The 59,430-nt window shown below is 34.1% G+C and overlaps 4 protein-coding genes across 4 annotated transcripts; 2 read left to right on the top strand and 2 right to left on the bottom strand.

Moving 5' to 3' along the window:
- The first annotated feature begins 2,494 nt into the window (after positions 1–2,494).
- On the top strand, positions 2,495–4,772 carry LOC117911743 (CLAVATA3/ESR (CLE)-related protein 25). Its single transcript, XM_034826162.1, has 2 exons — positions 2,495–3,092; positions 4,240–4,772. The coding sequence occupies exons 1-2, from the start codon at positions 2,812–2,814 to the stop codon at positions 4,292–4,294; spliced, it is 336 nt and encodes a 111-aa protein (XP_034682053.1). The 5' UTR covers positions 2,495–2,811; the 3' UTR covers positions 4,295–4,772.
- Positions 4,773–7,407: 2,635 nt separating this feature from the next.
- Positions 7,408–15,107, top strand: LOC117917164 (serine/threonine-protein phosphatase PP2A catalytic subunit-like). Its single transcript, XM_034833416.1, is given in 7 exon segments — positions 7,408–7,908; positions 9,624–9,738; positions 12,892–12,971; positions 12,974–12,999; positions 13,083–13,160; positions 14,293–14,484; positions 14,585–15,107. Coding segments are annotated over 7 exon segments (918 nt in total). The 5' UTR covers positions 7,408–7,655; the 3' UTR covers positions 14,759–15,107.
- A 1,294-nt stretch (positions 15,108–16,401) lies between these two features.
- Positions 16,402–20,509, bottom strand: LOC117911599. Its single transcript, XM_034826033.1, has 4 exons — positions 20,273–20,509; positions 20,050–20,188; positions 17,963–18,271; positions 16,402–16,729 (listed from the first exon to the last, which is right to left on the bottom strand). Exons 1-4 carry the CDS (start codon positions 20,386–20,388, stop codon positions 16,613–16,615), a joined length of 681 nt encoding a protein of 226 aa, XP_034681924.1. The 5' UTR covers positions 20,389–20,509; the 3' UTR covers positions 16,402–16,612.
- An 18,026-nt stretch (positions 20,510–38,535) lies between these two features.
- Positions 38,536–40,947, bottom strand: LOC117919990 (probable inactive receptor kinase At1g27190). Its single transcript, XM_034837326.1, has one exon. The coding sequence runs from the start codon at positions 40,764–40,766 to the stop codon at positions 38,940–38,942; it is 1,827 nt and encodes a 608-aa protein (XP_034693217.1). The 5' UTR covers positions 40,767–40,947; the 3' UTR covers positions 38,536–38,939.
- Between the last annotated feature and the right edge of the window lie 18,483 nt (positions 40,948–59,430).

Here is a 59,430-nt window from a genome sequence, read left to right as displayed (position 1 = left end):
AGAAAGAAAAAAAAAAGCATTAGACATATGTTTGAAGATGGAAAAAAATAATATATAGTAAAAAGATACTGGATAAGGCTTCTCTTTCTTTTAAGAGTTGTTGATATCCAAATATGCAAAGAAGCTTGTTCAAGAAAAACGGTCTGCAGATGACCCCACTGGCACTTAAACCAAATATGCTTCTTTAGTTGGCACCAGGGAGCGTGATTAAGAGTGAAAAAAGAGCATGCTTTTGGGCATAAATCTATTGGTTTGCGTGGCATAGAATCAGGCACTTGGGAGGAGCCTTTCCTCTACATGTTTGATTATTCCTGTCTTGATACAAAATCAAATCGAATTTGAGGGGACAATGCACAAAGTTGTTATGTACATATCCTCAAAGAAGAAGAGATTTTTGTATGATTTGCAAGATGGGGGCCACCCCCTGTACCCTTCTCCTTATTTGATTCTGCTATGTTAAAGGAAGTAGGGCCATATCATGGGGTGAACCTATGCTCATATTTCACCCCATATAACGTCATCTGGTTTGGTTACAAGTTTGGGTAAAACTTCAGTGGTCGTATAAAGTTGATTGATAATTGTATGATCTCTTTACTCTTTAGCATTGGTCACTGGTATGTTAAAGGGTTTGTGAATCCTCATAATTTCCCATTTCTATGATCCTATGAAGGAACTATAGAGGTCAAACAAGGCAGAAAATCATGGTAGAGAACTGGTCACAATTATTGGTTATGCCTTTGTTGCAGGAATAATCTCCTCGAGCTTATAAAGGAACAATCTGTCTTATACCATCAATCCAGCCACAGTGATGCGGTGGCCGCTTTTCAAAAAAATATCCTCAAAGATGAGAAAATCTAGTGGTATGGACAACATCTTTCTAATCGCAACGCTTGGGGATGGCTTCCAACTGGACTAAATCGTACAATTGAGTAGCCATGTCGGAATGGATTCTGTTCCAAATAAGCCTTTTTCAAAGAGTCAGCATATATTTATTTTAGCATAAGCCTGGCAGCTGGGGATAGTGACTGAGCTGATGCAATGGAAGAGATGGCGGATTCCAGAACATTGTATTATGAACCAGCTCATCCACGCTGATGATGTCTAATACCGAGAAAGGGGGGAGGAATGGACGAACTACAGTGTCAAAACATGTTTTATTAATATAGAACATGCTTCATGGAGAACCATGTGATTCCAAAACAAAGGACAGAGTCCCAACTGAAGCTTAGACGACTTTTTTCTTCTTCTTTTTTTAACAGAATTAGCTTTACATTGTATCGTGAAGTTGAAGGCCGTCACATTTCTGTGTAACATGCCGCCTCCCCTGTTCTCTCTGTACTGGATTGGTTCATGACCCAATACCTATTCTAGAATTCCCAGTTTAATCTCCCACCAACAGCTTATATTAAGGAGCATGGTTTAATAAAGCAGTATGGATATCATGCATTGACAAGGATTGAAGATGGAGTGTAGGCCAATGGGGTAAAGGAAGTACTGAATATTATTAGTCATCAAATCCAGTGTTCAGATCACAAAACAAGAAGAGAGATTGATCTATTCCTCGTTAGACCCACATAGAGCAAAATGACACATGAATAACAAAACCATCCACCTTGAACAAGAAGCAACCGAGCTATAAAAATGAGTTGATGAGAAGCATTTGATTCTCCCACCACAAAACTTTAAAATGTTTCTACTGTGAGATCCATATGGTGTGGATAAGACAAATTGTGCCATATGCTATACCCAAATGGAGTAAGGTGTGCTATATTCCCTAATCAAAGCCTCTTAAGTAAAGGAGCCACCTTCTTTCTCAGTATATTCTAATTCATATACATCTACATTTTAATCAAAACCTTCTTTCTATATATATTTATATGTCCGTATATTTTCCTATTCCTCACTACTGGTATCATATTTCCATTCCATGGAGTAAAGAGAAGGTCAAAATGAGGTACCCCAACTAAGAACGGTTCAAGTGATTAAGGCATATATATGTGGACCATGGCTAGCCGGAAAAATTGTAAAGTAAGAAGCAGCCAAGCGTGGTGGGGAACAGGCAAATATGCCTCACCCCGACCATCTGTCCTCGTCCCATGATGTGTGTCTTCTATAAATAAATAAACAAAAGCCAAACACTGTGAAAGATTTTCTATCTGAGTCTTAATTGATATTTGTCTCAGCTAAAAATTCTCTGATGTGTATCAAATTTTTCTCAACATCCGATGTAAAAATATACGTAACGGGCATGATTCCTCGTTATGCATGTCACTATCTTACCTCAAGAGGATGAAGCTTTCATGCCACTCTTGGTGGCGGAAGCCTTTTACTTTCATAACATTGTACGTAAGGGATGATAGTAAGCTGTGTTTGGCATCGTAGGTGCATGAAAATACACAAAACAAAGCAAAAGAAGAGTGTCGTATTAGGAGCTTATCAGTATAAAAAGCAAGATGGTTCCCTCCATGTCACGTTCCAAACCAGCTAAGACCCCTCCCAAGGTTCGAGAAAAGTGCAACAGAATCACTCCAACCTAGCTATAAAGGAAAACCAACCACCCCTAACCCATGAAGTGAAAAAAACTACCCCCACCAAGGAAAAAAAAAGGAAAAAAAAAACAAAGGAAAAAAATTCTTGCCTTAGCCCACTCTCCCTTCTCAACCTTTCTTCTTCACTTCTCCCTCTTGAAGATCCGTGTGTATCTCAGTCATCATGGTATAATGATGAGCTTGTTCTGAACTTCTGATCTTTTGTTTTATCCATATCACCTTGCAAGTACAAGGCATCTTCTTGTAGAGAAATAAAATATATATGGCAGTAAAGGAGAGAACTATGGGGAGTAGTCGTGGGTTGTTTAAGTCCTTGTTTGGAGCACTTGCATTTGTAGGGTGTGTCTGGCTTTTGCTGGGAGGAGGGATCCTGGAAAGCGGAGGAGCAAAAACGACATCAATGTTAGCAGCTCACTACTCCTTAGAAAATCTCAAGCACATGAAGGTGATCGACAGAGAGAGGCTTGTTATCCGTCGACAATTAGATCTCAACTACATGAGCAAAAGAAGAGTTCCAAATGGACCCGATCCCATACATAATAGGTATTTATATATGTCCACCCCATACACTTATGTTCGTGATCTTTTTCCTTGGTTTTCATACAACAAATTTATGTAGCACAGCATATATCTTTGAACTTGCATATATGTTATGCATATGTGAGAATTCATTACCATGGTTTTCCTTGTTTCTTTCAGAAAGAATCAACCAACACAGAGAGAGAGGGGGGGGGGGGTGGGGGTGGGGTTTGGAGGCATATAAAAACTTAACTTCATTTATATTTTTTTGGCTCTTGAGCGTTTTCTCAATTTTAGAAGGAACATAAAGGCTGCATCATGTGAATTCTTGAAGAAAATTTTTGAACTTTCAACCCTAGTCAAAATTAAACTGCATGCTTTGAACAGCTTGCAAGGCATGCTCTGCCCTGGCTTTGCTTTTCAAATCTGCCATAGATTAGACCAAGATCTTTCCGGCTCTTCTTTAACAAAAGAGTCTGAAGCAAATATTCCCCTATCATCTTTCATTTCTTTAGATGATGATAATAATAATAATAATATCACGTATCAATTCCAATTATGGGGGTTTCATGCATGCTTTAACTGCTACATCAAGTTCTTAATTGTCGTTTCAAGTTCTCTAAGGTCCAATGTACCAAAGGTTGCACCACTACTATAAAATATGGTTAAGTCCCATTTAACCATACAAAGAAAAGGGGAGAAAAGTAGGTCTCTTCACTTTATTCCATTCCTTAATCATGCTTATTTAAAGCTAATAAACATTTCATCATGTTCTCTGCCTTTGCATTTATGGGGTCTTTAACCTTTCCATGGTGCCTTTCTTTTTCACTTCAATTCTTTTTCTCTACCCCTTCAATTATTAAACTATATATTCCTGTGGTTCAGGACAAGGAGTATGTACTTAACGCATTCCTTTCGTCAGCATATTTGCTTTGGAAAGGAGGCGGAAGTACTTTCAAAATTAGAAGCCAACTTGATAAAACCCGAAGCACTGTTTAGTTGTTTTCTCAAAAATAATCGTGAAATTAGAAGAAAAATTTCCCTTCATCTTTTGCTTCGCAAAGCAAATAAATTACTTCAAAATTACATTTGCCAAATACTGCTATCAAAATGAACTGAGATTGCAGATTTATTTCATTCTGGCATATGTTTCCACTGTTTTTTTCTGCAGGAGAGCTGGGAACTCTAGACAGCCTCCTGGTCAAAGCTTAGGCAGCAGATATTGAGAAGCTTCGGAAAAAGAGCGGAAGATGAGACAAGTTGTCTGCCATCTTCTATGTAATTTCTTAAAAATGGGACTATAAATACTTCTGAAAACATTGGAGGAATCCCAGTTTGCAAGGTTCGTTTCTACTTACACGAATTGTTATGGCGATAAAGAAGAGGAAGCTTGTCTCACACAAAAAGTACATTCAAAATTAGAATCCTCAGAAAGATTAATCACAGCCTTTGCAGACACTCCACTTTAGTATTCTTGGTGTTTCTTTATAATTTATTAATATCAGAGAGGGAGAGAGAGATGATCACCATCATCAATCTTGGCATGTAAGAGAGACCAAATAAGAAAAATACTATGAGTGCAAAAGTGGATGGAACAGAAGCCGATAAATGTTCTAGCAGCCCCATGCCTGCAAGCATGTACGGGGGACATGTGCTAAACTCTTATCTATCAATCAATCATCTCTGGTTTTTGGCTTTGTTCAAGCATCTCTATCTTTTAAAACTTGGAGGCATTTTCACCTTAAAAATAAAATAAATAAATAAAAAGGTGTTCGCATCTTGTGTTAGTCTTTTTCCACGGATTCTTTGTTGGGCCTGCGAGAGACTGTTTTGGTCTTTGGTCCATTCAAATTTGTGTAACTACATGAGATTCTTCTAGTCTCGTGGCAATCAAAGAAACGAAGATAAAAAGAGGAAAAGGAGGTAACGGAGACACATGGGTCTCTGTTCTCTCCAAAGTGGAAATACAGGGGAGGCTCTGCCCTCAAGCACTGCCCTTTTTAAACTTACTCCAATGACTACTCTCTCTCTCTTTTCTTGCTTGGCTTTGATTGGATGAGAAACTAAGACTTGGTCTAAAGTTTTTGAGACTCAAATTAGAGCCATTAGCAAAAAGGGCAAAAGGGAAAAAGAGATGAAACCCGGCCTTTTGGAGCATGTGAAGCAGCCAAGGAGTAGCCCCATATTATTGTTCCATTGCAATATGTGCTTCGTCTTCCCTAGGGTTGCATTTTGAGTGGAGTGGACATGCCCTCAGGCTACTACTTTTCCAAGCTATCGTCAGAGTTCAGTTGTATGGTTTTCCCTAGGCCTGCATTTTGAGTGGACAGTGACGCCTTGATCCAAAGTCTTCGGTCATTTAAGTAAACATTAGTAGAAAGATTCCCACCAAGCTCCAAATTAGTCCATGTCACTGATCCCACCTATTCCCTATACAATTATTAATACTTTTTTTTTGACACGCTTCTCAATTCTTAAAAAAAAAAAAAAAAATAGAAATCAGCAATAATTCTTTTCTAAAAAAATAAACAATTCATTTTTTAAAGACTATTTCAATATATATGATTTCACTTCATTAAAAAATGAAAACTAAAACTAAGAACATAATGTTAATATAATATTCCTTAATACGTGGCATTGGCCCCCTAATTGCCACCTTCACTCAAAGACACTTCAAAATAAATAAATAAATGCTAATTCAAGGAGTGGAATAAGTCCAAAGTCATTAAATTGTCTCATTGAAAAGATGCTCCGACAAAGAGAAGGCTAAGCAGCCGCCTCCCAATTACACACACCATTTGTAAATCAATACAAGTCAAATGTTCAAAGGCCTCAAACCCAGCCCTTCTCCAATCATCTATATACACATTGGTCTAGGCCCATATTCTCTCTTCTATATATGATATATCGTGTGAATAAGAAATAATTTTTTAGCATTATTTTAAGACTCACATATGCCAACAATTTTAGTCTTAATATATATGAATATTGCAATAAAGTAGAGTTTATAGATTGGTTCATTGTTGCTTTACCTTTTTAACTTCTTTATTATAATTTGATTCATTTATGGTATTAATAGGCAAGGAAAATTCTTTTTTAAATTTTAATTTTTGTCATTTGAATTCTTCTTGGATTAATAAAATAATATTATTTATCTCATTCCAACTTTGAAATTTTCAAATGTGATTGATTTTTTTCTTCAACTATAGCAGGATGACTCCTTAAGTGTATATATATATATTTTATAATCAAGTAACCATACAAGGCCTTGTCTGTTTTGGTAAATATTTTAAAAAATAATTTTTGATAATAGTTCTTAAAAATTATTATCTCATTTTATAAAAAGGAAAATCTAAAAATTTAAAATGTTTTTAACTTGTTTTTAATATTTTTAAATATGTTTTTAAAATAAAATTTATATTTAATGTTTTATTTTTAATAATTCTATATGTTACAATTATTTTTTTAAATAATCCTTATAAAATAAATAAAAATAATATAAAATAACTAAAAGATATTATTTGAAAACACTTTATTTTTTAGTCTTAAGAATAGAAAATATAAAAAAAAAAATTAGTTTTTCAAACATATTTTTTATGTTTTCTGTTCTAAATAATAAAAAATTATTTTAAAAAATAATTATCAAATATGTCTTCTAAAACTTTCTATAAAACTAAAACCTTGGGATGTTTTGATAAGGGAGGAATCTTTCGTGCTAAGTCTTTAGGATTCTTCACGGGAAGATAAATTTGGGGATGCTAATCATTTTGCAATAATTAAAATTGGATAAATTCAGAATATTCCGACTCAAAACTATGTCTCATTTATTTAGACTATTATGATCACTTATAATAATATTAAAAAAAAAAAAAAGATTCTTAACACTACAGTTGTTATTTCGATTTTCTTGCCTTATTGTTAAATAACGACAAAATTATTTTTATTTTTTGTTTTTTAAAATAAAAAATAAAATGAAACCCACAGAAAATCTATGAAACTAATGAATCTTATATAATATTTTCTCGAGGGTATTGTAAAATCAAATAGAAAAAGGGAAAAAAAAAACACAAGAGGAGACACGTAGAAACCAGAACATTCAAAAGAGCAGCTAGCTTGCCACGTGTCTCAACGCCATGATTCGACTCGGCGGAGCCACCGGGGAGAGTGACTTCGTTGCTTACAACCAATATTGACGAAAATGAATTCAAGGATTTTAGAGATATGGCATTTCATTTGAATTTGAGTTTCATTTAGCATTTCCTGCATTCCAATTTCATTTATTTATTTCCCTTTCTCTTACGCAATAATATAATTATTTTTAGTATTTAGATATAATTTCTGTTTTTCCTAGAGAGAGAAAAAGGAGAGGAGAGAGAGTTTCGTTTCGATGGAGACGAGTCCATCTCCTATCGATTGGTTTGCTTCGTTCACCGATTCGGAAACCTAACCCTAGAATTTTCAGATCGTTTCAGATGCTCATTCGATCCAATCGAACGCTCAATCTCTGATCAAACGCTTATCGTGGAATAACCTTAAGCGGATCTTGGATCTCTGATCGAAAGGTGTTGCAGATCGCATAGAGAAACGATGCCGTCTCACGCGGATCTGGACCGTCAGATCGAACATCTGATGGAATGCAAGCCTCTGTCGGAGTCTGAGGTGAAGACTTTGTGCGATCAGGCTAGGACAATCCTAGTGGAGGAATACAACGTGCAGCCGGTGAAGTGTCCGGTGACGGTGTGCGGAGATATTCATGGGCAGTTCTACGACCTCATAGAGCTGTTTCGGATCGGAGGGAATGCTCCGGACACGAATTATCTTTTTATGGGCGATTACGTGGGTGAGTTGATAGCTGTTGTATCAAATTTTATGTTTGGTTTTGGGATTTTTTTTTTTTCTGTTGTGACATGATTCATAAGCTTGCAATCATTGAGGTCGTGCGGTTTGGTTCTGTACCTACTTCAAAAGAAGAAATTGCTTTCTGATGTTTCTCGGGTGGCTATGTATTGGTTGGATGTAGAATTTGACATGGGAATTGCCATAGCATTTAATGTAAATGTCGAGTTGCCTTTGATTTTCTGTTCTCTTTTAAATTTATCAATTTTGATAAATTATTGGATAAATGAAAGCCCTTTTTAGGTTCCGTGTGGATCTCGGAAAGAGGTGGAAAATGCGAATTTAGCTTGGAAATAAATGATTTTTAATTTCTTTCCATCCTTTCCTTGATCTTTCTGATCGAGATCCGAATGGACCCTAATGATGGTTGGATTTTATGTTTGATCCAGTGGCCTTTTCTTTCTCTTATTTTCCCTTTTCCTTCTGGTGTCTTTTGGGGTTGTGGAACAAGCTCCCTCGCTCCTCTATGTTGATCAATTTGACAAACTGATTGCTTATAGCACTCTGCCTTATACTGCTTATTCTTTAATTTGTGAAAATATGTCTGCAAGCATCATTTCCTACCCTTTTCATGCCCAAAATTACCTAACTCACTTTCCACTCGTTTCCCACCCCACTCAAGTGAGGCTGACCTGAATCCAACAACACCAACATGAATGCAAGGTTGGAGATTTCATAGGTAATCCATAAATTGGAAATTTTGTATCTGGAGTCCACAAGACTGCTGAAAGTGTAATGGTAAAATGCAAAATTTTCCAGAACTTCTCTGTGAGTGTGTGTTATCAGTTGAGTAACATGTAGGCCTGGGTTGAGTTTCAAATGAGCTTGGTATATGCTTAGAATATGTTGATGATGGTTTGGCTAGCTCAGTAACTGCCCCTCACCCATTCTCCTGAATCCCATTTCTGAAGTATCATAACCCCTCATTTCAACAAAGAAAGACCTACAAATAACATCTGCAAAAAAAGCTTAAAAAATTTCCATGGAACATCTGTTGCACACTTTGCACCCATGAATGGCATGGTTTAGGTTGAAAATGCTGCAGTGACAACTGATGGACTGAAATGGATGTGGTTTAAGATATTGAGAGGAAAATATAACCATAAATAGACTGAAAGACATGATGAAACTTATAACCGTAAATAGAGAAAAATGTAAAAAGATTTGATGTGATTATGGTTTGTTAAGGCTTTGTCCAGTTATATTGATGTGCAAGATTAATAGATTTTTAATGCATAATGTAATTGGTGACAATACATGAAAATATTGAGTGAGGGGTTGAATAAGTGCAATAATTCCTGTTAGTATGTTAGTAGGAAGAAAGTGGCATCATTCTAGCTGAGATGCTGCAAGGATAGGGAAATGCTAAAAAGGGCTCCTCCACATCTGATTAATTTATTGGATCCCATTTGATGGCATATGTCAATACGGGAGAACACATGGTGAAAGTATTTTTTTCTTTCAATTCTTTCAGCATGGTTATTGTAGTTAACTCAACTGTGCTTTTAATTCACTAATGAGTCCCAGATAGGTTTTATGTTCAATTTAATAATCAAATGGCATGTATGATGTGCCACACAAGTTTTGTAAACCTCGTTGGAATTTCACCTTTATGGATGTACTAGAATTTTGTTCCTCATTTTGGTTATTTTGATGCAGATCGTGGGTACTATTCAGTGGAAACCGTTACACTTTTAGTGGCTTTGAAGGTTCGTTATAGAGAGAGAATTACAATCTTGAGGGGAAATCATGAGAGCCGGCAAATAACTCAAGTGTAAGACTCTTTTTAAGTCTAGCCATATTAATCTAATGAGCATAAATGTGTTCAATGTGCAAAGCACAAGAGGTTATATTATTTCTTTCTTTCATATAAAGTATGAGCAATGGAAAGTGATCTGTTGGCTGTAGGAACCCATCATACAAGTTATTTGTTAATTAATTTTTTAATCAGGATGGCATCTAGACATCTTTCTCAGGTAAAAGATATCTGTGTCACTGTCATTTTGAGTGGAACTGTATCCACTCAGCTGGTCTAATAGTTTCATTACTGGGAGGCTCTTTTTCCCCACTTTGATGGTGATATCCCCTGAGCTGTTGACAGGTGGCTGCTTCCTAAGCCAACCAAGTGGCCTATTCTGCTATGCTTTGAGTAGGGTTATCCCAATTCCACACCAACCCCCTGGGCCACACACAAGCACAACACACACACACACAAAACCTTCAGGACAAGCCATGGGATGTTGTAGCATGAACATTGCATCAGAAATTAAAAAACAAAAAGGCAATAAAACCAGCGAACAAAACAACTTGTTGTTCACTGTAGTCACAACTTGTGGATTTTCCATGCTAGTGCAAAATATTTTGATTTTAAATAATCAATGCTATGTCGAAGTTCTTCCCACTAGTACTTTGAAGAAATGGTTCCTTACAGTAATTTGCATATTATCTATCATTCAGCATAATAAAAAGATAGAAAATGCAAATTCATATGAATAAAATATTCCTTTATTTTTTTACCAAAAAAATCAGCACTCTAGTTATCCCACAATGTTTTGCTGCATGTCTGATACATTGCCAAAACTTTAGGCATTCCACTGAAACCCAACCAAATGGATAATGGTTGAGGCTGTGTTTTCTTTTCTTTATATTGCAATATATGTCTAGATTTGTCCTTAAACAATATTGGTATGTATTGGCTGATGCATGTGCAATACCTAGGAATGCATATTTCTGTATGAGTATTCTGACCTATTTTACTATTTTACTCCTTGGGTGTTGAACATGATTGTCTAGTTTAAAAATATTTCTCCTATCCGGTTCTTTCCATTTAAATTCTTTTTTAACAACACTGCAAATTCTTTGTCAAAAAACTGTGACCAAATTCTTTGATTTGACTAAATTTCTTGTCTTACCTTAGAAAACCTTAAAACTGCCAAAAATCATCTCTCTAGTCTTTTTTTTTATTCCTTTACAATAACATGCTCATTTTCTTCGTGCTTGCTCAAATAATTGGAGTGGCTTCACATGGCATTGTTCAATTGTCTTCAATTAATTTGATGGTTCTGTCTGTTGAGTGTTGCCGATATCAAATGAAAGCACATTCTTGATATATAAAACTACCTAGAGGGGTAAACAGGTACTCCGAATTAATTAATTAATCCTAATTTCAACTTTATTGATTATTATTAGGCCCCCTTTGTCCAAATGTTATTAGAAGAAATGATCATGACAATGGGACACAGATGTATATGGAAACTGTCCGTGAAAACCACCTACAGAAATCTAAGTAGTTTTAAAACTATAAGTAGATAAGTAGATCTAATCCACTAATTATGAAAAAGAATTACATAGTCTTAGCTAATCTAAACACTACCTCTCTTGACGGACTTGTACCAATAACTTGTGGCTACTCTTGCTCTTAAGCTGAATGGCTCATCTCCATGTTGAGGCCAACAAATTGACATAGCAGCTCACCTTTTTGTTGATAGATCTTCCAATGCTCATTTTTTAAAGCATTTAAGGGATTTAAATTGTAGGCTAAAGGTAATTTTTCATTATCTATGATACACAAACTTTAATGTAAGCCAAAATACCTATATCGACAACACATCTAGTGTGAGATCTGTAAATACATCAGCTATTTGTCTCTTTAGCTGCATTATCTATCTTTAGGTGCATCATGTCTTTCTTAATTTTTTTAAAATTACTCTAGTTAAATATAAAATAAATTATAGTAAAAATAAGGAGTTTTTAAATTAATTTTTAACTTGTGTAATTGAAATGTTTTCTCTATTTCTTAAAATTTTAAAATAAAATTAAAAGATAAATATTATAAATATAAGATCATATTTTATTAACAAGTAATCTATTAGAAAATTTTTATTACAAAATCAACATAAGTTTTTAAAATTTTAAACTAATCAAAGTTTACTGGTAAATATTGTCTTAAATATTTTCCCAAGCATCATTTTAGAATAACAAGCATAAATAGGTTTTTCATGTACAATTAGCAATAACATTATAGTAAAATAAGATTAGCATCTTATTAAAATAGAAAAGATAAAATAAATATATTCTCCAATTACAATTAATTGTGTGGTATAATAGATGAGTTATAATTATCATACAATGCTTGTATTAAGTGTTAATTTATTTTTAATTAATGTTGCATCCAAGTACTTGCACCCATAGTTGAGATCCTTCTCAATCGATTCCTTGTGTCCTAAGATTTTGGGATGCAAAGGATTTGACACCTAGACATGTGCTCGCACTCAACACCTTAACACTTGTACCTAAACCCACGTAACATAGTTCATAATGTGACTGTATGAGATGAAGATTTAATCTTAGGTAATTATATGCAGACCCTAGGTTCTTAGGCTAAGTCTAATTAGAAGTCACTTAATATAAAAAAAAAATAGAATATTTGGAAGTTTAAAATAATTTTTAGAGAAAAATAGTCTAGGGTGCTTGAACTTTCTCCTTGGGAATTGGATGTTGAGGATTCCTTTGAACTTTCTCCTACCCTAATTTCCCATTTTTCTGTAAGTCATGTTCAAGTTCTCCAATCAACTTTCAAGCATACTTGGCACATTTTTTGGCTCTAATTTGACTCTAAATCATCTTCAACTGTTATCTTGACCCAAATCCGAAATTTGGAACTTACCTTGCTCCCTTCTTGAAAATCTTTGACTTGTTCTTGGGATCCCATCAGAATCTAGTACTCCAGAATCGCTGCATTTTTTAAGTGAAATTGCTAACTTAAACTAATACATTATTACCAAATAATTGGTATAGAACTTTGTTGGGTTGAGTTGATTGAAAGGGGAAAATGATTACGATCATTTGTATAGGAACTTCATTCTTTGTATTGGTTATTTCCATACTCAACCTTCATTTTATTTGTTTTTTTTTCCCTCTTATTCAGGTATGGTTTTTATGACGAATGCTTGAGAAAATATGGAAATGCCAATGTCTGGAAGTATTTTACCGATCTTTTTGATTATCTACCCTTACAGCCCTCATTGAGAGTCAGGTTTGAGTTGTCTATGTTTCTTATGTTTTACTTTGATAAATTTCATGACTGATACTGACAGCCATATATTGTTTATACCATAGGTATTCTGTTTGCATGGAGGACTTTCACCATCTTTGGATACATTAGATAATATTCGAGGCTTGGACCGTATACAGGAGGTATGTGCACAGTTTTGGTTAGTTTATGTGCTTGACCATTTAAGATCTTATGCATTGATTTTTCATGACTGATTTCTCTTTATTGCAAAAAGCTTTATCTCCATTTTCTTCTGTTGATGACTGAACTAGCTTGTCACATTGCAAAGTGGAGGCTCCTCCTTGCTTTTTCAAAACATGGATAAATCACGCCGGGGAATGTGAGGTCTGCTTTTGAGAATATATACAAACATCCTTAAAATTTAGCATTTGAGAAGTTCTCCCAAACAAGGCTTAAGGACCATTTGTCTTCCACATTGTGTTAAATTTAGGACTTGTTGGTAGTTTACATGATACACAAATTTGATGAGAAAGCTGGTGATCAATTATCATCTGAACTAGCATGATATTTTGGCCTTATTTCACAAACTCATGCTGTTGGTAAAACAAATAAAGTATTTTGTCTGCTAATTAGTCTTTCTGTACTACTGACATGGATTTGGTGTTTGTACAGCCTCCTGAGGTAGCATTAAAGAATATGGGAAATTTAGATGCCAATACTAATTACTCATTAAAGGATGTTAATTATTGAATTCAATGTTAAAAAATTTTACCCACAAGAATAAATTAAAGGATGTTAAATATTTTGTTTGCTTTTGGACTCTACTAAGATTATGAACACTCCAGTATATGCCTTAAGTATCACTTTATGAGTTTGATTAAGTTCCAGAAAATGCTCTGAAGATGAAGCATGCTAACATGGGAGCTAATGGTGATTTTCTTATCTATCCTAGACCAGATGTATGAGGTAGTCTAGAGAATGTTGCAATGTAATGTGGAACTAAAATCATGGGGACCACTATACTTGTCACAATGTTCAGCCCACTGGTGCTTATTTTTACCTTCTGCCCTGGGGTTAAAACTGAAATGATCCCACTTTTCCTCTTCCTTTTTCTAATTAATTTTATGCCTGAATTTGGATGAGTATATATCTTCTTATTTTCTTCTCCTCCCTCTGGACCTAGTAATAGCTTTACGTTCATGTGTGATTGTTGCATTCTCTGTCAAACTTCTCATGGTGTTCTGATTTCCTTGTTTTCCATTTATTTTTTTCAACCTTTCACAATTGCTGATGGATTTGTTTGTGGGTAAGTAGGTTCCACATGAAGGACCTATGTGCGATCTCTTGTGGTCGGATCCTGATGACCGTTGTGGGTGGGGTATATCTCCACGTGGAGCAGGCTATACTTTTGGACAGGATATAGCAGCTCAGTTCAACCACACCAATGGGCTCACTCTAATCTCAAGAGCCCATCAACTTGTCATGGAAGGTTACAATTGGTGCCAGGTGAGAAAACCCAACAGAATTGACTTTTGCATTTTCTTGTATCACATTTTTTTTTTCAATTATTTATTTACTATTGTAATTGTTCTAAACATTTTTCTAGGAAAAGAATGTGGTGACTGTATTTAGCGCTCCAAACTATTGTTACCGGTGTGGGAATATGGCTGCAATACTAGAGATTGGGGAGAATATGGATCAAAATTTCCTTCAATTTGACCCGGCACCTCGGCAGATTGAACCTGACACCACTCGGAAGACTCCTGACTATTTTTTGTAATTTCCATACTTCCGTCGGCTGTTTGTAATCCTCGTTTGTTTTTGTGTTACTGTAGATGTGTTAAAGAGGAGTTTTGTTGTTTGAGGATCATTGCCAAAATCATTCTTTTGTTTGGAGTTTGCACCAGTGCTGCTTTGATTATGTGCTAAAGAGACTCACAAGAAAAGTGATTAGGGGCATCTCAAGTGTCTTCTGTATATTTTTTTCAAGAGGAAGCAGCAATAACGTGGTTTATCTTGTTCTGTAATTCTAAAATTTAAGGAAGATGTTTTCTGAATATCCCCTTTCCAATGTTGTCGCAGCTCACGAGGAGGGTAATCAATCAGATTGCTGAAGGCAAAGCAATAAATGTAAGAATTGGGTTGTCTCTTGGCAGAAGCTTCTTTGGCATTTTGTTTGAATGCAACTTTAGTAGTCATTAGCAATGAGCTTCTGGTATTTTATCAGAACATCTTTGGTGTCTTGTTTGCCCATTGGCTTATACTGCTGCTAGTTTATATAGGACGCTATAAACCAGTGTAGTCCTTGTCCGATTTACAACTTACAAGATGTTTAGAGGACATGGACATGGTCTACACTTGTTACATCAGACGTCGTGGCACAATCATCCAGCATGAAAATATGGAAATAAATTCGTAGAATTAGAATGGGTTGTGAGAGCCTAAAGCCTATAATTTGATTTACATGTAACTCGTCTTTTTAAACGATAAATTCACACTTTCAAGACTAAATTGGATTTTTTAAAAGTAGTTTGAAAAAATAAGTTCTACACAAAATTCAATATAGTATCAAGTAGGTTTACAATTGTTTTAGATAGAATAGTTTATAAATGTTTTCTAACTTCAAGTTGCAATACGCATGATTACCTTGCCCAGTTTTAGAGTAGGCGTTTGATTCTTTTTATAAAGTGAGATGGGATTATATTGGATAAGCTATCATTTCTAGCTAAATATAAGCAGATGAATATTATATTTAATGAAATATGCTATATTATATTATCCTTGTTTGATTTGCTAATTTTTTTTTTAAATGAAATGAAAAATATTATGTTTTTAAATTTTTGTTTAAAAATTAAAATTTAACATTCTAAATTTTCTATTAAAAAATATATTGTTTAGTATTATTAAAAAATTGTTTTACAATTTATAATTTAGTAAATAATTTTTTATTTCTATCAATAATATTTTGGATTGAAATACTTAAAATTTATATTGTGTTATTAAATGTACAAAATAATTTGTACATATTAAATAATTCATATCTCAGTGTGATTTAATGATATACTTTACACATTTTTTAGTTTTTCTATGAGGACAAATTAAATTTTTTTAATCACGTTTATTTATTTATTTTTAGAAAATAAATAATCTAGAAAAATTGAAAATAAATAGGAGTAAATTTATAAAAATCTCATATTATATCAAATCAATCAAATATAACCATGGATATATATATATATATATATATATATATATTTAAAAAATATTTAAATTTACAAATGATTAAAAAAAATTATAACCATTAAATAAATCATTTTTATACTCTCTTTTTTTAAATAAATGAATTTATTTAATTACCATTTTTAATTAAATAAAAGATCCTTTGCTATAATATAAAGGATATATGGAACATTCCAAAACAGATTGACAAAATCTTGGAAACTTCCTATAATTTAAGTACAAATACAAAATACATGACAATTTGCCACTACATGAGAGCCAGAAAACAGCAATTGACAATTTGGTTATTAATTTTACCCTACAAATTCAATGTTTCAAGAGTTAAGATAATCCTTCAAGAATCATCTCCATGGAAGGAGTAGGACCTGAAAATACCAATCACAGCCTGCTGTATTTAAAATCTAGAACTGGTGGGGATTCTCACAGGCCCAGCCCCGGGCATTGCAACACTCCGCTTGCGTCTGAAGTATACAGCTGAACCACTAACCAGCAATAAGCACACCATAATACCCTGTTCAAAATTGTTCAAATTATATGTCAGACTTCAAAATGAAAATAAATAATCAAGTTTTACTTCACCTGAGAAAAAGGCGTCTAGAGGATCATGGAAAAGTTCAAAGAGAGGAGTGGAGAACAGAATGGACCAAGAACAAAGTACAATGGCAACAGAACCGAAAAGAAAGGAAAAAGGAATTCATAGGGGTAAAAACAGTTGATCTATCACTCAAATTTATGAACTCTTGGGATACAGAAAGGTAGGCTTGTTTATCAAGCAAGTTAAATAAATCCTTCAATCAAAGAGTTGCAGCCATGATAACAACAGAGCTAGAACGAAGTTTGCTTTTATGCTTTCTAGGGGTTCAGTTTAGTTTTAGTGCATACACTTCATTTATTTGTCTTATTGAGTTCCAGCCAACTTTACATTTTATACCACAATTAGATACTATGATTTAGGTTTAAGACTTGAACTAGTAAGCTTTTTTTGAAAAAATATTTTGTTAAGAGTCAGTTTGGATACAATTTCTGTTCTATTTTTAAAAACGAAAAATAACAGTAATTTCTATATAAACTACAAGAACTCTCCTTGAGGCTTACATTGAAAAATTGATTTATTAAAAAAAATTTCCTACCTCAAATTTTGAAATTTTTTAAAGTTATTTTTAAGGATATAAGGTAAGTTTATACATAAGACTTTCTCACTTTCATGTAGAAGTTTCTATTTTAAAAAAGAAAAAAATAGAAAATGTATCCAGACAAAAACCTACTATTTTTGTTTTCAAGTTTTATTTCTTAAATATATGTCAACTAAAAAAATATGAATATAAATCTTCTTGATATTTCCTATGTGCATGACCACGATATGCTCCCAATTTTACTTGCATTTCTTGCCATGAATTCCACAACAACCAATGTGCCACATTTATGCCATGTTGGTGAAAGCTTGATTTACTATGAATATTGGATTTTAGTTACAAAACATGAATCATTAACAACATTAATTTGGGAGACTTGGGGATCAAGACATATGTATCAGTGAAGATATGGCAAATGTATTAGCCTAAAAAAATATTCATGGCTACGATGTTTGTGAGTTGTTGTTTAATGATCATTACATCATGCCATGTTAATGGGATCTAAAAAGCATGAATAGCATTGTTCTTTAGTATGATTTTGTCAAGATAACCAAGTGTTCAAAGGGCCAGACAAATCACAAGAAGAACAGATTTGGAGAACATTAACATACCTCAAAGCCAAGTACCGACAACTTCTCTTCATTTACAGGTGGTATACAGCTCCTATATGTAATATATGCCTTCAGACCATCTTCTAATGTGGATGAATCCTCCAATAAACTTCTATGTCTTATTGAAGCATAGAGTTTTTCTGCTTCATTTTGCACTACATGTGGTTTTATTTTCTTGTAACTGTTTTCTAGGGCAGATCGACTATTTGGTGATTTTTGGCTCTTCCCTTTCTTTGAACCATCTTCAATTTCTACACATTTCAGAGGAATACGGTAGCCAGTTTCACTGCAGCGATATTTTACATCATTCTACAAGGATACATATAATCGTGAAACTCAGTATAAGAAAACGACTTAGATGAAGACAAGACGCTTTGAAAGAATATCCTAATATGACATCATAAGGTATATGAAGTTAAACAATAAGCTGAATCTAAAATGATATGATCATTTAATACCAAGAATTATGCAGGTGACTTTGATTGACCATATTTTCAATTAAAGATCTTTGCTTCCTTCTATCACTAATTTTTTGTTTTGTCTTGAATAATATTCTTCTAATGCAACCAAGATTTTTCGTACAGGTAGTTGACTATTTGCTGTTGTCTTTTTTTTCCCTCCTTTCTCTTTTCCTTTGAAATCTAAGAAAATTGAATGATGCCTTTAGTATTAAAAACAAATACTAATCCTGAGAAGCTGTTTAAGGTGCCAATCAGCTACAGGACCTAGTCTGCAGATTACAACTCTCAAAGATTAAACTCCGGAATCTTTTTTTAGTGTCCTAATCAGGGCATATGATCTGAAGCAGGAAGTCATCATAGGGAATACTAAAGGCAAGAACAAAATATCACCACTAAAAATAGTTATGATGGCTACAAGCTTTAAGGTTTCAATTTTGTGGGTGGTAATAGAACTATAACTAACCTCTCATTGCTCACAGGTTCTTGTTTTCAATAAATATTATTATAGCTGATATCTTTTAACCAAAAAAGTTGTCTATATGTACCAACAACTAAACTGAACCAACATAAAAGTTAATGGTAAAGAAATAAAAGAAATCACAAATGTCCTCCCTCAGTTTCTAAGAAACATATATTCAAAGCATACAGTCCAAGAAAACTACTCCCACGCAATCTTCTGCCCTTCACTATCAAACACTAGTCATTTAAAGATAATCAACAATTAGCAAACAATATTGACAGCTAAACATTTCTAATGCAAGTAATTGAATAAGAGTGAGCGAATTCCATCCTAATAAGAAGTTATTAATGAACCAAATTTATAAAGGAAATAAAGGGAAAAATTCCTCAATCATATAATCCTCATTTAGCCAACTCTTGAATGTAAAACAAGGGAAGCAAATCAAAGTCTATAAAATACCGCTGAAATTTTCATAAAGCAGGGCAAAATGAGATCCCGTTACAAGCAACCTTATCTTTAAAATAGGAAGTGATTATTTTTGTTGTTATAAGGATAATAAAGATAAATTAAGAGTAATGAAGTAGGTGTCCTGTGGAAATAGAATCAGTCCACTGTGTTTTACATAAAATTTGAACAATCTGTAACTAGACAGTTTCACTAGGAGATGCTCATAATCATTGAGAAAAAATTGAAATAAGCACATTCCCCTAAACAAGGGCTAACAAATCGAAATGAAAACAATTAAACACTATACAAAGCAAGCTGAACTCTTTTAAATCCCATGTAATGCAAAATAAATCATAGGGGTTCGATTTCCACATGATACACAAATGCCCCATTAAAGTTCATCCTGCTATACAAGATCACTCGGAGCATTTCTCGGATGCAAAGCAGGATGGAGATCTACTATACTAATGTGAGCCCCTTAATTTCCCTTAAAGAAAATTTTGATTAGGTTTGTATTTTTGTTCTGATAAACCTCTATGTAAACAAATCGGCATGTAATTTCAAACACAATTTTGATATAATAAGCCTCGTATAATTCAACCAAAATGAGTCAAAAACATAAACTAAAAACAATAGTACATAAGAAAATGAAGTGGCATGGATCAAACACAAGGGAGTAGCTTAAATTTCATATATGAAGAAGGGGAATTATGAGAAACCTTTTCGGAGTATTGGCAAGGAACGCAGGGACCCGAGATAGAGCAATCGAAAGTGGCGTTACTGCCCTTTGGGGTTTCTCTGAAACTCAGCAGAACTCTCCTCCCAACGGCGTCGTTTGGTGATTCAGATCTCCCAATCCTGCGCAAATAATATAGAAGCGAAAAAAAATGAAAATTTAATAAGAAGAGATGGGATGATCAGAGAGAGAAATTGAATTGTTACGTTTGGTGCCCTTGCGAGTGATGTGAAGATCGGGAGACCACTCCCATAGACAAAAGGTGGATGATCAGAATCCACGCTGCTGAACTTGAACGCGTCATGCCTCTTTCTTTTGCCATTTCTCTTCTCAGCCTCTTTCCTCACTGCATAGGGGTTTCTAATTCACAAACAGCCCCTTCTCTTTCCTCTGTGTTCCACCTCCATCTGTTGCTCTAATTTTCTTCTTATTATTTTCTAGGGTTAAAGCATTAGAAAGCGTCTGTATATTTCTTTTTATAAAAGATATTACATAAAATATTTATTATATTAATATATCACTATAATAGTAGATTTTCTCATAAAAAATAAAAAAAAAGAATATCTTTAAAATATTTTTCATTATGATGAAAAATAGTTATAATATAGAGATGAAATTACACAGACAAGATGTGATACATCACACTATAGGGAAGAGCAAGAAATGCTTAACAAAGCTAATTATGGTATAGTGAATGATTGTGCAAATTCAACACTTTGATAGGTTCTTTGAACCCATCTTAGTGAATTTGAGTGCTTATAATTCATCCAATGCCTATGCTTATTGTCAAGACTTTAAATTTTGCATTTAGTGTGTTTTCCTAGTATTTGTAGTTTTTTTTTTTTTTTGGAATAATTTGGCTTGAAAAATTCATAAAATGAGGTAGTCATGGATGATTATCGAGGTTTAGATGAAAAGGATTTGAGAAACTTGGTGAAAATCGAGAACTTGGAAGAGCATAGTGTTGTACTAATTAGTGCACAAGTGCATGTAGGCACACTTCACTTGTGCTCACTAGTCTTTCTTCAGCATAATTGTGCATAAGTTCTAGGTAGGAACTCAACACACCCACTATTAGTCTATACAAGCACAAGCACCACACAGAGCCAAGTTTGAGTTAGCATAAGTCTACATACATCATCTACACAAGCGCAAGCTTCATCAAGTCTTGCACACTCTTTTGCATATTCATCTCCATGTGAACACCAACCCTTATCACCAACTCTTCTATAGATGAGTCCCTACATGCATACTTAGCATAACCTTTGTGCACAGTCTTCTACTCAAGCATACCCGCCTCAAGTTTGCATACACAAACTTGCACTTTCTTAAGCAAAACCTTGTGCACACTTGACCAACTTTACCTAAGACTGTTATTCTCAAACCAACTAGCTGCTTCTAAGTACTCTTCTTCTGAAAATTCTATTAGATTAGATTTGGAAGGAGCTTAGGGAAAAAGGAACTAGGGAGAATATTTAGACACTAACATTCATTCAGTAGAGAGATGATAAATTATTCATGCTGGAATTGATTTTCCATGAACCGGTGTGTGGGGTGAAGCAATAGGCTTAACAATGGAGCTAACTTGACAATGAACAAGCACCTGCAAAACAAAAGCTTACCTTAGGTATTCCAAGAGAGGTTTCTTCAATGGCAAAGTAAGTCAGGTTATTGAATATAAGGAAAGTTTTGAGAAAGGGCACATACATGTTTCCTATTTTCTTTCTCTATTCATATTCACTTAAGGGAAGAGAGGCAATCTCTTGCACCTACTACTTTTGTATACCTACCACCTTCTATGATGCATAAGGTGTAAGCGTCCTGTCGGTGATGGATGGTAGAGGTTGCAAAGAGTACTTTTTTTACCGATGATGACCAATAAAGGTTGCATGAACAAAGCCCTATTGCTAAGGTGATCACAATAAGAGTAAGGATGGTTCCTACATGAAGCATACCTCTTGGTTTGCCTCCAAGTTTGGCCACAACCTTTGAATGAGAATGATAAGGTCTAGTTTCCGCATACACCTTGATAGCTTTTGGTCTCCACAACTACCTCATTTTTCTGGATGATATGATCGGGTTAAGCTAAAAAAATTCTTTGTGTGGCCTTCAAGCGCTTTCCTTTGTCAATGTACATGGATTTAAGGTTATTTTTCCAAAACTCAACTTTCTTTGGATTCCTTACTACACTTTGAATTTTTCAACGTTCCTAGCAAGGGTTCTTCTGTGAGTCATCATCCATTTCTAGAAGTTATCCATAAATATTTGGAGTATGAAGCCTTGACAATGTAATGGTAAGTTTCCCTATCGCTATATTTCCCCTTTTTGTTTGTTCTTGTTTTGTTTTATTGTTTGATCATTTTAAAATTTTTATTTTTATTATTATTATTTTTTTGTCCCCCATGAGCTCTTTCTACCCACTTTAAGAGGGTTTAGGAAGGTCATCTTTGGTGGTGTTAACCTTCTTACAAAGGAAGAGGTACTCTACCTTGTAATGAGCGAACACATCACTAAGGCCATAGTTCCACACTACGAGTTTGGTTTGTGTGCAAGGACGTAGTGAGTAGGAGTCCTTAGGTCACATGGCATAATCCCGTTGCCTTTTAAGGCATTGTTGGGAGAATTCTTTCCTTGGATGCCAACTCCTAATGAGAAGCTTTTTTTGTGTTTCATGATAATTGGCTACTTGATTTACAATGTTCCAAGATCCTATCTATTTGACTCGACAATCAAAATGCCTAATTAAGAGAGTGGAAAGGTAATAGGAGACGTCTACAAGGAGTCTACCCTCTGCTCAAGGTGTGTCGTTGAGGTTGATTGATGCTCTTTTAATAGACAAGTTTTGCACTCAGTTTTCCATCATTGACACTACAGGCATTCAACTCCCTTGTGACCTTATCAAGGCTCTTTCAATTGACAAGTCTCTAGTTGGTACCATAAATTTCACCAATGAACAATTTAATGCCAGGTTAAGGTATTCGTTGCCATCTTTCTTAAGGCAATTTCTCCTTTAATCCCAGATTCCTCTAGTTCATATACATTCAATGTTCATTCAGATCTTAATGGGTTATAACGTGATGAATTGGTTGTACCGACTAGCTTTACCCTACTAGAGGTTCTCTTCATCTACACCATCAAGCTTAATTGGTAGGAAAAATTTTTGTTTTTCACCCACAACCACTTTTGCAATTTGTTACCAATTTGCCTCACTCCAACAAAATGTGGGTTTTTGGGAATGTCATTGTGATTGACTAATAGGAGCTTTTGGAAGGTGTACCTAAAAATAAATTTGCTCTAAATCATACGCTCAACTTTCTTAGTATTAGAGACTAAAATTCCACTTTGTTTCCATTTACTTTTGTATGTGGCTACTTCTAACAAATTGACTATGGATTCTTTTCTTATTTTCTATTATTTTATAGATTGAAAAAAAAACTGAGGGAAGTTGGTGGAGTGGGTTAATGAGGTTGCTTTTGACAAGTTGAACCACTTATCCATGATATATCTTTACTAGAAACATTATTATTTACTATTGACAAACAACAATTTAAGCGATGTGCTAGTGCACTCAAAGCCCATTGTTTTTTAGATCATATCAAGGATTGCTCTAGTTTGCTTAGTTGTCAGCAAGCAATTCTCCTTAAAAGACATTGGTTTTTTTTGTGTTGCCCGAGCTATCGACTCAAAGGGCATTTTTAGGCAAGTTAAAGGCTAAAGCGCAATATCTGACCACTCACACCCATCCTTTAAGCCTTAATGCTCAATTGAAGAGCTCATGTCTTGCTCTCTACCAAGAGTCGTGGTTTAGTTGCTACAGGAGCAACTCTTAGGTGGTGTTTGTTTTTTTGGCTTTTTGCTTAAAACAATTTAGTTTTAGAATTTAGGTTGTTTGTTTTTCTACTTTTTCATGACTTATTATAAACTTTTTACTAAATAGAAAAAGCCAAAATATGTAGCTTTTTCTAAATAGAAAAAATAACATAATGATTTTTTTTACTTTTTAATACTTAATAGAAATAAAATACTATAAAAACAAACAACCTAATATTTAATATTATTAAGCATTAAGGTTCTATTTAGAATTAAGTAAAAAAAACAAACACCACCAAAGACTGCATCGATTTTATCGAATTAATGGATTTAAGAGTCATCTATAGAGAAAGGCTTAAGAAGAAAGCAAAAAAGGGGAATCTCGGGTTTTTCATTTTAGTTGTTAAGAAAGAGTTATTTGAGGACAACATACATTCATTCGTTAAAGGCTTTGTGTCCAATGCAACGCCTCTAATTATCACTACTTTAAAAAAAACTAGTTTCTCCATGGTAGAATCAATAAGTTTAGTGGGCTCAAGCATGGGTAGCATTTTGTTCACCCGTCCTCTTAAAGAGACCCTTTATGTTGTGTTAGTGCAAAACTGTGTGCCTGGTCTTTGGGTTCGCAAGGTATCACTGCCCAACTAGGTCCCATCGCCTAGCAAGGAAGAGTTCAATGCAGTAATGGCCCGATTTCCATGGTTTGTGGATGATGATTTCACTACTTGGAGCTTAAGTAAGGTGTAACCCCCTCCTTAGTAGGTTAAAGTATCCTAAGTTGAACTTCCAGGCCAATATTTCGATTGATGTTCCTGTTCAAGCCATCGAACCAATGTTCGCTTTGTGTAAAATGAACACCTTCATGGTAGGGGTGTGCTTCTTCTTTTGTTTTATTTGGACACCCCACTCTTAGTTCTTAGATATGTCTGGGGGTGAGAAACCTACACCATCAGCTCATACACCTTCACATTTCGTTGAATGCAATACATCGTATATGTGCTTATGTAGCCACTATGGCTCCACACCTTAAGGCATCTGAGGGATAAGTTGTAATATTGGAAGTCAAGCTCACGTTTGAGGTGCAGTTGAGGTGAGCGTGTAAGAACGAGTTGAGGCTTAACTATAAAAAGACCGCCTAATGGTTGAGTAAGGGTTCCTTATTTTTTTAGCGTTAAAAGGTCATTGAGGCCCTTGAAAATGCAAATGTGGATTTAGAGAAAGAAATCAAGGCTTTGGTGAACCAAAATTAGGAATTAGTCATTGACTTCCAATGCCAAGTGGACAATATGTATTTCTTATGCTATTAGCATTGCATGGAGAAAAACAAGATCACCCATGATGTTAAGTTAGACGAAGAGGATGGGACTGAGGGTACGTCAATGGGGAATGACTAATTTGAGACTTAGCTTATCAATATCTTTGAGTAGGTTGAAATAACCTTTAACTTGCCTTTCTTTGCAAGCTAAATGATTTTGTAAACTCCTTGAGGGGTTTTATCTAAGACACTGGATTTTTGTACATTTTTAGATAAATTGTTACTCTTTGATTAACTTATATTTCTTAAGTAATTTCTTTTTGAATGTGTGTCTTTATTCAAGCTCACATCTATTCTTCCTATTATTTTATTTTATTTTATTTTTGTTGAATTGGTGTGTTATGCAAGAGGTCTTTTGTTTCTTAAAGCTTTTGAGCTTGGCCGAGTGGTTGTTCAAGGTGTCTTAGCGTAAAACTTGTTAGGAAGCCTTACAAGGCTCTTATATTAGAATAGAGTCCTTAAAAGTATGACATAATAAGACAAATTTTGGAATTTATTATTTATTTAATGACATTCTAGTTTCATTTTTATTTATTCTTTTTATCCATGTATTATATCTTATGAGCATTTTGGCTTGACATATCTTACATTATACATGACTTGGATGGATTAAGAGTTACATGGAAAGTCCAAGTCATGGGTTCCTTGCAAGTAGATTATTTGCTCATAGCCTATTCATTGAATTAGTCAATTCATTTAAGGTTAAGTGCACTCTCTCTTAATTGAAGGGATAACTAGTCTTGTTCATTGGGATGGGGTTCCTATGGTGAGTGCATTAATGTGTATTGTTACACATTGGATAAGACTTATGGTGTCATGATATAAAGTTATCAAGTAGTCATGAATTTACCAAGTTGCTATACTGTATTGTCTTTCAACCTTAAAAGAATATTAAGTTTGTGTCAAAGTTTGTAGTGACTTTGACTTATAAGTGAGATCTTAAAGTGATCATATATTCCCTATGAATTTGGTCACTATTGATGAAAGCTAATAGAAACTGATATTTTCAATAAAAACACTAACATCTTATGAACTTTGAGATAGTGTGTTTCTTTGAGTGATTTTGAGGCAGTGTGTTCACGTAAACTATGGTCATAGTAGTTCCTTAAGTGGAACTTGACATAAACTCTTTGTGAGCTAGGACATGTAAGTTAATCATACAATAGGAGGATCTGTAACTCAAGGATGATAGACGTAATCTTGCAAGGCTAACTATATTCACCTTTAATAGATTACAGACACTAATTCATGGTGAGATTATATATAGTGGATAGTAGGTCTTAAATCTAAGTATCTTGTGTCTCGTTGTTATTTATATAGGATACTGCAGTGCAATTAACTTCCTATAGTGGAATATTGAATCAACTTTAAAATTGAATTTTGAGGGAGCCAATACTTTTCTCTAGGTCTCAATGGTCCTTATTCAAGCTTATATTTTTTTATGGCATGGTCTATATTGGATTGGTTATTGGTTCACTTATGTGGATAAGAGCATTTTGATAAATACACAAGGTTACATAAGAGTTAGTGAATAGTATCTTTAGATTGGACTAATTGATTAAGTGAAACCCAATTTGTTTAATTAATTAATTAGAACCATTTCTAAGCTAGATTAAGTGATCTAAGCCTAAACCTAAGATAGACTTAAGTCACTAAGCCTAAAGGAAGCCTATAAAAAGCCTTTTGAGGATTAGGGCTTCAACTTCTTTGATTCTCCATTCTCTCCAATACATTTCATAGAAAGAGAGAGTCATAGACCCTTTAAGATCTCCACTATCTGAGTACTAAGATTTAAGGATGAGTCATTGGGTGAAAGATTGTTGAGTTTGTTAGACCATCTACATATCTACAACAATCTTTGTTGACATGAATCGATTTGGGAACATCTAGAACTTGGTAAGCACTCCAAACCTTTAATTAGATCCTGAAAATTGTTTTGATATGCATATATGCTTCTACTCGCTAAAATTTAGTTGGCTTAAGAAGCATATAGTTAATTAGATCTAAGACCAGGAAACGAAGTAATCTAGTATTCCCTTCAATTGGTGTCAGAACCCTAAGTTAAGTTTGGCATGCTAGAATCTTTCTAAGATATGTTTACCTTTGCTTTGCAAGGTATGTTTATTCATCCTATAACCTAAAAGGGTGGTTGAATGAATAATTATTAATTGTTCATATATTGAATATTGATTTATTGGATTGTTGTTTTTTGTTTTTCTAGATGGGTTGTAAACCCATAAGGGGTATAAGAGTTTTCTTTTGAATATAAAAATTCGTTTTTATTTTTTTTTATTTTCATAGATTGGTTGTAAACTTTGATTTGAAAGGAACATAGGATTTTTGAGTTTCCATGTAAAAAAATCATGTTTTTATCAATCTATGTAACCCTTAACAAGCATGGAGACGATCTAGTCATTCAAGAAACATCCATGGTGATTTCCTAACTAGTAAAGGGTAAATTTTCTTATGTAATGGCAGTTAGAGAGGAATTGGAATACCTTTTAGATTGAATACTACAATGACAACGCTCAAGCACTAACCTAATCACTTGAGTGATCATCGAGTGCTTAAGTGCACATCTAACACCATTTAGCGCTAAAAGTCTTTTAGAAATCTAGAAAATGTTCTAAGGCTCATGGTGGCTAAAAACGCAGCTTTTAGGGTTTTAAGATGTTTTTTAGGGTTCTTTATAATTCCTAACCCTAATTTGTGTTGCATGAATATTTTTATAATTTCATATTTTAGAAAATCCAAATATTTAACGTTGACAAATATGTAGTAGGATACCTAAGGCCATGAGAATCTTTTTCCTTATATTTGTTATTTTATTTCCTTATTTTGCAATTTTTTTTTTTTTTTTGTATTTCTAATTTAGAATGAGATTATGATTCCTTTAAACAATCATAGTGGAAAGGATAAGTGGTTCTCTAAGCTTTTCTCTCTAAGATAAGAAGAACAACACTTAGGTGGTTCTTCATGATCTTCTATCTAAGAAGGAGAATAACATGAAAGATTCTTCAAGCTCTTTTACCTAAGAGAAGAATAACAATAATGGATAAGGAAAGTTTTTTTTAAAAATGAATGAGAAAGCAAGCTCAAGGGCTATGAAAATTGTTTATTCCTTTTACACAAGCATTCCAATTTTAGAAAATAAATAAAGAATTTGGAAAATCTTATGATGGAAAATTTATTTTATGAAAGGTTACCAAAATTACAAGAAGTTTTTTTTTTTTTTTCAAAACATTAAATGGGAAAAGGCCATAGGCAAGCCCGTAACCTCTAAGATCAAGCTCATCTTGATTTTGGGACTATCATTATCCTAAAGATGGGGGGATCCAAGAACTCAAAGGATACAAACTATTCTACTTGGACAAAATTATATATGTTTGTAGTAGGAGTGACCAATCCTAAAGATGGAACTCTTCACTTAGTAACATTAATATCAAGGATCTTGGTTATACACTTAACTTAGATATGAAGAGGTAGAATCGCCTAAAGTGGCCCCATTTACATGAGCTAAGGGTTAAACATAAATGTATATTAATTAATACCTTAGAATAAATTTTAAAGTTTAAAGCGAGTTGATTAACTAGAGAGGATTTCTATCTAGTAATTGTAATCATGAATTGCCTGAAGTAAGTTTGATCCTTATAATACTAGGATATCTTGCATAGATACATGTAGTTTGAGAAGACTACATATTTACTAAATTTTACCAACTTACCTTGGATACTCATTTTTTTTTATTTACTATTAATGCATGTAATTTTTTTTATCTATTACGGATATCATGTCTTTAACTGAATCACCTCTATTTTTTCTTTTAACTAGATCTAATTATAGACTAAAGAACATATTGAATATAGTATTAGTTGTAGATTTATAGCTATTTATTCTTTTTTAAACATAGCAAAAATAAAGAGAAATGTATCAAAGGTGGCTTAAGATGGATCAAAAGACCAAGTGTCTTATCCTTGAGTCTTTTGATAATGTGTTGCAACAACAAGACATGTCTATTGCTACAACCTATGATATTCTCTTTAAGTTTCCAAGGATTATCTAGAGATAAAGGCAATTTAACTAGGTAGGTTACCCTTAGGGCCATTATGAACACCAAGATTCATGTGATCTTAGAGACCTTACCAAATTCTTTCGAAATGGCTAAAGGGATTCTCAAAGATTAGAAAGACGTTCATATGGAAGTTAAAGGTTCTTCAGGTTCTTTTACTAAGAAGAAGAAAAATAACACCAAATAAGGAATGTTCAAGAGAATGAATAAGAGAGCAAGCTCGGAGGCAATGATTCCTTTATGACTTTTTGGGATATTGAAAAAGGAATGCCCAAACTACCTAAGGAAAGACAAATACACTTTGAATATATTGTAATGGATTTCATCAATTACGGTGAATAGATTCCAAGCTCACTACTTGTAATTAATTATAAGGTTTTCAACAAAAGAGAAAGTTACATGATGAGTATGTTCCTATCTTAACTTTAGTTTTTTAACAAGAGAGAAGGTTACTTGATCAGTATGTTCCTATCTTAACTTTAGTTGCAAGATTAGTTGTGTAGGATAGTAGAAGGCTTCACCTCTTGTCATATATGACTTATTTATTACTTTTATTTCTATTCTATCTTATGTTGAAAATTATCAAGTCCCATTAAAAAGGAAAGTACGTAACCCCAATCAAACATAATTGTGGCATCGATGCCTATATCATATGAATTTAAATAAGATCCAAAAATTGGCTAAGTCTAGAACATTGCATTCATTCATTCCAAAAGACTTCACAATTTGAGAATCTCATATAGAAGGTAAAATGACCAAGAGACCCTTTACTATTAAAGAGATTAGAGCCAAAGAATGTTTGGAGTTAGTGAATAGTAATATGTGTGAGTCATTTAATGTCTATGTGCATAGAGAGTATGAGTATTTCATCACCATAACTAATGATTACTCTAGGTATGATTATGTTTACCTTTTGCATAGGAAATCTGATGTCTTGCATTAATTCAAAGAATTTAAGACGGAATCGAAAAATAAGTTAGGTAAACACCTCAAGGCATTTCGATTTGATTGAGGTATATGATACATATTAAGTGAGTTTGATTCTCTATTGAAGGATCGTGGGATTATATCCCAGTTGATTGTCTTTGGAACTCCACAACAAAATGAAATAATAGGACAAATGAATCAAACTCTTATGGACATGGTGAGATCTATGATGAGTGTTTCAATATTCCCTACATCATTTGGGGATATGCTTAAGATACTACAAAATATCTTCTTAACCTAGTTCCATCTAAATTGATACCTTTGATTTCTATAAAGATGTAGATGGGTTGTAAACCTAGTTTACACCATGTTCACATATAAGTGTCCAACATATGTGTTGAAGTGAAAGGTAGTTAAGTTGAAACTAAGGTCAGAAGTTTGCCAATTTGTAAGTTATCCAAAAGGAATGAAGGTTAATACTTTTATAGTCAAATCGATCAGAAGGTGTTTGTTAGTACAAATGCTAGATTTTTAGAAGATGACTATATGATAAGTAATAAGTGTAGTACTAAGGTCAATTCTCGAGCATTAGATGAGACTTTCACAATAGCATAGAATAATATGGATCAAGTACTGATTACTACTCAAAAAGTGCTATTTGATAGCTTCTAATTAATCCTTTTAAGCACTTTTGAGTAGTAGTTAGTGCCTTTTAACCCAATTAGCATGTTAAGGCCCCTTTCAATCAATACTAATCAAATTGTGTAAGTTTCGGTGTTTTTGTTAGTATTTTGATCACCAAAGCATTATGAGATTGAGGAGAGTTATTTGGAATCATTGGTAAGCAATAGGAAGCTCAGAGGCATGAAGAATCAGAGCCTTGAAGCTCTTATGCCATAAGCAAAGTGGAAATGCAAAGGGGAAGCAAAGAGGATTCAACCATGGAGCACTCTTGATGACAGTCACTGCAGCTAGTTTTGGAGCACTTCCTGATGTTCAATTTATGCATACAATATGTCATTTGAAAGCTTGGGAAGTCAACAATCCAATGCCTCAAACAGTGTGCAATTTGGATCTGAAATGAGGAAGCTACAGCCGTTGGAAGATAACTACTCCAAGCTGAAGGAAGGAAGACTTCAGTAAAGTGCTGCGAAATCACCATTCTTGTTGCGGAATGGTTTCGCAGCCTTTTTGCACAGTGCTATGGAGTTCCCCTGAAGCTTCACGCCGCGATGGAAGCCAAACACCTCAAGTTGGAAGTCCACTTTGCAAAGGTGTTGAAGCAGCTGGTTGCTATGAAGAAATTTCGCAGCTCCTCTTGAGTACCTGCGAAATTTCGCAGACCTCATCTTTCACCTGCGAAGTGGTCCTTAGTGCTTCCTGATATTTGTAACCGACTCTTGGAGATATTTTTCATTAGATTTTTGTTGCTTAAATGCCTAAATTCTCCTTGTAAGTCACCAATGATAGATTTCCTTAGCTTTTAAGTTAGGAATTTAGCAAAATACCTTGGGATAGCTGTACTTGGGATTTTTGGTATAAAAGGGAGCCCGAGGAGCCTGTTCTGTGGGTGTTCTGGTTGTTGAACCTTTTGTAAGTTTGAAAAGAAAGAAATATAAAGAGCTTTAGCTCTTTACTACCTTACATTCTCTCTTTGTATTTTAATATTTTTACTAAGTTATGCACTCTCTGAGGAGTTTTCCCCAGAGAATGAGTAGCTAAACCTCTTAGTTCCTTGGAGTTAAGGTTGCCGGGAAAGGTTTCAAGTGCAAGAATCAGAAGCTTTGTGGTTTCAGCTATGAATGAAGAGTAAGTGTGTCCCGTGAATGGTTTCTAATGTTTTTAGTTAACTTAAAACACCTTGGAGTCACCTGGGCCAACACTTGGTAAGGCAAGTGATCTCTAACCATGGAGATGCACTAGTTTACCCCTTGCGAGCCTCTGGTAGGTGACTTGAAGGTAGGATTTTCTAGAATAGCCAACACTTGGTAAGCTTTTGGACTCTTAGGAGACATCCATTAGTTACCTCTTGCGAGCTTTTGACGGGTAATCCAAGGTTAAAGATCACCTTGAATGGTAAAGGCTAAGTGAGAGGCTCAAACCATTGCAAGTTGCATCAGTGAGAGAATTAGAGCTGAAACCCATTAATGGGAAGCATTTGTGCAGCACCTGTTAGAGAATTGACTTTATGTTAATTCTCTAATGTGAGGAAGTGAACCAACTGACCGGAGCTATGATTTTGCATGAGGAACCTCCCCTGTATACCTGAATCTCCAAGGAATGCTTTTCTTCTTAAGTTATTTTCATCACTTGTTGTGTTGTTAATCTAAGTCCAAACCTTTTTCAACCAAAGTTTGTGTTTTATTTCTTAAGCTAATCTTGAAATGAAACAACACCAATTCACTTTGAATTGGTATCATTTTTTACTTGAGTGTCCTTCCCAGTGGAACGATCCTAGAGCCACTATGCTATAGTAGCTTTGTATTTGCTACCCTAGTTCATGGTGTTATAGGTTAAAAATTTTGTTGATTACACCTGCCATCAAGGAGCACCAGCTGGACATACATCAGCTGAGACACCAATTAGGCATGAATCAAGTACCAATCATTCTCATTCTCATCGTAGTGGGGGGATTGTTATACAAGAAGACTAATTCATGTTTTTGAGTGAGTCTTTTGAGATAATTCTAGAAGAACATGAAATTAATACCATAGATTATGATGAAGCAATAAGCTATATGGATGCACATCTTTTGTAAAAAGATATGGAGGCAAAGTTAGAATATTTGTATTTTAATCAGGTTTGGGAGGTTATAAAAATACTTAAAGATATAAAACCCGTAGGGTGTAAGTGGGTCTATAAGAGGAATAAAAGAGTAGATAGAAAAGTTAAGACATATAAGGCTGATCTTATAATGAAGGGTTATAGTTAGAAACCTAGTTTTGACTATGAGAAGACTTGCTCGCCTGTAGCCATGCTTTTATCCATCAGGATAGTCTTGTCCATTGCAACATATCTTGATTATGAGATATAAAAAATGGATGTTAAGACTACATTCTTGAATGACAATCTTGAGGAGAGCATTTATACGATGCAACTAGATGGTTTCATAGTAAATAACTAAGAGCATATGATATGCAAGTTGCATAAATCCATTCATGGATTGAAACAAGCATCCTATTCATGGAACAAATGTTTTGATTAGACAATCAAAACTCTTGATTTTGATCAAAATAAGGATAAACCTTTTGTGTACAAGGTGTAAGAAAGCATGGCGATCTTTATGCTCTTGTATGTTGATGTCATTCTACTCATTGGTAATGATGTAAGGTAGTTATTAGTCAAGATCTGGTTGTTTATTCGATTCTAAATAAAGGATTTAGGAGAAATATAGTATATTCAGTTCCAGATCGTCGATTCGATCAATCAGACTGTCAACCAGAGCCTAAGTTTGTCCAGGTCGTCATTTGGGTCGAGCAGGCGGATTGTCACAATTGCACACAATTGCATAAAACATCCTAAAGCTACATAATGCACTAGACAGATAGCGACCTACATTATTTCCATCAAATTCCAATGTGGGACCAATGAGAGAGTGACTTAAAAGTTCATAAAATATAATACAACATGGAGATTTGATCCAATGACTTGAAGGTTATAATACAAGGGTAACAACACTCCACTATTTGGACTTCATGTTAAAATTTACAAAACATTTAAATAACAAGATTTCTTTCAAAATTTTTATAATAATAAAATCTAAATAATATAAGTAAAATAATATAATTTTTTTAAAACTATAAAATAATAAGATATAATGATACATAACTTTTAATATATATATATATATATATATATATATGTAAAATTAAATAACTTTCAATAAAAATCTTCACACTTAGATATTATATATGTTTTATTTAATAAAATGTTAAAATATTAATGCATCTATATATTTAATTTAATAACATTAAAGATGAAAAATAAATATTAGTGATTTTTAATTTTTTTATATATATTTAAAATTTTCCATAAATATTTTTAATTTTAATAATATATAAATTATATATTTATGATATCACTGGTTTGACCATAAGCCTGACTAGTGAATCGTGAAGCATAACTTTTTCTTTTCTGATTCAATTATCGATTTGGTGCAGAAAATATTACCATGCATCACCAAATCCAACACCTATAGTAGTACCTAATCTCCCACCACTACACCTCTTCTCCTTGTTGCACAGTCAAAAGTTTTAGCGATAAAAGAGTTTGAAAATTAGTTTGGTAGAGTAGGGTTTTCTTTTTCAATGGGAGGGCTATTTTGGCCCAAAACTCCTGTATTGACTTACAATACACACAAGTTGGGGCATTTTACAAGTGCTAGGTTCTTTTCTTAACTTGAGAAAGGACTTTCAATATGTTATTCTTCAATTCTGGGACAGTGTGATTCTACAACAATGATGTGTTATTGCTTTGAAATATCATGATGGTTCGACCTTTACTGGAACACAAGGCACTCACTCCATTGATCAATCCATGATGTGGTTACTTGGAATAATAATGCCTTACTAATAGAATGGATGTTGGATATGCTGGGTATTAGAACAATGACATAGATAGTCAACCTCCCAATCAGTGAAATACAAGAGTAGAAACTACTCATTCCATTTATTAACCATGGAAGTGTTATTACACTAGAGTGATGCCATGCTAGATGCTGGAACAACAACCCATTTTCTTTGTCCTTTCACAAGTAGCTCACACACGTCAATATTATAGGCAAACCCTTATTGATCAGTTACATTGTTACTATGAAGATTTTAGTGTTGGTTAAGACTTCTCCACCCTTCTTTTAATACTACATCGGATAATGAGAATTATTTGGAACAAAGAGTTGGTCTAACATGAATGAAGAAGTCAACCATTATGTTCATCATTCAAATGAATGAAGAAGATGAGAACAAACAATTAGGCACTTCTCCATTGATGACCCATGAGTAGCCTATGTTAGTCCTACTCTAGAAGGATAGAGAAGACTATCCTGTTTGGTAGTGGAAAAGAGAAACAATTACGGAGCTGATTGGTTCTTTTTCTACGTCTTCTGCGCCTCTTTTGTGTCATCTTTGTTTCTTATTTAGAGTGGTAGGTTCAATTTCTTGACACTGATCATGGCCTTGATGCCCTCCTCGACTGTTGCTCACTTCCTTCAACTCTCTCTCATGCTTTCTTTAATTGGAATCCTCCTTTTTAAACTTGGTTTTTGTTGTTGGCTGTGGCAATCATGTGGGCTTGGTTATTCATGGATCTAGTGTTGCAATCTTTCTTCACAACTTACATGCTTAAATTATTTTCTTAGGCATACTATTTCCCAATCACTTCCTTATTCGTCTTTTTTCCTTTAAATCCTCTTTAATTTCAAATTCAAATCTTTATCACCTTGATATGTTTGATGCGTAACTTCCCTAATTTGTTTTAACTTACCATTTATCTAAAAAACTATCATTCAAGTATTATCTTAAAAATGATTATCAAAAAATTACTTCAAGTGATCCTCTGATTATTTAAAAATGATTTAAAAAAACCTTATAAAACCTTATCAAATACTTTTTTTTTACCCGAAAACACTTCTGTTCCCCTTAAAATCATTTTCAAATGACATTTAGAGTTTGTTTAGTAGTGATTCTAAGAAGTGCTTTTAATATTTTTAATACTTGAAATTTTTTATCATTCAAATATTGTAAACGCTTTTTAGAATTACTTCCAAATACATTTTTACATTTTTCTTTGAAATTACTATTAATTTAATATTAAATTGAAAAAGTAAAAAACTGAAAGAATAATTTCTCAACCACGGCCTTCATCCTTAAAATTATGATGTCGATAGTCTTCCCTGGATACTATACGACAAACCAACAAATGCAATTCAACAGCTTTTGGACTGGGGGCTTGGCCAAGAAAGTCGTATGTTTGGTAACCCCAATTCCACTCCTTGACAACTTATAATTTTGGTCACTTCTTATTGGACCAACACTAAAAATTAATAAATGGATTTGGGGATTTGAATCCCGATCAAGCGACTAAGTTATAATATAATAAGGACAATTCTATAATATTAAATCAATATCTACCAAAAATCCAAGTTATTGAAATTGTACGGTGGAATCTAAGTCATTAAACAAAATATAAACATATGAGATTATAATACAAATAAACAATATCAAAATACAAACAAATTGAACCGTGATTTAATGAAATGAGATTAATATACAAAGTAATGATACTTATAAGCGGTAGCCCCCGCCCGCCCCCCCAATTGCATATGTAACACCACCAAATTACTAATGTTTTTTTAAGTAGATATTGAAAAAATACAATTCCATACAATCAATTAGCTGAAACTCAAACCTGATTACAGTTTTAATTCCTTGTTTCCATCTATCAACATCAATTATTAAATGTATTATTGAGGTAATCTGTGTAAAAGATACCTTCATTTCATGAGAACTTTTTCAATGCAGGTCACGTGGGATCACCCCAACTTTTATACACCGTTGAACCATTGAAATAGGGGCAAACTTCACATCAAACCCAAGACGTTAATTTGTTCTCATCCACCCCTGCACCCAATCTCTTCTAATTCATGACCGTATAGATGCAAAAATGAACTATTTCCATCGCTTTCAGCCTCCCTTTGTCATTATAACCTGCACAAGCAAGTCCCCTCAACCCATGTTATAGGTTATTCTTAGTATTATTGTTTTTCCTTTCTTAAAAAATCTAAGTTACATGGAAAGAACAGGCATTTTTTCTATGGAAAAACTGCCCTGGTACTGGTTACAACAACTCAGACCCATGTTATGCGGAACAACAAAGCCTGCTACCTGAATTTTGATCATTTAACTTTATCAAAGTAAGGTTTCCAACATGGGTTATGAGGATCCCATGGTGCACGTTCCCCACACAACCTACTATGGGTAACAGAAACAATTGAAAAGGACTTGATTGGCCGAGTTTCAAAATGCTAAATAATGGTTTACTCATCTTGGAATTTAAATGGATTCTACATTTATTACATTCACGCATTGTGCGAGCTCCACGTACTTGCAAATGGCTATCAACCGAATTCAAGCCTGGGACACCACACCCAGGATGTGGGGTCGACAGCATGTGCTCGTGCATTCTAAGGACAACATCATTGCTACAGAAAAGTTATATTCGCAGGGATATCAAATACATTTAGCTTAAGCTCACATGCTAGGTTGGGTTCTACACCCACCAGCCTGTGGCCCCCTCCCAACCCTCTTGACAGGTGAAAATCAATGTGATCCAGATGGTATTGACCACACATCTAACTCTTCCCCGGACAAATCTTAAGTATGATCACGAGAGGACCGTGTCCCCCTGCTGCTCATTCATTTGTTTCATTTATATCTAGATTTATGATACACTCAATAAACCAACAGAGAGAAAGGCACTTGAACTGCAATTTTCAGCTTCATAATATCTGAAGTCCAATTCAAGTATTCATCCAATTTAAGACATCAAAAGTGAAGATATTAAAAAGCATGAGATCTACTAGCACAATAAAAGGAAAGCCAATGCATCTTTGGAAAGAAATACCCTAGGAAAATGTTGTGTTCTTTGGGAGGACATAATTTATGTCATACAACTATTGCATAATTAATTTTGGCTGGAGAAAAACATTAAGGAGTTTATTGTGTCTATTAAAAAAAAAAAAAAAAAGCTGGAAAATGTGATGGTTTAACAAGGAAAAGAATGGAGATTGAAGAAAGTTACCAGTATCCTAGTGGTACATAATATTATACCAACTCTTTCTGTTGCCTTTTAGATTTCATATTCTAGGCCATTTTCTAAGACTATGACAAAAGGAAACTAAGGCTTGCACAATCTGTCAACATCCTTGGCAAACCTTCAGACTAACTTTAATCTAAAAATCTGTATCTTTGGAAATAGTAGGATCATGCTGTACCCGGGTATTTTCCAGAAAGATGAAGACTGAGAGACAGATATGACAAAGTTGGCCCATAAAAAATAAACACTTAGTAGAATGGTCTCTTGATAGAGTTAAAAAGAGGTCCATTTGTTATCCATAGGTCCTTTTTCAATTGTCTAGCAAATAGCCTATTTATAAGTATCAAAACAACTAGCAGCCACTATACCACTCATCTTCCGCATTTCAAGTTCATACATACACTACAGAAATTCATGCTTATTGAAAATGAAAAATATTGAAGAATCCAAAATTATAATTATTAAAATCTTGAGATGTTAAGAACAGTTCTTTTGACTATAACATAACAGTACTAAATTAGAACCACCCTCTAAGGTTGATCTTAATTAACAGGATGAGAGGTCTACATTAAGTGCATAATAAAACAACAAAGTTTACAAAGCTTTCCTTGGTAACATCAAGGGGAAATTGCATTAGAATGTTCCTGGCGTAATTTTCAACATTGATTGATAAAGCATTGTACAAACACCCAGCAATGATATAAGAAGAATTTGCGAGAATGAGAACAGATATCCAGAAAGCAAATGGTTACCAGGCATAATACTTGTATTGTACAGAACTATCCAGCAATTAAACAGTGGAACAAAGAAACCTCCCAAAATAGAAACCATATCATTCACTCATATGGCCTTTTGGAACAGACCTAAGAGATGCCCCTGTGCTGCAATCCACCAAGTTGGCAACAGTTTGTTGTGCCTCTTATACTCTCCAAACCTACCCCTAATAGTCAGGATCCTGCTTGCTAAACATCAATGGAAATTCATCATACTGCTCTGAGAAACCATGTTTCTCTGCCATGCTCTTCAATGACTGGTAAACATTGTACATAGAAGGCCTTTCCTTGGGCCTAGAACCAACACAACTACAAGCAACCCTCATGAGCTGCACAATTTCATCATCATAACCTTTCCCCCACAAATCCTTATCAATTGCATCCTTGCTTCTACCAGATATCAGCAACTGAATAACCCAATCCACCAGGTTCCCTTTAAAACCTTCATCTCCATTATTAACCTCCAGAGGCTTCTGCCCAGTCACCAGCTCAAGAAGCACAACCCCAAAACCATAAACATCGCCCTTTAGTGAAGGGACCATAGTGCTCGAGTACTCTGGAGCCACATAACCAAATTCTCCAAGGTCCCCATTAACAAAAGAACTATCATTAGAGTCAGCAGAAGCCACAAGCCTTGCTAACCCAAAATCCGTTATCCGAGCATCACAATCATCATCAAGAAGAATCACATTGGAACTAATGTTCTGGTGCATGTATGGGGGTTGACAACCGTGGTGAAGCCAGGCAAGCCCTCTAGCAGCACCTACACCAATCCTAAGCCTAGTAGGCCAATCAATCGAGTGGTGCTGTGAATGAAAACTAGTACTCCCTTGCAAAAGAGAATACAGGGTCCCATTAGGCATGTGCTTATACACTAAAAGTTTCTCTTCTTCTACGGCACAAAAACCCAATAAGGGAACCAAATTGGGGTGTCTAAGCTGCCCCAACCTATTCATTTCAGACCGAAACTGCTTCTCACTGAGCTTACAGGCACTGAGACGTTTGATAGCCAAAGCAGATCCATCCAGCAACACAGCCTTATAGGAAACCCCTGTTCTTGTAGAACAAAGAAGATATTCAGGGTCAAAATTATTAGTAGCCGCCATCAAATCGGCTAACTTGATCTTTACAATGGGTTTCTGGAACAGCGACACCTGAACCAGTTTGTGCATCCGCAACCGCTCCGCCCAACTACCAACAATCTTGCCACTATCACCACCACTGTAGCCTCTCTTTTTCCGATTCAGCCTAACGAAAAACCACCACCAAAGCGCAAAACCTAATAGCAACGAACCTGCAGCACCAAAAATCCCCGCCGCAATAATAATACCAAGGCTTTTACTACTCAGTCCACCGCACTTTCCTAGAGGCTTACCGCAGAGTCCATTGTTCCCATCGAAGGCATCGTCTTCGAATTTCGACAACTCGGACGGTATTGAACCGGAGAGATCATTGTTGGCAACGGAAAACTTCTTGAGCCTAGGAAGTCGGCCAAGCTCGTAGGGAATCATACCCGATAGCCCATTGTTGTTAAGAATCAGATTGTTTAAAAACTTGCAATTAACCATTTCCGGTGGAATTGGACCGGTGAGGTCGTTATGGGACAGATCTAGGGTTACGACATAGGGCAACCAGGTACAGATTTGGTCAGGGATGGAACCCGAGATACGATTACCAGAGAGACCAAGACTCTGGAGACTTCGGCAGTGCTGAAGGGAGTCGGGTAAGGTACCGATGAGGTTCATATCAGGAAGTTGGAGGCTGATGATGCGGCTCTCCTGCGCGTTCCAGCAAGAGACGCCGACGAGATTGCAGATAAAGGAGGCAGAGGTGTTGGTGAACCTCCAAGTGCTGATCTTATCATCTGGGTCTGTAAGAGAGTCCTTGAGGCCTTGGAGACAAACGACGTCGTCTTCAATCGCAACAGCGACAGCAAAGACAGAGGAGAAGAAGAAGAAGAGATGAAGGATGGCTAGTGAAGATGTGAGATTCATGGCGTGATTTTTTGTTGAGGAGTAGGGTGTGTTAGGGGAAATCAAATGAAGGAGAAGTTGGATGTGGAGGAGAGTCAGGAGGGTAGGAATAGGATGCCATTGACTGCGACGGGGAGGAGTTAGAATACAGCTTTTGACCAACAGGACCGGGTGACTTTTTTGTCCCTTTCTTTCTTTCTTTGCTGGATTTCGGATTTTAAACACTTGAGAGCGGAGTAGATGCGACGTCGTTTCGGCTCAGATTTTTTTCCCCACCCGCTCTCTTTTGGCCAACCCTGGGATCCACTTTAGTTTTAGTTTATACTTTATAGAGACGGCCGAGCTGTTATTGTTTAATTAAAGCCAATCTTAGACTCTCTACTCCTAATTAGTTGAAAATCAGTCCATTATTTATGGATATCGTGGAAAGTGGTGTAGCTGATTAAGAAAGTCAAGACCATGAAAAGCACGGAATATTTGAATATTTACTACTTGTAAACATGCAATCAAGTGCTTGTTATTGTACTAGGGTGACTCATCTGGGTAGCCCACCTCGAATGGGCATGGGCCTGTCATGATTGCCTTATCTGCATTCGCCACCCCCAACCTATAGGGCTTCTTGTCTTTCCTATTTGGTTAATTCTTGTGGCCGCGAAATCTATACAAAGCAAACCTGATTCGGGGCCTCCATTTCCTCGTAATGGGCTCAAGGTATGTGAAAAGTGAATAATTGCTATAAAATCTATAAAACTTTACAATTTTGTAAATAACACTAACACGAGAGCTTCTTATAAAATGTGAGTCAATGCATGTGTAGCAAATGACATGACAATGGATAAACATACCACCAAACACCCCCTAAAACCAGGGCTTTTTTAACTTTTGCGGCAATTTTAAAAAATTATAATTAAAAAATGGTAGTTTTGAAAATATTGACAGATTTACGGCAGTTTTGGCCACGTGGAAGGTGTCTTTTGAAGAGACACCTTCCACAATTTTCAAAATCATGAAAGAATTGAATTTAAGCTAAAAGAGTCTCTTGAAGAGACACCTTCTACAATTCCAGAAAATTTGATTTATATTAAAGATGTCTCTTGAAAAAACACTTTCGACGTGGCAAAAAATCCAATATGCATTAAAGGTGTCTCTTGAAGAGACACTTTCCACGTGGCAAAAAAAATCCAATATTCATTAAAGGTGTCTCTTGAAGAGACACTTTCCACAATTTGAAAATTTTGAATGTCTTATAAATTTGATTTTAAAGCTAAAGATGTCTCTTGAAGAGACACCTTCTACAATTCCTAAAAATTTTAATTTATACCAAAGGTGTCTCTTGAAGAGACACCTTCTAAAATTCCAAAAAAATATATTTATACTAAATGTATATCTTGGAAAGACACTTTACACAATTCCACAAAATCCAATATGTATTTTATTTGTGGAAATGATTTTAAAGCTAAAGAGGTCTCTCTTTAATGTATGAAAATTGTGGAAAGTGTCTTTTGAAGAGACACTTTCAGTATAAACCCAATTTTTTTAAAATAATAGAAGGTGTCTCTTGAAGAGACACCTTCAATATAATTCCATTTTTTGGGAATTGTGAAATGCGTCTCTTGATACCTTTCGCAATTTTAAAAATATTGAGTTTATACTGAAAGTGCTTGTTCAAAAGACACTTTCCACAATTTCCATTCAAACAGTGGAAAATTTTGAATTTATGCTGACACCTTCCATAATTACAAAAAACTGAAATTATATTCGGACGCCTCTCATAATTTTTTAAAAATTGGGTTTATACTGAAAGTGTCTTTTAAAGAGACACTTTCAACAAATTTTCAGTGAAAATTTCAAATTTTGAAAAGGGACATTCTACAATTCCCAAAAAATAAAATTATACTAAAAGTGTCTCTTCAAGAGACGATTTTCCACAATTTTCATTATTTGTTAAAAAATTTCGCTTTATACTGAAAAAAGAGACACTTTCCACAATTTCCATACACAGTAGAAAATTTCGAATTTATACTGAAGGTGTCTCTTGAAGAGACACCTTCCACAAAAGAAAAAAAAAATTCTATCTCTTAATTAGTATTACCTACTGTACAACCAAATGTTTAAAGTTTATCACCTGTATACATTATAATTAGTATTTTCACATTCAATCCAAAACCAATGAAAACAAGTAAACCAATAGAGAATAACAGCACCTTTCCAAAATAGTAACAATACTATTTTGTGTAAAATAAGTCCAAAATAGATAGAATACTATAGAACTTGCGTTAATAAAAAGTTAGTTAATCCAAAATATAACAAGTAAAAACATACATCTTGAGTATCTGTCCAAAATAATAATATGCAAAATACTAATAGTATCCAAAATATAAGTCATATGTAGTAACATCCTCAATGTGTACCGCACGAAGGAGCCTTCCTCTTCCGTAGTGGACGTCTATGATGTCCATGCTCCACTATTGGCTCTATGGGGCTAACATGTAACCCTCCATGAGCTCCACGACCACGTCTCCTACCACGTCCTCGACCATGTCCTCGACCACGATTAGTCTCTTGTCCTTGTTGATCATCATTTGCTATATGAACTAACTCCTCATGAACCAATGTAGCCTCTATCGATGGTGGTGATGATGCAACAAGTGGTACTACAGGTGGAGTGGATGGCACCTCTATAGGTGTAATAGGAGTCTCCTGAACAGGTGGCAAGCTAATGTCAGTCGATGGTGCATCTCTAAGAACAGATGTATGGCTAGTCCCTCTCGTATGAGCCCTCGCCTTTAGTCCGTACACCTCCTAATCAAGTAATAGGTGATATCGGCTGCTGATGAGGTGGTAGACTACTCCTCGTATGAGGCCCTCCTCCCCTAGTCCGTACACCTCCTGATCGAGTGATGGATGATATCGACTGCTGATAAGGTGGTGGACTACTCCTCGTATGAGGCCTCCCCCTCTAGTCCGTACACCTCCTGATCGAGTAATGGATGATGTCGGCTACTGATGAGGTGGACTAATGTCAGTCGATGGTCGCACTCGGGCAACAACTGGTGTATGCCTAATCTCCCTCATACGAGGCCCTCGTCGTGTAGGTCGTACATCTCCTGATGGAGGCTGGAGCTGTGTAGTAGCATCAACACTAAATGGAGCATCTAAGCGATCCATCTCATGTATGGCTCTAATATAGTAGTACATAGCCTGCGAATGCGAAAATCATCTGGAGGTGCAATATCATATATCTAGTGTATGCTGGTAGTCTGTAAGTCAAATAAGAGTTAAATTAAATTCTTATAAAAATAAAATAAACTTTAATAAAAAGATAAAACATAAAAATTACCAATAGCTCGTGGAAGGACCCAGTCCGAGTAAGAAACCGAATAGTAATGGAGCGATACCACACCATGTATGGATCATGATACCCTAATGAACCTATAGCCATCTCGCCTCTAGCAATATGCTCACGCCTAAAGCTCCAACGTCGAATGTAGTCTCCATGTCGAGTAGTCCAATCAACATCATGTCTACTCTCAAATCACATTTGTGTAAGATTGACTCATTATCACATGTTGAGGAATCCCTTGAACGAAAACCAAACTGCCGCAATACTCGATCAGGTCTATGCCATTCAATTATGTGGAAACATATCAAGGTGAGATAGTGCACCATATATCTTTCCCAGCAGTACAATTAATCAGGGAAGACCAACATTCATGTCATCACATAAGGTTGCCATATAATCTGTACCCAAGAACGTTAGATATAATCAGTGGTATAGAATTTGTTTAGAGAAACAAGTATAAGAAATGAATCACACTTTTATCACCTGATCTGCTGGTAAGTCGATCAAGATGGTGCCTATACTAAGCTAAGACGTGCATGCTAATTGAAGTAGTCCGAAACTCATCTCTCCACCTATAAAATTAAAATAACAAAGCATAGTTAAATAAATAAAAAATGTTAGAATTTAAGTTTATGCATGTATCCTCATAATAGTAAAATTTGTCGTAATTTTATAATATATACCGAATGGCCAATGGAGGTGGAGCAGCTGGTCATCATGTGGAGCTACACGTAAACGATGAGGTGCAATAAATGGGAACCTCTCCCATACCCATAACTGGAGCAAAATCAGTGGGCCAGATATATCATGTGTATCAATATGAGAGGCTCGACACAACTGTCGATAAAGCCAGGCTAAACATGCACTACCCCAACTATACCTACCAGCAACCTCAAAATCCTCTAGAAGGGGTAAAAACATAAGATGCACTTTATCGCTAGACTTTCCTGAAAATAGAAAAACCTCCAATGAGCTGTAAGATATAAGCCCTAGTATAACGCTGAATAGACTCCTCATCAGCATCTGGTGCCAAAGTAGGGAAGGCTCTGACTCAACCATGTAAGATGAAGGCGCTGCCATCTATGTCTGTATCTCTAGGAGTGAGTCCTAATAGAGAATAACATACACGCCTCCAATCTAAACATTGTGCTAACCAGTAAACTGCATCTCCATCTACTGGTAGTCCAATCAACATGGCAATATCATGTAGTGTAATCGTGCACTCCCCCTGAGGTAAGTGGAAGGTATGAGTCTCAGGTCGCCATCTCTCAACAAATGCAGTAATAAGATGCCATCCAAGGAAATGAATCCTAAGCGTGCAACACCATAAAGCCTGCCTGCTGCAACAACGGAATAATACGCCCATCGAGTACACTGGTGCGATGGAAGATCGCCTCACGCCGTCTACAATGAAGCTCCTTAGAGTCAACACCTGTCCATGCTACAGATGACCTGTGTGTGGCTGTCCATGTAGAACTGTCGGATCCAAGGGTCCCGGCTCCATCGTGCGGTGATACCTACATATACCAAATAACCATTAATTCTTGTTATCATTAGTATGATTACAAATTTACAGACATTACATAAAAATATCATATTATCAAAATGGATAATCTTTCATACTTTAATTGTCATGAGGAAGGGGGTTGGAGGATTACCCTCCATCTTTTGTGGGACAATTGCGACGATTATGGCCCGCTATTTTACATAAACCACATCGAATCCTAACGCTTGGTTCCTTCAAATCCATTTCATTCCTTATCCTTGATGATCTAGGACGCCCCTTATCCCTCATTGAAGTTGGGTCAAGGTGGAGAATAGGAAAATCAGGATACGGCCAATAAGATTCATGAGGAATGGGATGAAATTCAGGAGCGTAACAACTGGCATAGGCATCCAGCCTATAGTATTTTTCAACTAATTGCCAACTATCAATCCTCATATGAGCAGAAACAACTAGCACATGTGAGAATGGAATCCCAAATGATTGCGACTTATTACAACTACATGTACCTTCATTAAGCTTAACCACTTGTTTGTTACGTCCTTTATCCATATGAAACCCATGGAGAGCTGTAATTACTTCAAATGTTTCATGAATTCAATGGAAAATGGTGACAATGTGTCCACTAGCTTTGGCCTCGGCTCTTCTAAATTTTTCAATTGCATACGCAGTGTACACATCTCCAACTGCCATTCTAGCACGTATCTCTGCTCTACGAGTCTCAAAGTATGACACACATCGATAAAAAAGTTAATTGAACAAGTGCAGTGATAGGTAACATTCGCGCTCCCTTAAGCACCCCATTAATGCACTCAGCAATATTTGTGGTCATCCACCCATACCGATATCCTAGATCATATGCTTGAGTCCACTTTGAGTGTCTAACTTTGAAACCAAGCCACACTTTTTTCATCCAGTCGTTTTAACTCCTCCATGTATCTCTCATACTTCCGCGGTTGATGTTGACATCCAGCTCTATACGCCAACTCTTTTAAGACCTTATTCTTAAATTTGTCATTAAAATTGCTCACTACATGCCTAAGACAGTATCGATGTTGCGCATGAGGGGGGCTCCATCCAACTGATGGATTTCTAACAGCAGCATTTATTCCTGCATGGCGATCTGAAATTAAGCATATTCCTTCTCTTTGAGTGACGTGATGCCTCAATGCAATAAGAAACCAATACCAACTATCCTGTGATTCTTCCTCAACAATTGCAAACGCAAGGGGGAATACATGACCATTTCCATCAATTGAAGTAGCAATTAAAAGCTTCCCTATGTATTTTCCATATAGGAATGTACCATCAATTTGTATAATTGGTCTGCAATGCTTGAACCCTTCAACACTTGCCCCAAATGCCCAAAAAACACGCATAAATCGCACGTTCCCAAAAATCCCTCCTAAAGGTATTGTCTTCCAAACAACCTTTGTTCCAGGATTAGTTAGTTGAAGGATGTTCATCCACTTCGGCAATGCTTGATAAGATTCATCCCAATCACCAAAAACTCTAAGCATTGTTTTTCTCTTAGCTTCCCAAATTCTCCTATAATGGACATTATATCCAAATTTATCCTTCACTATCTGGTGTAATGTAGCAATAGAGGTAGTGTGATCCCTCTGAACTACATTTTGGATCTCTCTTGCAATCAATGTAGAGTCCAATTGAGAGTGGTCTTGTGATAATTTAGGGTAAACACAAGTATGAGGACCTGCGTACTTGGTTATCTCAAACATTCCATGGCTTTTACGACGACATGCACGAAGCCTCCAATTACATCATTCCTGCCACTTCTTACATCTCACTGCCCACAATTGTGGTTCTGATTCACAAACCACCAAATGTTGATTCCGACATATTGCATAACGTTTTACAGCATAATGCAAGTCTTCTTTACTCTCAAATCTCAATCCTTTAAACAACTCATTAGATTCATTCCACAATCTGGTACGTGGTGTGAAAGGCTCAGCAGTCATGCTATTTATTGCATCCCAATTCAATTGTTTGAACATTGGGGAAGGCATAATATGCTCACCATCATCTGAAGAAACCTTATTTGTTGGAGGTTCATCATCATAATGCATCTCATTAATTTCGTCCTCATCATAAAATTCCACATCATCATTTTCATTTGTAAATGGGATGTCAACATAATTGTTTGTCGCTCCCATGACTGACTAAGTTACTACTGCCAAATTCCCCCCCATTTCGTCATTGTGTGCTAAATTCTCATCCATTTCATCAATCTGCACTGCCGAATTCCCCTTTGCAGGTATTTCCACATCATGACCCATAATTTCTTGATCAAATGATGGACTTAACTCAGATGAATGATCCCTTGGACGTGTCTGCAAATACATTTCAATAGTATTCGATGGTGGGATTTGTGCTACAACATGAAACATTAACCTTACATCATCATCATCTTTAATTGGTAATTGTATATAGTTAATGTTCCCATTTCCAATCGACATAAGAATTGGATACCGAAATATCATGGATAACATGGTATTAGCACGATCAATCGACATAACATGACACAACTTATCCTCCAACTCATCATATTTGATCAAATTGTTCACTAAAACACCTTTTTTAGGAGGACAATTGTAACACACCCCATTTGGGCCATCAATTATTTCACCATCCTTGTAACACACAATTGTAAGCAAACTATCCATTCATGTACCTAAAAAGAATCAAATAAAATATATGTAAGTCTGAATCAAATTAAATTTATTTTAATGTATCATATTCAAGTTAATGTATTCATTTTATACAAAATAAATTATTTAATTTTAACAAATAAAAAGATAGTATATCCATGCTAAAAAAAAGATAGTATTTCAACATGCATCCCTACCTCCACTAGGGCAAACTTGCCCTATGATATATGATATGCACTAAAGAAATATATATCAAAAGTTAGGATATAAATACAATATTAAAAAAAATACTTGAAATAACAAATTAATTATAACTATTTTATAATTGAAATTAAATTTTTCATTTAATTGATTAGTAAAATTATATCATAATTTTATCCATAGTGTTTTTAATATTATTAATATATTAAAATTTTATCCATTTATCATCATTTATTTTATAATATATCATAATTTTAATATTAAATAGATTTTAAAATTAATCAATGTACACTTATCAAATTTATATTTTATATTATAAGTGGCTCAAAATTGAGCCTTTTTTTTGTTGTTGAGGGGATTTGAACCCCTAACAAAAGGTTCAACATGCATCCCCATCTCCACTAGGACAAAGTTGTCCTATGATATATGATATGTACTAAAGAAATATATATCAAAAGTTAGGATATAAGTACAATATTAAAAAAAACACCTTAAATAACAAATTAATTATAACTATTTTATAATTAAAATTAAAATTTTCATTTAATTGATTAGTAAAATATATCATAAATTTAATATTAAATAGATTTTAAAATTAATCAATGTACACTTATCAAATTTATATTTTTTATTATAAATAATATCAAATTTATATTTTATATTGGTGGTTAACACTCAAAATTGAGCTTTTTTTGGTGTTGTTGAGGGGATTTGAACCCCTAACAAAAGGTTAGACATGCATCCCAACTCCACTAGGGCAAACTCATCCTATGATATATGATATGCACTAAAGAAATATATATTTAAAGTTAGAATATAAACACAATATTAAAAAAGCATTTTAAATAACAAATTAATTATAACTATTTTATAATTAAAATTTTCATTTAATTGATTAGTAAAAATATATCATAATTTTAATATTAAATAGATTTTAAATCAAAATTGAGTTTTTTTTGCTATTGTTGAGAGGATTTGAACCCCCAACAAAAGGTTCAACATGCATCCCTAGCTCCACTAAGGCAAACTTACCCTATGATATATGATATGCACTAAAGAAATATATATCAAAAGTTATGATATAAATACAATATTAAAAAAAACACTTTAAATAGCAAATTAATTATTTTATATCGGTGGTTAACGTTCAAAATTGAGCTTTTTTCGCTGTTGTGCATCCCCATCTCCACTAGGACAAAGTTGCCCTATGATATATGATATGTACTAAAAAAATATATATCCAAAGTTAGGATATAAGTACAATATTAAAAAAACACCTTAAATAACAAATTAATTATAATTATTTTATAATTAAAATTAAAATTTTCATTTAATTGATTAGTAAAAATATATCATAATTTTAATATTAAATAGATTTTAAAATTAATCAATGTACACTTATCAAATTAAAATTTTCATTTAATTGATTAGTAAAAATATATTTTTAATTTTAACAAATAAAAAGAGAGTATATCCATGAAGAAATTTCTCCTCACCTCTCTTTCACAAGAAGAGAAACAAAGCAAAAATAAGGGAATACAGAGCTATAACAACAAGCTACTTTTACTCCAATTCCACAACAAAATTGTGATGTTTCTTTTGACGATTGTTTGATGCACCTAACTCAAGTTACAATTACTGAATTATTCACCTCTCCAAGCAGGAGAGAAAATGAGCAAGTTTTGGTTTACAAGGATCTTCTTGGATGTTAAAGGATGACATGAAGAAAAAAAAATACCAAACACTAATTGAGAGTGATTCATTCCTCAAGATGTTTTCAACGCCTTTATTTCTCCTCATACTTTTCAAGATCCAAACAAACCTCTAATGTGCTCCCTGAATCCTCCCACAAATTGTGCAACTAGGACTTGCGAAGAAAGAGTATAAACCAAACAACCATAACAACCAATGTAACAAGAACAGAATTGCACAACCAAAACATACACCAAAAGATGATGCCGAAAAAGGATTCTTAGACAAGGTGAAGTGGGTAGATAGAAGAATTGCTTTGTTTCTCTTCTTGCAAAACCCCCAACGAAAAAAAAAATGCTTTTGTTTTTTTGCTCTCTGTGCTTTCTGGAGCTGTTCTAGGGGTCTCTTTGCTTTTGTGCCATTGGATTTAAATTTCACAAACCCTAAATCCACGATTTTTGAGCCAGGCTGAAAAACACAACCTTTCCCCGCAAATCATTATCAGATTACCAAATAGTTTTTATATATATATATAAAAAAAAAAAAATTGGATCAAATATTGTGTTCGAGCTGGTGGAAAAAAAATGGAAACAAAATTCTCAAATTTCCCACACTTTCTTGGCAACCAAACAGAATCACAACAAGTTGAACCACAAAAAAATGAAAACTTTCTCCATAATTTTTAGTCTACTCGGTTTCATTGTAAAAAAAAAAATGAAAACTTTATTTTTTTTTTCAACTTTCCCATACTTTCTTAGCAACCAAACAGAATCACAACAAGCCGAACCACAAAAAAAAAAAAAAAATGAAAACTTTCTCCATAATTCTTAGTCTACTCTGTTTCATTGTAAAAAAAAAACGAAAACTTTATTTTTTTTCAACTTTCCCACACTTTCTCGGTGACCAAACACAACCACACCACCAAATATAACCACAAAACTTACAAAAAAAACCGAGGGCAATGGTCTCTCAGATCTCCACTTCAGTTCCTTCCTATTGGCGTTGAGGTAAGGATCTCCCCTCCCTAATCGGCGTGCGGGAAAATGAGTTTAGGGCAGAGGACAAAATGATTTTTGAAGTAGAGAAGAAAAGAAGAAAATAGGCTGAGGAAATGGGTTATCCGACGTGTTATCCTACGTGTTCAAAAGTGCCGTAGAATTGGAATTATTTTCCAACCTATGGTATTTTAAAAATTACTTTTTCTAATTGCCGTATATTTATCAAGAATCCCTAAAACCAGGAAACCTTCTTTTCGTACACATTGGTCTAGGATGGAGTTTGTGATATATAAGATAAAAAAAAAAAAAAAAAGGAAAACACACATGACACATCTAGCTCCCTTCTCAAAATATTTGAGTGTTTTCTTTTTGCCGATCAAAATCACATATAAAGATATGTTTAAAATCATAATTATTGACTAGGTTTTAAGGATATGCTTTAAAATCTCACCAAATATGATTTTAGGCTTATCATTTTCATATTTGTTGCTTAGAAAAAAAATTTTAATTTATTTTTTATATAAAATAAAACAAAAAAAAATGATTCTTTTTTTAGTTTGCAAATAATACATGTTAATCATCTCTTAATTGTTTTAATAAGTAAATTTTGCATATTTTATTAAAAAATTTAACTTGATATAATATTTTTATTTTATAGTCATGTGATAAGATCCAACAAAATATATAAGTATTGGTTAGCATTTATCTACAATCCTTAAGTAACATAAACCTTGTGCACTAAACCTATAAAAAAAACTTAGCTTTGAATTTTAAATTGACACTCTAAACTATTAAATGTATTATTATTAATATAAGTATTTTAAAATATCAATTGTATCATTTGTTGTATAGAATTGTATTTCATTTCTTCATTTATGTTAATATTCAGTTTGTTTGTTGTCATAAGTTGCTTTGTTTCTTATTATTTTATACCCCATTTGATCATTCTTAGTTGTTTGAATTATTAAGAAAATGAGTGAATATCATAACATTAGTAATTTGAATTGGCACATTATATAAACTTATATATATTAATCAAACATTTAACAAACTATTATAGTATTATAAACATGAAAAAAGTCCTTAATGTGTGCCACATTATGGAATCTTCTTCTTTCTCTTCGAGCATCTACAACACATGGTCGTATTTGTTGGATCCACTTGTACTATTTAAAAAGTCTTCATTTGTCTACACTATGACATGCAATCTATGTGTGTTGTCAAGTATGATGGAACTAATAGAGGTAGAACTTGACGTAGACATGAAGCATGATGTCCACTAGTACTCGTATATCTATGTGTAGTAATGGATGTCTCCTCAAGAAGAGGTCAGAGATGTTATGGACTTTGTAATAGGTACAATGGATGCTAAGATGGTATGTGATGTAGAAGCTTTAGGTAGGAGTGCATCCAATGATATAAATGGCTTGAGTAGGGATGAAAAGGTCAATGCAGATGCAATGGGAGAAATGAAAGGTGGGTAAATGATATAGATGACTCAATAGGGGGTAAGGGTAGATGGTATGATAGTCTTAGGTGGGTGAATGGACCAATATGGATGCATTAGGGGGGACAAGGGGTGGGTCTAATGATGTAAATGGTTGAAGTAGTAGAAAGTTAAATGATATAGAAGTCTCATATGGAAGAGAATGAGCTAGTATGGATGCCTCAAGTAAAGATGGGTCTAACAATGTAGATGGTTGAGGTTGAGAAGGGGTAGATGGTGTGGAGCTCTCAAGTGAGAATGAGGAGATTGGAATCAATGCCACATTGGATGTGAAGGTGACGAGGCCAAAGATGGATGTAGGGATGATTAGGTATATGACACAAGTGATGGTCTAGTAGTTGATGCCCCAATACATGTAGTCGACTACCTTGCCCACCACCTCTCCCTCAGCTTTTAATGTGTTGTAGTTTAACAACAATGGTTAATGACAATGTCTCATCAATGGCCTTGAAGATGTAGATGACTCTTATGTTAAGTGTATGCGATGGTCCTCTTAAATAGCATGTTAAACAATGATAACAAACCAATGAGTTTCTTCCAAATCATCTTAAATAACTATATGTGTCACGACAATGAATTGTATAAGAAATGAAACATGAGGCATTTGCATATAATTTAAGCTAGCGTAGCCTATTAAGAATTTTGGATTGCTCCATTCCTGAGTCCTGGTTCAATAAGATGCATGCATCTTATCATAAGCACTCTAGATCTAAGTAGCGAAAAAACAATGGCTATTAAAACCATTCAAAGAACTAAATTTAAAGAAAACCAAACTCATAACTATGATTCAGATGTTCCCAAATCAAAATTCCAATCCACAAAAGATGTTGAAGATGTCATAGAGTTTGTCTATCCAATGATCTTTCACTCAATCTTTCCATTCAAGGGCTTGACACAAGAGAAGTATGATCTCTCTTTATAGGGTGGCTAGGGTTTTCCTTCTTTTTTTAGAAGGCGAATAATAGAAGTCTAAAACCCCAACCTTTAAAGGATATTTATTGGTTTCCTTGTGAGTTTAAGTGACTTGAACCCAAATTGGGTTTGGGCCACCTAATCCATCCTACTTAGGTCCTAATTAATTAATTAAGCTTATTAAGTTTCACATAATTAATCACTCTAATCTAGAAAGTTTGTTCATAAGATATAATGCAACCTTACATGTTTACCAAAACGTCCTTATGCACACTTATGAACTACATACCTAAAAACTCTTAAATAAATCACCACAAAATGGAAGTTTGAGCAAGGACCACTAGGACATATAGGAAAATACTAACTCCCTTAGAATCAAATTTTGAAGTTGACTCAATACTCGACTAAAGAGAGTTGCACTCTAGTATCCTATATAATTACAACGAGACAAAACTCAAGTTTGTGACCTACCATCCACTGCATGTAGACTCCTTATGAATTGATGTCTATAATCTAACAATGTATTGTTATTAATCTCTCAATATTACCTATTCAATCCTTAAGTTATAAATCCTCACATTATATGATCAACTGACATGTTCTACTCTCAAAAAGCATATATCAAATTCAACTAAAAGAATTGATATGGTCATAATTTACTTGATCACATGTCCTTAGGATCACCTAAGGGAACACGTTGTCTCAATCCCATGAGATATCATGATGTCTCTATTGAGAATACTTGTTGCCATCAAATTTCATCAATAGTGACCTAATGCATAGGAAATATGTTACCATATTATGGTCTTATCCATAAGTCAAAGTCTCTTATTGATTTCAACGCAAACTCAATATCCTCTCAAGGTTAAGAGTTCATATGGTATAGTAGCTTGGTGAATTATGACTACCTAATAACCTTACATCATGATTCACCATAGTCTTGTCCAATGTGTAACTATACATGTTAGTGTACTCACCATGGGAAAGTCATCTCGATGTCCAAGTCAAGTGATCTCTCCAATTAGGACATACTATACTACAACCTCTACTAGATAGCCCCAAATCCATGAATTGATTATAAACAACTTATAACCTTGCAAGGAACCCATGATTTAGATTTTTTGTACAACTTTTAATACACCCAAGTAATGTATAGTACAAGTAATATAGACGTGTATGTGGTCAGATAACCATTTAATTTATATGGGATGATAAATGGAAGATACATAAATAAATACATTTGTTAATTAATGAATCTAAAATCTGTTATATCATGTCATGTTTTGTAGAGCTTTATCCCAATAAACTTTTGTTAGCCCTAAAGTATGGTGGGAACACATTTAACTCCTATGTTATCCCTATGGTCATCAAAGACTCTAGTAGATAAAGTCTTCGTGAAGGGAACCATTAGGTTTTTCCACATAAATATCTTCTCCACAACCATGTGTGCTCTTATCACTATCTTCCCAAAAGGTTATCCTAAGACAATTATTAACATACCTTTTAATTTATCCCTTAAACCATGCAAGTAAGACCACTTTAGGTGATTCTACTACTTCATGTCTAAGTTCATTATATAACCAAGATATTTGATATCAATGTTACCAAGTAAAGAGTATCTTTAAGATTGGCCACCCCCAGTACAAATACATATAGTCTCATCCATAAAAGATAGTTCACATCCTTTAATTCCTTAGGTCATCCAATTTTCAAGATGGGCTTGATCTTGGAAGCTATAAGCTTGCCTATGACTCTCTCCCACTTAATTTTTTGAAATAAATAAGAGCAATTAAAAATATTAGTAATTGTTTTAATGAATAAATTATCTTCTTTGAGAATTTCCAAAAATATTTATTCTTAATTCGAAACTTAGAGTTATAGGATAATGTTGAGTTGAAAATTTTAAAATTTCAATGAGAGTATTTTATCTGAAAATGAATTTTGATAAAATGTCCACTCTTAAATTTTAAAATTTATTTTCGTAAATATTCTCCTCCTTCACACAATTTTAATTAATAAATATTTTTTCTAGAAAATATTTCAAAGAAATTTATCTCCATCAAATTACTGATTATTTTGATAATAACCTTCAATGATAAATTATTTCAAATGAAAATTTTCATAATATTTATTTTCCAAATTGAAAACACTAGTGTAATAAGAAAACTTCCAATTTATGAAATTTTGATACTTTGAGAACACTTTATCCAAATAAAGAAACTTTAGTTCTCATATTCAAAATTCCTTAAAAATTTAATTTCCTTATACTACATCTTTCCAATTTAATAAATATTTTTAGAAGAGGCTAGTGTATTATTTTCTAACATAATGCCTAGTTTTATTGTCACTCCCCAAAACACACTCTAAGGGCATGACGGTCATTTCACACTTCAAACCCGAAGGCTTATAGTGTAACCTGACCCAAACAATTATCTTGTAATCGGAAGTTACCAATTACCAAATACGTGTTCAGAGTAGTGAAACAAAATCTAAAATCCTCAAAATTCAATTTCAAAACTAAAACATCCACTATCCAAAATCCATTGTCCAAATATTTACAAATTTAAACAATTCGAGTACTAAAACAAATTTCAAAATCTCCAAAACTCAACTTTGAACTAACATAAAATTTAAAGGATCAATATCCAAATAGCTTCCAAATACCAAAAGATTCAAATGAATATAACTAACAGTTAAACAAAATCCAACATAAAATCCTAAGTCAAATCCTAATGATGACCATTCCTCAGCCTAGCCATCACTCCTCACCCAAACTAAGGGTACCTGAAAAGTAGTCAACAAATAGGAATGAGCTCACAGCCCAATAAGGAACATTAATGCAGTCCATGGATCAAATATTTCAAATTCACTTGCAAAATAGGAGATATTGTAATCAATCATTTTCATAAACTTGTGAGTTCAATTTTTTTTTTTTTACCAATACATTCAAAATTTCTAATTGTATGCATTTATTTCTGATTCAAACATTTTCATATCAAATTTAGTCAAAACATTCCAATAATTTATTTACTATAGTCATCAAACATCAAAGGATGCCCAGTTAGGTGGGATTTTTCAAATTGGTGGCTAGCCTCAAATTGTTTTTTTAAGGTGGACGGAACCAAACACTACTAGGACTAGTAACATCTAACCGAAACCCCTAGAGGTTGGGGTTCAAATCAATTACATTCCTCACCAAGAAATGTAAAGGTCGACTATTATATCCCATTGACAATGGCCAAAAGTCAAAAGTCAACTATTATATCCCGTTTACAATGGCCAAACAAACCAGAGTCAAATATTTATTTCATTTTTTCAAATTTACAACATATAATATCTCCACATTTATTTGTCAAAAACAAAATATAAAATTCTAACATACTTTTCATGCAAAACAGGTTTGATCCATGCATAAAACGGAATATAGCTCAAATATTTTCAAATAATGTGTATATATATATATAAAAAAAATTGTTTAAAAAAAATAAATTTAACAACTACATTAATTTCCCTTACCTCAAATAAGCACTCCAAATCTTGAAAAGTTTGGCTCCAAAATCTACTTCTCACCTAACATAACAAAAAGGTACTATCAACACTATTGACTATTCATTTAAAATAGGTTTGAGAATCCTATAATTTATTTTTTTTTTTAAGTCAATATTATTATTACAAAAATTATTTTCCAACTTTTTAACCAATAACAATTTATCCTCAATAATTTATTTTTCTTTCCTAAACTAAATTGAATTTCCTAAAAAAATTTATTTACAATAATCTCTTTCATCACTTTACATAAGAATTTATTTTTTTAATCATTTATTCCAACTTTTCCTAGGACCTACTTCATATTTTAATAAGATTATCCTACAATCCTCAATATATCCTTTTTTTTTTCCACCCTCAATATCACAAGTCATTGACTTTTCAGCCACATAACCAAACCCACACACAGTACGTCTCCACGATCTCCACATTTTCTTTTTAATCACTATTCTGCTACATGTTTTTTTTTTTTCTATTTATTTATTTCAAAACCTCACTTTCCACACCTATCCTACCATCTCCAGCACACACCACCCATTAAACATTAAATAAGAAAACATACACTCCACACCCAATGGATCCACACATTCTTATTGTTGTTTATTTATTTATTTTTTAATCCTTAATTCTAGGGGCTTCACGCTGCCACAACTATCACACATCATCCACCACGAAATTATTATTATTTTTTTTTAAGAAACACAAACCCTAATCTAGATTGGGGTTTCCTACCTAAAGTTAAAAATATAACGAATATATTAAAATAAGATTTAAGAATTAGAAAACAAAAATCTTACCTAGAGAAATTTGTTCTTCAAATCCTAGATCCGAAAGTCTTATGTCTTTTGGTATTCTGGGAATGAAAATTCAAAGAAGAATAGATAGGATCCATCTCCCTCTCTTTTTTTTTTTCAATTTATACCTAGGGTATTTATTAGGAAAATTGCTTTTTTACCCCTCTTTCATTTTATTAAAATAATTAATTCACTTATTATAAATTTCCTATCTTATCCCTATATAAAATTTCTAGGCGTTACATTTATTACATACAATGTATTTTAAGGCTTATTTAGTGAGGTGCCTAAATTTTCTTTCAGCTCTACAAAGTAGGTTTCCACTTTTGGGAGTTTTAGACTTACTATTGTAACCTAAACCCATGCTTATCCCCAAAATAATTTCATTTTGCAATCATTTCATTCAATATTTTTGACATAGGGTAAAAAAAATTTCATTAACGTTTTTTTTTTTTTTTTTTTAAGTTGTTTTAGCTCAAGAGAAAGATTTATTGCTGATCATTTCCAATGGGTGTTCATATTCAAGAAATTTATTGCTTTTTCAATCGTATTATCATTTCACTTATTAGTTCCTCAATCTTACAAGTCAATTTACTTTTATGAGATTATTATTTAACTCAATTTTTTTAGATACTAGTGACTCAACGTGAGAATTATTTTTATTTTGTTGCATTTTCACATTTAATTTCATAATTTTCTTGGTAGAAGATATTATATGCCTCCTACAAATCTTCAAATTTCCCTTTTTCAGCATCACTATATTCAACAACTTTTTCAAATTCAACTTTAGATAATGTAGTTATTGATACCACAGAGCAACAAAATTATGATTATCATCAATCTCATTTAAATACATGAATTCATTTTATCAAACTAAGAATCACTCCAAGTAATTTGCACAATTTTTATTTTTATTTTTTATCTTTTTAGAGTTAGGGCAATTAATTGCAATATACATTTTCCCTCCATAGTTGCAGATTTCTACCTAAGTAGATTTTGATGAGTTCTTGTTTATTCTTGGAGAGGTTTTTCTTGCCTTTCTTTGAGTTTTCCTTTGAATTTGCTTTCTTTTTCAATTTCATGTGAGTTCTAAATTTGTTGGCAAACATTGAAATTTCAAACGGAGTGAGAACTTGTTCACTCTCATGTTCATATTCAATCTTATTTTTTAAGAAGGCCTTCAAAGGTGCCCCTCACTACCACAAAAAATATATATAATGGCGTTTTCCTTCTTGACGCTTTTTAAAAAGCGTCAATGTTTAGCATAAGTGGTAACACATCTTGGCGCCTTTTAAAGGCTCAATTAGTAATGACGCTTTGTGGGGGAGAAACGACGCTTCTATTCAACGACGTTTTTTTATGAGCATCATTTATTAGGGAATTCTTAGATATCATGGGGCTTTATTTAAGCATCATTAAATAATTCATTCCTTATCACTTTTTAAAAGTATCATGTTCTTAAAAATTGTATATAATTTTAAGAAATTTGTGCCAAACACAAGTTCTCACACCCGTCATA

Source organism: Vitis riparia, chromosome 1 (genome assembly GCF_004353265.1).
Source record: "Vitis riparia cultivar Riparia Gloire de Montpellier isolate 1030 chromosome 1, EGFV_Vit.rip_1.0, whole genome shotgun sequence".
NCBI lineage: Eukaryota > Viridiplantae > Streptophyta > Magnoliopsida > Vitales > Vitaceae > Vitis > Vitis riparia.
The sequence above is the reverse complement of the archived record's forward strand: the minus strand, read 5'-3'. Positions and strand labels throughout refer to the sequence as shown.

What these genes read in the sequence shown, in the direction of transcription:
- LOC117919990 (XM_034837326.1), bottom strand. Translation starts at nt 40,766, where the DNA reads ATGAATCTCACATCTTCACTAGCCATCCTTCATCTCTTCTTCTTCTTC.
- LOC117911743 (XM_034826162.1), top strand. Translation starts at nt 2,812, where the DNA reads ATGGCAGTAAAGGAGAGAACTATGGGGAGTAGTCGTGGGTTGTTTAAG. An exon ending in CCCGATCCCATACATAATAG is followed by an intron (nt 3,093 to 4,239) that starts GTATTTATATAT and finishes TTTTTTCTGCAG; the next exon opens with GAGAGCTGGGAACTCTAGAC.
- LOC117911599 (XM_034826033.1), bottom strand. Translation starts at nt 20,388, where the DNA reads ATGGCAAAAGAAAGAGGCATGACGCGTTCAAGTTCAGCAGCGTGGATT. An exon ending in CACTCGCAAGGGCACCAAAC is followed by an intron (nt 20,189 to 20,272) that starts GTAACAATTCAA and finishes TTATTTGCGCAG; the next exon opens with GATTGGGAGATCTGAATCAC. An exon ending in CTTGCCAATACTCCGAAAAG is followed by an intron (nt 18,272 to 20,049) that starts GTTTCTCATAAT and finishes GTATCCTTGTAG; the next exon opens with AATGATGTAAAATATCGCTG.